We start from the raw sequence: 72089 nt of genomic DNA on the forward strand, positions 1-72089 counted from the left end.
TTAAAGGCTTGGGTGTGATTTTGGATTGGGTTGCTAACTAGCTAGGGGGGATGATTTGGATGGAATTTAGATTTGGGATTGTTCTAAAGCAAAGAACTAAGGGAGCTTGGATGATCTTTTGATGAGGTAGTGATTACACTAAGTATGCCTTGAGCTAGGAGATTTTTGCTTTTCTGGGATTTTGACCAAAGTTGGCAAACATTCATTCAAAAGCTATGAACAAACAAGAAGACAAAATTTTGGAGCAAGCACGTCAAACACACCAACATCCTAGGAAGCTTTCTACAAGGATGAAATTTTTTATAGCTAGGGAGTCCTCGATATACGCAAGGTACATGAGGCCCAAATCCATAGATGAAACCAAAAAGATGTCACACAACCGAGAGGAGCGGTAACCCACTTCTCCTCTTTCACTTCTCAAGGGTATAAAGTTCCTTGAGGCTTAGCCCAAGTGAAAAAATCTTGATTCCAAGAGAGGTGTCTTTGGATTCACCTCTCAATTTTTATACTCCGTCGGAACGCTGGAGTTGAGGTCATCCCAAGGGGTGATGAAATCCCCAAGCAGGCCTCCTAAAAAGTGTAAAACAAGACCACATACATGATCTTGAGCTTTAAAAGACACGCATTTATTTCAATTGATGATTTAGATTTTGTAAGCTATGATTGAAGACACTTGTGATTATGGCATACAATGTTCATTCCAATTTGATAGCATCGTCATCATAATGAAAATCGAGAGATCGTCAACATAAGAAATGCGAGCGTCATTTAAATTGCGTCCAAACCATGCAATGTTCATTGATTGTTAGGCATTCAAGATTGAGTGTGAGTTTTTTTTAAGCCCAAAACAAAGATGTGTGAAACTTGATTGCCAATCGCATGCCCGGAGGCCCTCCACGTCAAGATTTGTCCAATTTTTATGCCCAAATGAAGTGTGAGTGAGATTAATACGCATTCAAAAAAATTTCTAACTTAGAAAAACCACTAAAGACCCAATTGAGTGGAGTTTGATCTTTGTGGAGCACTTAACACCCTCTTAGGTAGACCCATCCCCATAGATGGTACTAAGATTGCAACCAATGGTTAAATTGATGGGTGATTAAAGAGGGTGAGTCCAACTACAAACTTACTCAAAGCATCTTTATTAGTTTTTATAACTTAGAAGATTTCAAAAATGTGGATTCTTTTTATGCCCCAAAAGATGATTATTTCATCTATGGCATTCAAGATTGGATTTGTTGTTTTAATCATGCATTCATAAAAAAAGAAAACTTGATTTTAATCCATGGCACTCAAGAGTGATTTTAGCAACATGCATTCAAAGACAAGTGATTAAACATTCAAGTTTTTTCCTTTGAGCATTCAAGATTGAGATTTTGTGTGTTGTTTTAGGAACTTTGAAGTGCTTTGTTTTAACCTTGGATCATTCAAGATTGTTTTGGACTCAAAAGTGAAAATGACTCTTTGGACTTTGGTTTTCATTCAAGATTTTGTGTTCTAGTTTGCATATTTTAAGCCCAAAAATGATATTCCTAGATTGTTTTGATGCATGAAAAATCTAAGAAACATTCAAGATTTTGCAACAAGATATTTGTTTGGAACAAATAACAAAGATTTTAGGAAAATTTTTGAAAACCATTTAGGACTCTTAGTTTTCATGATATTTTTAAAAGAACTTTAAAATATTTGCAAATGAGGTTCATTTTATCCTTGATTGAGGCTTTGAGTTTGATTTAGATTTTAGTGTGCACTTAGTGTTGATTTTGAACCTTTTGAAATGGAAACTTGAAGTTCTTTTTAAATTCCCAAAAATGAAGTGTTCCTAACTTTGCATGAATGAATCTAAAACCTTGATGTTGAAAGGATGCAAATAATTGGATTGGTTTAGTTTCACTTTTTAAAAGATTTTTTCTTTTTTGCAAATTTTTAATTTTTTAATGGATTTAAGTATGATTTGGGGGTTCATTTTAAGCACTAAAAAGAAGTGTGTATGATTTTGCTTCCTTAAAAAAAATGGCCAAGATCTCCCACAAGAAGAAGAAGAAGTAGATGGAATAAGAAGAATATAGACAAGAAGAGGAAGAAGAATTCCAAGTTCTTTGTCCACCTATAAGCTTGAAAAATCTGCAAACACTATGAGATAGATTCTGAGTTCCTTTGTCTTTTTCATGCTCATGTGGACCTACAAAACCAATTTATATAATTCTACCAATCACAAAAACAAACAAAATTAGCCAAAATTAGCAAATGACATACAAAACTTGACTAAAAAAGCTAATGAAGATGACCCATGCGGGGTCCCACCGGGCGTGCCAAAATTTATATGAGCAATATTAGTATGCTAATAGAAACCAAATTTAAATAAAGCTTCTACAAACTAAAAAAGATTCATAAACTTCAAGATAGACTAAGATGAGCTCTCAATTGAGAATATGAGCCATTAATGGGCTCTCTCAATGAGAAGCTCTCTTTTTGAGTAGCTTTGTCTAAATAGATAGGATGTATGCTTAAGCTTTATACTTCAAAAAGGGCTTCAAATGGAGTTGGAATTTGGGTGTGAGTGTATGGTTTTCATGTAAAATGGCTTCTCAAAATGGCATTATGACTTTACTTCATGGATTGCGTTAACATGGCTTGAGAGAGGATTCCTTAAATAGGCAAAGGGCTTGAGGGATCAAGGGCTAGGATGCAAGGATGGGGAAAAGCTCATGGAGGGATCAGATTGCATGAGAGAAGAGCACATGGATTGTGCTTCCATATAGCCAATCAGGGAGTGACACATGTCACAGGGTGAGAGGATGGAGGAAAGGGAAAGGATGAGTCAACAAAGGAGGCTTAAGGGATAAAATATTCATAAAGACCCTCATAATGGCTTGTAAGAGCAATAAAAGGGCTTGGAAGAGTCATTTATGGCCTAGTGGGCTTCATACAATTTTATGGTTGGGATATTTTGAGGGAGATGAGAGGAATTTCGACTTGGGCTTGATTAGGAAGGTTTTAAGCTTGATTAGGCTTGTGCAAATGATTAGAGGATGGATTAGGATGGTTTAGGATTAGCTTAGGGATAGGCAAGTGGATGGCATTTAATGAGGGTGGGTGAAGGAGGAGATATTTGTTAACTTTGGCTTGGGTTAGTAAGTCAAGCCATTTTTAGGGAATGTGACAAAGTTAGGAGGGGATTAGGATTAGGTTTAAAGACATCTTCTAGAAGAGTCTAGACTTTGGATGAGGATAAAGACTTTCTAGAACAGTCTAGAATTTCCTAGGATGAGGATGAAGACTTTCTAGAAGAGTCTAGAACTTCTTAGGATGAGGATAAATTAGATTTTTAGGAAATAAATAAAGTTTTATTTATTTCAAGGGTTTGGGTTGAGGAGATATTTATTAAAACTTTTTTAATAAACATGAGGATTAATATTTAATCTTATTTAAATATTTTGAGTTGGGATTAGGGGTAGGAAATGATGGGATTAGCCTTTAATTAAAATTAAAGAAGGATTAGAAGATTTTGGAAGAGGTTAGTGGTCTTAAGGAAATTGGCCAAGTTTTGGGCAAAAAATAATTTTTTTATTTATTTTGGGTTTTTTGGTCAATTTATTAATTAAATATTTAATAAATAAGGAAATAATGTTTAAATAAGATTTAAACATTTTTGGGAGGGATTCCTTAATTAAATATTTTTAATTAAGATAAAGGGATTTAATGGCATAAAAATAAATAAATAAATTAAATAATTAATTAATTAATAAATGATGATGTCATCAGAAATTTTTCAGAAAATAAAAATACTTAATTTTCTAAAGGTTTTTAGGTGTCTACATTAGTTACCAGTAAAATCTTTAAAATTGCATTTGGAATCACATTTGAAAACTAGTCAAACTAATTTTTCATAAGATTAAAATTGAAACATAGAAATTCTCTAACCCCAATAATGAAATGGTGAAATATTTTTTGTATTTTTTTCAACTGATTCATAGTTATGACGGGTCAAAGTAGGCTATTGGTAAGCTGCTAGAAAGTGAAACTTGGCAGTTTTAGGTTTTTTCAAATGGAATTATCTTGGAAAACTAATCAAACAAGTTCATCAAGGCTTAAAATTGAAAGCTCAAGATTTCATTTATGATTAAAATGTATTGGTATGACCATTTCTTCAAAATGTTTAATAGGTCATAAAATATTTACTATCAAATAAGGCTTCCCAAAATTTTGAACAATGTGCATCAACATGACAACAATGCACACCAAACTTTGAGGGATTCAAAACCTTTTCAAGACATATCTAAATGACTAAAAATATGAAATATAGGCTCTCTTATATTCTTAATAGATACTCCCAAAGTGGTGAGTGTTTAAACTTTATTGGGTGCAAGATATTCAATTGTAAACATAGCTTCCTAGTCTCTATTTGACACTTGAGCAAAAATACAAATTTGATAGATGTTCAAAATGGAACTTCAGGAAATAACTCAAAGTGATAAATTATCACCATGATATGCATGCATGTACTAAATGAAAGGAGTTAAATACTTGAAACACATCATAGGCCTCAAAATGACAACTAGTTACATTTGCATGAAAAGCTCTTATAAGAGGTTATTGAGACATGGTTTTCAAATAGGATACTAAAAATTAGTGCTTTAATTTTGAGTCCCAAAAATTTCTTCTCTCCTTGGTGTTTTTCTCGGTGTGTTTTCTTCCATTGTGTTTACTTGACAAGGTGATTGGATAGTTAGGTGCACCTCTCACCCTAGCTATTTCATCCCTCCTTGCATCAAACAAAGAGAAGGAAAAGAGAAGATCAAGACCTAGCTGAAAATCATGAACAAGGTGAAGAAGAAGTTCCATCCTACTAATTACCAAGTTATCTTATTGAGAAAGATGAAAAATTTGAGACAAAAGGGCATGATTGTGAAAGAGCATACTGAGGAATTCTATTCATTGGGCATCAGATCTGGACATGGAGATGATGAGGTTGAGAAAGTTCCAAGGTATCTAAAAGGATTGAGATCTAGAATTCAAGATGAGATAAGTTTTGTGAAATTGGAAATTATGGAAGAATCATATCAGTATGTCTTGAAAGATGACTATATCTTGACAAAGAAGCATGAACAAAGATAGAGAGGTAGAGGTGGTAGATTCCAAAGTGTCAGTGGTAGATCTTATCGAGAAGGTGGTGAGTCTAACAATTTAATGCAAGATAAGGGAAAATATGAGTGGAAAATGATGACAAAGGCAACACCAAATGAAAAGGTGGTAATCCTTACTAAGGAGGTAATAGTTCTTACCAAGGAAGTTGTAATTCTTATTTGAGAGGTGGTTTTCATGTCAATTGTTTTAAATATGGAAAAGAAGGGCATAGATCCTTAGAGTGTAAATATTCTAGTAGCAATGAACAAGGTAATAAAAATTTTATGATTCAATAATATCTTATGGGCTCACCAAGTGGACCTGAGGTTGGAGAAAATCTGATGGTAAGGACAACTTTGTGTAATAAGGGAATTGATGAGGAACCTATCTAAGGAAAGATAATTTCAAAACCAGATGTAAGATGACTATAAAATATTGCAAAGTGATTATGGTTAGTAGAAGTTTATAAAATTTAGCATTAAATGATCCGGTTAAAAAGTTGCAATTGCAGAGGTTGAGACATTCTAAACCCTATCATGTTTCATAGATCAAGGATGAACATAAGTTGTTGGTAAATGAACAATGTGTTGTGAACTTCAAGATTGGAAATTACTTTGATGAAGTGCTGTGTGATATTATGCCTATGCATTGTTGTCATGTTTTATTAGGTATACCTTGGCAACATGATAGATATGCTATGCATGATGGAAGAAAGCAAGTATTATTGTCTTTCATTGAAATTCTAGGTGAGCTTAATTGTACTATTGTTCGAGTTTGTATGGTCAATGGGAAATAATTTGAAAAGGAGATGAAAAGGAACCAAGTCTATTTTTCAATAGTTCCTAGAGGGTTGAGTTGTGATAGTAATGACCAAGTGACAAATAGAGGTCAAGTACTAAAACATAGTAGAGGTCAAGTGACAAAATAAAATGATAGTGTAAGCCAAGTGCTATTCAAAATTGAAAGGTTGTTGAATGAGTACAAGGAAATCATGGCTAAAGTTATACCTGATGGTTTACCTTTAGAAAGAAGTGTCATTGTATGGATTTGATTCTTGGAGCTAGTTTACCAAACAAAGAACCATTTAGATTAACACATTCATAAAATGAAGAATTTAATAGACAAGTGCAAGAATTATTGCAAAAAGGTTTCATCAAAGAAAATTTGAGTTAGAAAGTTTTGTACTTGTTATGCTAACACCTAAGAAGAATGGAGAATGAAGGATGTGTACTAATTCTAGAGCTACTAATAAGATCACTGTGTAATATAGGTTTCATATGCTTAGGATGGATGATATAATGGATTGTTTGAGTAGAGAAAAGTATTTTACCAAGATTAATTTCAAGAGTGATTATCATCATATTAGAATTAGAGAAGGTGATGAATGGAAGATTTCTTTCAAGACAAAAGATGGTCTTTATGAATGGTTGTTTATGCCTTTTAGTTTGACTAATGCATTTAGTACTTTCATGAGGTTAGTGAATAAAGTTCTCAAGAGACTTTTGGGTAAGTTTTTGATTTTTGATTTGGTTGATATTTTGATATTCAGTCAAACTAAAGAAGAACATCTTGAGTATGTTAGACAAGTATTACAAAGATTGAAAGAGGAGAAGTTTTTGATTAATTTAAAGAAGTGTTCTTTTTGCAAGAGGAGATTGTGTATTTGGGATTTTTGAGTTTAGTTGATGGTTTGAGAATGGATCCTGAGAAGGTTAAAGAAATTTTGGAATGGCCTACACCTAAGAATGTGAGTGAGATAAGAGCATTTCATGGTTTGACCTGTTTCTATAGAAAGTTTATAAAGAATTACAGTTCTATTTGTAATGCATTGAATGAGACAGTAAGAAAAGATAAAAAGGATTTTAAGTGGACACATGGGGATGATAAGAGTTTTGAATATTTGAAACAACAGGTTGTTGAGTTACCTATATTGGCTTTACCTAATTTCAATAATGTATTTCAAGTTGAATGTGATACAAGTGATAGTGCAATAGGAGCTGTGTTGAGTCAAGAGGGTAAACCTATTGCTTCCTTTAGTGAGAATTTTAATGATGCTAAAAGGAATTATTATGTGTATAATCAAGAGTTTTATGTTATTGTTCAAGCCTTGAATAAGTCAAGACATGACTTGATTCCTAAGGATTTTTTGTTTTGTATTGATCATAAAGCTTTACAATATTTGGGAAGTTAACATAAGTTGAATCAGAGACATATGAAGTGGGTTGAGTACATGCAAATTTGCACATTTTTTAATAAGCATAAAAGTGGAGTTGCTAATGTTTGTATAAATAAGTATTTACTTATTATACTTTGCTTAAGTTTAATTAGGTCAATGCATTATTTATTATTTATTATTTATTAGTTTGACACCTAGGAGTTTTCATACTCTTATAAGTTGTCTTTTTGACAACACAGGAGTAAGTAACTCTAATTCAACACATGGTGCCTATTACATCGGAGTTTGGATAATTAACTGAGTTGTCATATAGATAACACAATTATTCTCACTCTTAATTAAGTGCATGGTGTCTACAACATAATTTTACATGCTATACCTTTGTAGGCTTATCCTCTCATCATCGCACTTATTCTTGTGCTTAATGGAGGATAATCCATTCCTAGTGAACATGTGCCTTATTGTAAGACTTATCAGTGTGTTGACTCCTAGACATTTTAGAAGCATTCCAAAGGCCTTTATATTTTGGTACTCCTAGTGTGCATGTACATGACATGAAATTACATCAATTCAGTTGATATTGTTATTCTAATCATACTTTGGTCTATTACGTGCTTGTGCTTGAGTTCCTTGATCTTGGGCAATTTTTTCCTACGAAAAATTCTTATATGGTATCAAAGCTGAGAGAAATTCTCTTCACATAGCCATTTGAGATTGTTCTTGCTTCACCTCTCTGAGGACTTCAACCTAGACCTAGGGTATCATAGTTATTGGGAGCATCTAGAGCCATAGTGGACCTCACCATTGCATCCAAAATGTCAATTCAGTGAAATTTGACTATAAATTTGCCTATCCTAGGCCATAGTTGAACTTGAGGAAAAAAAAATTTACAAACTGGCACTCAAAGGCCTGATTTGCAAGTATGGTATGATTTATTAGATCTACAATTAAATTTATTTTAGATCAGTATTTTTAATTTTCTTTGTAATCAGTCAGAATTTTTCTGCAAGTTTTCAAAAAAAAAGGGCCTACTTTGCCTACAGAGAATTCTTTTTTTGCAAGAATTAGGTGGTGAAACCTCAACCCCCATAGGGAATATTCCCTATAATTATAGGAATATTCCATTAACATCAGAGTATTATTTGGTGGCAAATTAACTGGCACCAAAATACCTTATCCAACGTTGTTTTTTGATTTTTGGCTACTTTTCTGATGAAAGTGCTAGTTTTTGGCCAAGAAAACCCTTGCCACACATTAGGAGTAAACTAGCCCATGTAGGGCCCTAAAAAAAATCCAAAGTTCCAACTCAACCTCTTGTCATGTCTACAGTAGACTAACACGTAAGCGTACAGTCATTGTCACTTGGACACCCTACTAGTGCAACAGTTTGACACATGGACCATACCTTTGCCATGTCAGCACATGTCAAACATTGAATCTGTATGCTGAGTCATCTTGACCATACCTTGCCACATCATGTTCATATTGTACAACCCTACCACATCACCCCAAGTGGCCCTTTTTTGCTAATGTTAGCCAGTCATGATGCTAAATTTGATGGTTGTCTGACTATTATTTCAATGAAAATTTGAACTATTACAATGGTCATTTGACCATCAAATTTAACCTCACAATTTGTTACCTAGACCCCTCTCCTGATTCAATTTTGAATTAACAGTCCAAATTTGGGAGGCCATAACTCAATCATTTGGACTCTAAATAAGGTACAATATTTTTTTATTTTGGGTAGAATTTCTTGAAATTTTTAGTGGTGCTATTTTATACTAGTTTTGGTGCACGGATTTGTCAGAAATTACATTTTTAGGTGACTGTACCTATCTAATCCTAGATTTTGCAACTTTAAATGCCCTGTACAGGCTCATCTAGACACATTTTCAGGTTCTATTTTTTTTTAAAGTTCTTAATTTTTCGTCTACATTCCAGATCTACAATTAGATTATAGGCTTGTATGGACAAAAATATCACTTTTAGACTTAGGGTCTATTTTGCATTATATTTCTTTGATTACTTTTTAAAATTGTTGTACATCTAAGCTACAATGCTTAGTGACAAATTTGACTCTCAAAAGGCAGTTATAACCAAAAAAATTAGAATTCCACTTTGTATATTTTGACAAGTGGCCTATTGTACATGCAATCATACATTGGGGTGGGGGGGGGGGGGGGGGGGGTGATTTTTTTTTTCATTTTGGGGGGTGCATTGATTAGTAAAACATGGATGAGGAAGATTTAATTACATTGAAAACACAAAACTATAAGCAATGGAGTGAATTGGTTCTCACTTATCTTATTGAGCATAATGCATTGCCACATGTCAAAGGAATTTCATACAATGGTGACACTATTTCAATCATTTGTCATGCACTCTTTCTACATGTAGATATGGAGGTTAAAAATTCACTTGATGACATGAAGTCAACTAATTTTTATGATATTTGGATCTACCTTTGGAGATGTATGGGGATCCACACATTCCTCCATTCCCAAAAGATCTTTCACATCCAGTTTTAGCTACATCCTCTCCAAATGAGATCACACCTCCTAATGCTCCTATTTCTACTACTAATCTAGTTCCAACCATAGATGCTTCTACTTTAGTACAGTAGGAAACACTATGTCTTCCTACTCCAGCATCAGTGAATGACTTCATGATAGATATTTCAGGTCTGTTCATAGAGTCTCACATTGAAGATGTGGGAGACATCATTGATGTTATTCATCTTCTCTTTATTGAGTAAATACTTCATCCATTTTCATAATGATAGGTCCCACACAATAGGGTACACCTAGTCTTCTAGCTCCAACATTAGTGGATGACTTTTTGACAAATATTTTAGGTTTTTTCATGGAATCACACATAGAAAATTTGGGAGACATATTTGATGATCTACATCTTCTCTTTGATGAAGAAGATCCTTCTTTAATTGTTGCAATGGCCCACTCTAACCCTCTTGTCTATTCTCCATATGATCAATCTTTAAAGGTTGATATGATTGTGGATCCTTATGCATAGTAGTTGCAGGAGGTCTCTTTATCATTTGAGGAGACACGTGATTCTTTGGGATAGATTTTACATCCATCCTTGCTAGATCTGAAATTATTCTTTTTAGTAGCATTGGAAGGGGCAACCATCAACATTGACATAGGGATAGCTGAGTAGGTTTTAGAGACACCATTCATCATCAAGATTCTTTCTCCACATTGGGGAATCATCTCATATGTACCTATGATATTGTTTCTTCCAAAAGGCAGGAACATTATTCAGTAGTCATGGATCAACTTCTACAATGGAGCAGTTATCAATAATTGACACTCTACATTAGGGGGGGGGGGTGGGTCTACCTTGTCTCCTTATTCTTCTCTTTTATGGGGGGAGACATTTTCTTCTTATGGGGTTTTGTCCTTCTCATACTTCTCTATTATATATGATTACTCGATTCATCCATGCATCTTGTTTTTTCATCTCTCTTTTTGGGGGAGGGTTTTTTCCAAGAGGTTTTCTCTCTTTCTCCACATTATGAGAGATCTCATTGCATTTGTACATGGGTACCTAACATGTCCTAGTAGTTAGGACCCATCATGCATTTTCATCCTAGCTTTTGTAAGCTTAAGTGCATTCCCCTAAGTTTCACTTAAGGGAGGTGTTGGTGTAAATAAGTATTTACTTATTACGTTTTACATAAGTTTACTTAAGTCAATGAATTATTTTATTATTTATTAGTTTGACAGCTAGGAGTTTGCATACTCTTATGAGTTGTCTTATTGAAAACACAGGACTAAGCAACTCTAATTTAGCACATGGTGCCTACAACACTATAGTTTGCATAATTAACTGAGTTTTCATGTAGACAACATAGTTATTCACACTCTTAATTAATCACATGGTTTCTACAACATAATCTTACATGCTACACCTTTGTAGTCTTATCCTCTCATCATCATACTTACTCCTATTCTTAATGGAGTATAATCCACTCCTAGTGGACATGCGCCTTATTGTAAGACTTATCAGTGTGCTAACTCTTAGACATTCTAGAAGCATGTAGAGGCCTTTATATTCAAGTACTCCTAGTGTGTATGTACATGACATGACATGACATTACATCAATTCGGCTGATACTATTATTTTGAGCATACTCTAGTCTATTATGTGCTTGTGCCTAAGTTCCTTGATCTTGGGTGATTTTTCCCTAAAGAAAATTCTTACAACTAATCAAGGTGTTGATGCATTGAGCAAAAGACATTCTTTTCCAACCGAGTTGAAGGTTGAAGTTCCTCATTTTGAGGAAATGAAGGAATTATATGATACTAATCCTAATTTTTATGAGGTGTGGAGAGAGTGCAAAGCACCAAAAGTATTAGACCAAATGAGTATGTATGATTAGTATTTCATTAAAGAAGGTATAATATTTAAAGGAATTTAGTTGTGTATACTAAGAAGTTCTATGAGAGTTAATTTTATTAAGGAAAAAAAGTGTGGTGGATTGGCTGGACATTTTGGAATTGATAAGACATAGAGATTGCTAAAGGATAAGTATTATTGGCCACATATGTATAAGGATGTTCAAAAGTTTACAATGAGTTGCAAAATTTGTCAAGTTACAAAAGGAGTAAATCAAAATATTAGATTGCATACAACTATTTATATTACTAAGAAACCTTGAAGTGACATTAGCATGGATTTTGTTCTTGGATTACCTGAGACAAAAAGAGGGTATAATACCCTATTTGTTGTTTTGGATAGATTTTCTAAAATGTCACATTTCATACCATGTAAGAAGACATCAGATGATATGCATGTTGCTAATATTTTCTTCAAAGAGACTATTGGATTGCATGGATTACCAAAAAGTATTATTTTTGATAGAAATAGTAAGTTTGATGGTTACTTTTGGAGGGCTTTGTGGAAGAAGGTGGGTAATTAGTTGAAATTTAGTTCTACATTCCATCCACAAATATATGGATAGATAGAGGTTGTGAATAGAAGCTTGGGTATTTTACTGAGATGTTTATTTGGAGATAAGTTAAGTAATTGAGATATGGTACTGGCATAAGTTGAGTTTGCATATAACAATTTTTTGAATAGGAGTATAGGAAAAACACCTTTTGAGATTGTTACTAGAATGCAACCTAGAGTAGTATTAGAATTAAGGGATGTTGTTTTGGTTTTATGGAGTCTTTGCATGAGGAAGTGAAGTCAAGATTGGAGCAATGTACTATGAAGTATAAGGAGAATGTTCATAAGCCTAGGAGACATCATGTTTTTTGAAGTTGGCAAGGAGGTGATGTTTCATTTGAAGAGGCATATTTCATATTGGAACATAAAGTGAGTTGGAGATGGGGAATTTTGGACCTTGTAAGATCTTGAGGAAGTTTGATGGTGTTAATGCATATGAAGTTGAGTTTTCTAATGACATGGATATATATCCTATACTCAATATTATTGATTTCTATGAGTATCATGAGTTAGATAATGAAGCTTTTGTACTAAATGATTATCCTAAGAAGTAGATTGAAGAAGTTGAATAGATATTGGATAAGAGAGTTTGCAAGAAGGCAAGAGGTAAAGATTGATTATTTGGTGAAGTGGAAGAATAGACCTTTTGAAGATGCTACATGGATTTCTCAATTTAAGTTACTTTTATCTCAGGTTGTGACATCTCAATGATTAAGGAGAATCATTTTTTTCAACCCTGATTGTCTGATGTAGGAGCATCTTGGGTTGACATGTTATCCTACTTATATGTGTTCATTCTACCAGTTGTTGTCAAGTTGCAGTCATTGTTGAGTGCAAGTAATTAATGATAAATTTAGTATCAACTGAGTTTCATTCATTGTTGATTTTTCAATATTGGTCAAGCATTTCTTCAAATGTCAAGTGAACCTATTTGTTCTTGATCCTAGGTTTCTTCTTTGATTTTGTATGTTATTGGTTCTTTTTCTTTTCTTTTTAAATCATTAAATGGTCAAAGCCTAGATCAATTATTGTTATTTGTTGTAATTAATTATTTTTATGTGTTAAGTAAATTTGAACTCAAGACCTCCCACATGAGAGGCTCACAAGTTATCATTGTGTTGTAGGCTCTTGCCTATCTATGACTGATTCTTAGTTTAATCTAACTCATGTAATCAATTTAGATCATGAATTTAATGTGTGGATCCTATCTTGGAATGTGTAAAAACCATTTTAAGGTCAGCATTTCTTTTATGTAATGATCTAGAATCCTCTGTAAGCCATTTTGGAAAGTTTAAATAGGAGTATTTAGTTTAGGTTAGGATATAACTTTAAAAAAGGATTTAGACATTTGAGATTAGATATTCCTTGGATAGAGAATTGGAAGATGGATCATGGATTTTAAAGTTGTATTTGTATTTGGTTGTAACTCAGAAGACCTTACATCTGGGTATGTATGTTGTTAACTTGATGAATCAACAAAGTGTTGTTATTTCTTATCTCCTTGGTATTTTTCTCTATGTGTTTTCTTCTGTTGTGTTTACTCAATGAAGTGATTGAATAGTTAGGTGTGCCTTTGGCCCTAGCTATTCGATCCCTCCTTACGTAAAAGTCAAATTTATTATTGTTATATTCCTAATAGTTAACCAATAAGATTATGAAGTCCCTTAACTAGGTGGTCTCTAACTAGACTTATAATTTCTATTTAAGAACTTAATGAAAATCCTATAATAGGATGATCATTATTCAAGTGTGAAAATATATCTTAACAAAGTAGTACTTGATAGGACTTAAATAGTGATATTGCTATCAGGATTTAACTGTGTGATTTTGAGTCAAAATCATTGAACCATATTTCATGAGTAGTTATTCAACAAGAATCCATCTCCCATGAGAATAAATGAAACACTTAGCACTCATTGGATCTAGGTGATGCTCACAAGGGTGAAGCATCGAGACTTCCTAGGAGCTCACCCAGGGAAGTCTAGGTGCTTCACCCTTGTGAGCATCACCTAGATCCAATGAGTGCTAAGTTTTCCATTTATTCCCATGGGAGATGGATTCTTGTTGAATCACTACTCATGAAACATGGGTCAATGAGTTTGACTCAAAAGGACACAGTTAAATCTTGATAGCAATATCACAATTTGACTTGTTGTGGAAATTATCTCCTACTTATCAGGACTTAAATAGTCCTAACATGGTATTAAACACTCCTAATAGGTTGAGTCTCATAAAAGGTGAAACTTTGTAGCCTTAACTAGAAAAATCTTATTGTTGAAGTGATGAGTTATGGGTATCATCCCCACCATAGTTTATCCCTTTGACCAAGGGTTTATGCAAGGTCCAAATACTATGTTAAAGTATTTTAATGTTTATTTTTTGCATAGAAGTTATTTTTTAATCAGATTTTTTACAAAACTTATTGGAAAAATGAAAAAGAGATATCATTATAAGTGAATATTATAGTTTAAGTTGGAGAATGGTCAGAAAAATAGTGCATTGTCCTAGGTACTGATCCCCCTTCCCCCTCTCTCATGATCTAATCTAAATCTTTCCAAAAGGATATTCACATCACATGACAAGTGACAAGACAAGTTTTTGGGGTTGAATACCTATGATTGAGGTGTTTTTAGAAATGGTAACAATGTTCCCTACTTCATTAAGGTAAACTATTCTAAATCACTTGATAGAAATACAAAAAATGATTATGTATTATTTAATGATGGACTAAAACATAATTTTCTAAGTGTTGTCCAAATTTTAGATGATGGTTATCATTTACAATTCACTGATAAGAAATTTTAAAGTAAGGATAAGGAAGAAAATTAGATCTACATATGTATAAGGACCAAAGGTAATGTATTATAGTTGAATCCTTATAAGTTATTTTATTGTAAAAAATGATGATAGTTGGTTATGGTTGCATGTGTGAAAATTGCACATGTGGTTGTGATACAACACCTCAATAGTTCATTAGATTCATGGTTAGTAAAATTAGATAATTAGACAACATAAAATAAACCATGATAAAGTGACCTATTTCCTTCTAGTCAATAGGAGTGTGAAGCTCTTAGATTTTGAAGCTTTGTTAGTGTCTATAGATGCTATTGAGATGAAGGATTTAATATGAATGTAATATAGTATATTTTTTAGGATTTTTGTATGAAATAGTATATATGAATCTAAGTGATTGGAATACTGATGCAACTAATCTATATGAACTTAGTAAAAGCAATGATCTCAATAAAAGTGATGCACAATATCTCTAGAGAAAATTGAATATTATAACTACACTCTTCAATTACCCATAAGAAATGAAGGTTAGGAAGCCTTCTTTTATATAACCCAAGGATGAGTTTGAGTTGAGCACCTCTTGCCAATTAGATACCTTAGAAAGTGGAAGCACAACTTTCTTTCCCTAATTGGGAGTTATAGGAGAGTTGACTAGTCTATCTAAGTTAGATTGTTTGGTTAATTAAATCTCTTTTTATAGAAAAGATGAAACAATTCCCTTGACTTACATTTTTTATTAATGCATGGTCAACTCTTCTATTTACTTTTTTTATTCCATGTTATAGAATTAAACTCAACTTTTCACTTAAACTCTATTTTTGCATTGTTTTCATCAATTTTAGAACTTGGAGAAGATAATTGAAGATAATTGAAAACTTATCTCATTTGACATGATTTTCTCAAATAATGAATATTCAATTCAATAACTAATTTTAGCTGAACCCACTTTGGGATCTAACTGACTACATTAGCTCGATAAGGCATAGTTGGGAGTTGGGATGATTAAAATATATTTGAATGAATTTTTCTACTATCATCTACTTAATTTTTTACAAAATATGAAGGGTGATATGTGGGAGGTTTATGATTGAGCAGTGGTTACTATCATTAACACAAGATTGTCTCATAACTCTGATATGGATTGAAGCCTATGAAGGAAGATGTTTTCATTTGGTCAACAAATATTGCACTCCATTATTTGATATTTTCTCCAATATGTGACAATTGAGAGAAATAATAGATATTTCAACCTCTAATCAATTGGATATGTGTAGGTTTTGACTTTAGAATGGGGGAGAATGATTGTATCAATCTCTCTAATGTGGCATTATATAGATCAAGAAAATGGCAGTTGTCTCATCTTAATATCAACAAAATTCTATTTTATTTAACAATCATAAATTATATTGGCATATGTATGTGTATTGTTAGGCACATAGATGTGTACTTCATAGGTCAAATATTATTAATAGGGGGACAAAATTATGCTCACCAAGTGCATCTTAATGCCACATTAGATGTGTGAGGAACTTGGAAAGACCAGAAGTAGAAGGTTCATGCAAGAAATGCAAGGTTTTCATTCTTTATTTTATGCAAAAGATTAAGATTTCCCAAAGCAAAGGTATAGGAACCTTTTCTCTTAAACAACAAGGTGTGGCATCAAAATCTAATGGATAACTAATGCTAGGCGTCCAAAATGATGTAGGTACCTCCTATCTAGCAAATAGAATTAGAGTTTCCTTGGGTGGCTACCAACCTACAATGATTCCCCAAACTCCTGTGCTTGGTGGAGAAGAAGCAAATGAGGAATCTACCCATCAAAGTAGTAAGGGTTACCCTTCTGCTTGTGGTTTCCCCATATCTACTAGTTTTATCCTTTTGTCTTCCCATTTTTTAAAACTATCTTGGGTTCCTTTTAAGTTGCTACTTGAATCCACTTTGATGGTGGTTTGGGGACAAAGATTAAAATTATTAGGGGAAGCATGAGGATTTGAGCACATAAATGGGACAAAACATTCCTCATGGTGGATATTTAGCTCTAGAGTATGCATTGCATGGACATTTCATGGAGAAACCTAAAAAAATTCCTTGGGTCAATCAATGTCATAGCAATTTTGTAATAATGCAGATGCCCCTATATGCAATAACGACATGTATGAAGGCTCAGTTCTAAGGAAGCCCCCACCTGATTGTCCCACACATAAAAAGACATTGGAGTAGGGTTCTAGGGAGGAGACACCATGAGTTTGACCTATGAGAGCAGTCCACATTAGAAGAGTTTTCAATAGAGGAGTCATTGCTCTATTACAAACCCATGCCAAAAGTAGTTTGAAGGAGAATGCATAGATGTGAATGTCATAAGAAAGGGATTTTATCCTACATTGGTAAGCTGAGATAAATTTTACACTTTAAATACAATATTACTTAGCTCTTAAGTATCTCAAAGAAACTAGGCTTTTGAAGCCTTAACATTGTGCAAGGGGCCCACCTAGCTGACTAGATTGCACCATAACCAAATTTTGAATAGATACACAAAATGAAGTGATGACATTACATGATGATATGGACCCATGAATGAATTTGATAGTGAAACATGGCATGGCACTCTAGATGTGGCACACAAAATGAGATGATGATGTGATGAACAATGACATGTAGAGTAAGGTTTCTATGCTACTAGTTACATGGTGGTGTTGAGATGGCATAGAGACATAGCAGAAGGTCACTACTTGGAAGGACTAGTGATGTGGTAGCAGTGACATGGGATGGATGACAAGGTGATGATGTGTACAAAGGTACCATATGTTGTGATGTTACTATGTCATGATGATGTGGTGAGCATTTTGACTAGGATAGTGACATGGTAAGCCAGTCAGAGGTGGCCACATAGTAGAGTTCTTGGTCACAAGTGGTAGAATGAGGACCAATCTAATGGTGCCATGTGGTGCTCAAGTAGTGGATGATGGTTTAGAGTTGACCAATGGTGTGCTAACATGTGTCAAGTCAATCAAACCTAGTTTGACCCAGACTAAAAATGGAGGGAAAATCAAAATTCAAAAAAAAAAATATTATTCTTTGATTATGAATGTCTAGTTAGTTTTAAATCAAAATGGTATGTAAGCTATAGTCTAAACTTTAGGATAAATTTAAATATTTTTTATAAAGATGCAGACCAAAAAGCCATGTCAACAACCTATTTCTCATTTTGAGATTCTAGTCAGTTATGTTAAGTGAATATAGCACTATTATATACCATTGAAATTGGGAAAGAATAGACTTTCCATTTTTTGGAGTTTGTTTCTACACAAGAAGTCATTTGTTTAAGTTATGCAAGGTTTTATCTCAGGTATCCATTTTCAACTTTGTTTAGTTAGGGCAGTTTAGATTTGATTTTTGATGAAATGGTGAGCTGGGTGTATGCAAAAGGTAGTAAGAATGTAGTTAGGGGTAGTTTTTCTCACTTCCAAGTTTGTTTGAGGAAGGTATTATCAGCATTTTAGATGCATTTCAAATATTTTGGCAAAACAAGGGTTATTTATCATTTAGAGGAGATATTTTCAAGTTTGTTACTAATAATAATGAGAATCATATCAAATTTTAGTTATAGAAAGATGCGAGGTGCTTTGTCACCACACAAAATGAAGATTCAAGTGGACACATGTCACTTCCAAGTTAGATACAGGATATCATTCCTTTCCTATATCTTCCTATTTTTGATTCATTATAAAGGTCCTAATCTTGAGATTTTTCTCACTATTGTGAGACCAAGGTTCTATTTTTTGATATGTTTCATTATTGTGATACCATGTTGGTTACAGTTAGTCTATGATGCCACAAGTTTGGATCTAGAACTATATTTCCACATTCTTCAGTCATCTCTCTTGTATGAACATCAATTAATAAAGCTAGTATAGATAGTTTAGATCTATTTAGTGGTTTTAGGAGTTGCTTACATGCATCTTGAATGTATAGTTTCAAAGAAAAAAATAGAATGAGCAAGAATATTCTTAGTTTCATTCTAATTTTCATCTCCTCTCTTTTTAATCTACAATGTTTTATGGTTAACAGACAAAGAACTTAGACCCTTTGGCATCCCCTTAAGATTGTATGTCTGGCATGTTTTGTTGTTAGAACAAAGAGCCAAATAAATTCTTGATGTATTTGATAGGGTTATTGGTTATTTGAGAAGGATATTTCATGAGAATGATATCTCTATGAACATCGATGTCTAATTCACAAAGTGATAAGATAGATTTGATATCTTGAAATATGGAATATGTTAACGGTATCATAGATGTATGTGTGTGATTCATGGAATTGCCTAATATGTAAGGCACTAATCAACGACATGATTAACTTATTCTTACTACTAAATATTTGGGGATTTGTTGAAATAAAAATTATAATCAACCATTTCCATTTTTCGTTTAAGAGCTGAAAGGATGCCCTCAATTAGCTTATCAATTTCTTAGGTCATGTTATTAGTTATTTCATGTCTATGTCTTTGCATAAGTACAGAAGATGTAAGGGTTCTAATCTGTTTTGTTTTAGATTTAGATGTATGATTTTTGGAACACTAGTACCATATAAAGAATCTAATAGGTCCACCCACCTAGGTCTTGTAGAGCCTAAAGTAGAAGAAGGGTTTAGCTTTATAGTTGGCCCATTGTCTGAAAGAGTATAGCTTCCCCTAGGTGTATTTTGTTCTCATCGGGGTAATTTGAAACTGTGACATTTCAAAACACCAACAAGGTGATTACAATGGCATAGAATATTTTCCATATAAAATTTGATATTATAGTGGAGGTTAGTAATTTTTATGTGATGTAAGATCAACCTAATATTGTAAAACATTATAACATGATGTGTAGGGGATGTGAAATGGCAAAGAAAAAAATGAGTATATTTTAGAGAAAAATATTTACTACTTCAAAGAAGTTGGAGATTGTACACACAAATTTATGTGGACCTTTCAAAACAAGAACATTCTATGGTGAGGGATATTTTATTCTTTTCATTGATGATCTCACAAGGATGATTTGGGTTTATTTATTAAGATTAATTTGAGGCATTTGACAAGTTTAAGATCTTTAAGACAAAAGTTGAGAATGAATAAGGATTAAAGATACAATGTTTAATGTTTGGTAGAGGTAGAGAATTTACATCTAATTAGTTCAATGTATATTGAGAGGAAAATGGAATTCAATAGACAAACTTAAACACCTAAAACACCATAACAAAATAGAGTAACAAAGAGATAAAAAAAATAGTTTGTGAGGTAGCAAGAGTGATGTTACTTGAAGGTAAAGTGACATATGCACATTGGAGAGAAGTAATAAATACAAAAATATACACCATCAATTGATTTCAAACTAGACAATAAATAGCTAAAATATCTTATAGGCCTTGGTTTGGTTATACACCTATTTTTATGTATTTCAAAGTATTTGGATGAAAATGTTATATCAAAAGATGTGATTAAATAGTGAAGTTCAATCCTATAAGTGATGAAGGTATATTTCTTTTATATTATACTAAAAGTAAGGATAATAGATGTTATAACTTAAGGCTAAGAAGATTTTTGAAAGTGAAAATGTAAGAATTGATGAAATATTCAGGTATAAGAAACAAATTTTGACTATGATTCATATGAAGACATAAAGAAAGAAAGCACAAGTCAAAGATTAGTCCAAAATCAGAATGTAGAATAAGAACTATTCCTTGAGAATGATAATGAAATTCATGTTCAACTTCATGAACTAAGAGAAGAACAAATAAAATTAAGGTATGTTTCTTTAAATCACCCCGATGATCAAATTATTTGTAATACAACTAGTAGAGAAATGACAAGGCAAAGAATGAGAAATGAGATTTGTTTGATTTCACAAGTTGAACCTAACAATGCTAATGTAGTATGAAAAGAGGAATCATGAATTAATGTTATGAAATAAGAGGTTAAAAAATTTGAAAAGAATATTACATGGGATTTAGTCCCTAGGTATGAAGACAAGAATGTTATTGAAACTTATTATGTCTTCACAACACATGCCCCAATTTCAACTAAAAAATGGAGAGCCCCTCTTTTCTTAAGTCATATAGACCTAGTCTCAAGAGTAATGCATCTTTTGAGATATCTTAGGGAGCAAGACTAATATAGGTCAAACATAGAATTTTAGTGGGTACACATTGTTTGAGGTTGAACAAACTAGAATCAAGAAACATGCACTAATGTGAAGTTGTACACATGTGTGGTTCTGCAACCATAAAAAAATCACCATCCTTCGTCACACCTTGCCAAGGAGCACACTTGTGCACCTTTCCAAGAGGAACACTTGTGCACCTTGCATAGGTGCACACCATGACAAGTTATGCAAGGTGTACTAATCCATGAGGCTATGCCAATAAATTGGAGACCCCCCTTAATTGTGATCATTGTAACATTTGAGCTCTTGATTAATGTATCTTCACACCTTAATAGATGCACAAAATGAAGACCTCCTCTCTCTGCAAAAAAAATTCCAAGGTAAAAAATAATCACACATGTGAAATTTGTGCATGTATAACACATGCACATTCTAGTTCAATTTCATCCCCAAAATTTAGTGCATAATTGATGTTACATATTTGTGCACCTATTGCACTTGTACATCAATATAAGTGTGCTACATGTGCAAACTTGGACCCCATCTTTCCTTTTGATGTATTAGGCACACCTTATGCACGTACATAAGTGTGTTAGGTACACTAGTGTACATTTTGTACCTTTTTTTAGTTTGACCTAGTTTGTCAAGTTTTTGCCAGTCAAGCCTAGTCATTAAGTATTTTTTTAACCTCTTACTAGTAGTGTACTAATGTTTTTCTCCTATACATGGTAGAATGAAATCCTCAAAATCTTTAGTAGTTGATATTACCAAAAATGGGTAACCTTCAAGTTTTAAGGTTTACTAAATAAGTCCAAATTCATAGATCTATCTACATTATTGATGTAGGAGCATCCTGGGGTAGTTGGCTATCCTACATGATTAAGGGATTTTGGTGGAGTTGAGTGGACCTATTTGGCTTTTGAGTAATTAATTTTAATGTATTTAATAAGTATTATAAGCCTTTAATAGAATTTGGTAATTAATTTTTGTTGAAGGCTGACTTGTGGCTCTTCAAGTATTTAATGTAAGGAATATTTAATTTGTAGCATACTAGGTTGACTTGTGGCTTAGTTGAGTATAAATAAGGGATCTTATGGAGTATTTTTTCATTTTCATTCATCTAGAGGAAGAGTGATTTGGAGAGTAGCTAAAGAGAAAGTTTTCTAGAGTGTGTGGACAAAGTGCCAAATGTGAGGTAGTTTATACTTAGATCTTGGATAAGGCTTTAGAAGGGCTAGTAGATAAGGTTTAGAAAATGAGAAGATTGCTTAGTGAGCTTGAAAGAACAAGTTGAGATCTTACTTGGAGGTTTCTACTAGATTAGGGGTTAGGACATCTCCTTTAGAGATTCTCCTACCTTGCACTACATCAAGTGGTATTAGAGAGAAGGTTTTTCCTAAGCATGTAGACCAAGCACCAAAGTTTGGACCAGAACCTACAAAGAAATTGGAGGTTGTTGCTAAGGATATTTCTAACCTTGTTGATGTTGGTATGGAGATTTTTTTTTATGATTAGTTGGTTGAGTCTGACATGGAGATTACAGAGCAATTGGTCATAGATGATTTGGTTTATGTTGGTGGTGACTTGTATGTTATAGAGCATCTTGTTGTGAGCAATAAGACCACAAGTACTATGAGTTTGGAATGTATTCATGGAGATCTACATATTTTTTCTTGTATGGATTTTTTTGTTGCTAGTGTGGATTCACTAGTTGTTGATTTGGATGAGGGTTTGTTGATGAAGCATTATGTTCAATTTGTTCCTTAGAGTGAGCATGTTGACTGGATGGTTGAGTTTCTAGTGTTTGACAAAGTGATGCAAATGTGGATGATTTTATGATAGAGACACAACCAAAGATTAGAATGAACGCACAGGAAAAGGAAAATATTATTATCAATGAAAAATACCCTATGGGCTTACAATAGTATGATTCTAGAGAAAGAAATCCTCTGCATAGTACCTTCTCTCTAACTCCACTAAGAATTGTCTTCATAATGCCAGAAATGTTCTTAAATAAGCCCCAAATGGTTAAGGGTTAGGAATAAATTCTAGAATATGCTAGTTGGCATCCACTATCAAAATAGAAGGTTCTAGAAATCACGTCAGAAGTCGGTGTAAAATTAGAAGAATCCAGAAATGGTAGTCCAACTTTCGAGAGGCATAACTTTTGAACTGGGACTCTGATTGATGAATTTTTTACATTTTCAAAAATTTCTCGAAGCACTCTATAGCCATATGGACAAGCTTTTCTTGTCTGCCAATTTTTGGCCCTATATAAGGCCATTTAGTGTCTTAAATCTAACTTTGAAGTGCTCTTAGGAGGTCTCTAAGAAATTTAAAACTACAATAAATTTCTAACTGTAAAGCCTTTTGACTTGATTATTTTTATAGAGTGTTTTAAATTACAAGTATAGTCATCCCTCTAATTTACACCCTCTAACTCATCATAATTTTGGCTCAATTACAAAATAACTCATTTTCTACATTTCAACATTTCCCAAGGTCCTTAAAACTCTAACCCAAAAAACTAATAGTGGAACTATGAGAGTTGGAACCTTTATTTGACCCAAATGGGTATCCAAAAATGAAAACACATTAAATAGAAACTATCTCTAAGCATATTTTTGGGTGATACAGGATTGCCCTTACACCATTGGATGCTCCTACATCAGACACCTAGGGTAGATTGAAAAGTGACCCTGTCACTTTATGGCTGGTAGAGGAAAACCCAAATGCAAAACCTTGTTTGTTGATATCCAAGTTGAGTCTTCTATTGTTCATCCTTTCCACTTCACCAAGTACTCCTCATACTACCTATTTTTGGTACTCTTTCCCATGCAACTATCCAAAATCTCTTTTATCTCCTCCTTCTTAGAAGTAGGAATTGGACATGGCTCTAGCATCAACCCCCCATCTACACCATCATCGTGATATTATGTTAAGTCTACAATATTGAAGATAGGAGAAATGTGAATCCCATTTGGAAACTCCACCTCATATGCATTTCTCGAGTCATGTTTCTTCAAAATTTGCAAGGGCCAAATTTCTTCATCTCCAGCTTGTTGTAAGTACCCACTAGAAACTGTTCCTTTCATAAGTGTACCATAATTAGATACCCTACTTGGAATTTCTTATGTCTCCTCCTTTGATCTGCCCTAGCTTTTTACTCTTGATTCATCTTGGTAATGTGTGCATGGACCTCCTCATGTAGGCTCTTGACATGTTCAAAAATTTCTTCTATCTCAACACTTGCCCTCTCCACTTGCTCCATCTTCCTTAATTCTAGTGCAGTCCTTATAATTCTAGTGCAGTCCTTAGGCTACTGCCATACACAATTTGGAATGGGGATCTACCAGTACTCCTATTTATAGAATTATTGTAAGCAAATTCTTCTTGTGGTAGAATCAAATCCCATCCCTTGGGCTTATCTCACACTAAACACCTCAAATTTTTCAAACTTTTATTTACCACTTTTGTCTATCCATCAGTTTGCGAATGATGTGTAGAACTGAACTTCAATTTTGTCCTCATTTTTTTTCACAAATTCCTTTAGAAATACCCCACAAATTTAATATCTTTGTTGGAAAAAATACTCTTTGGGAGACCATATAGTCTCACCACCTCTTTGAAAAACAAATCTGATATATGTATAGCATCATAAGTCTTGTGGCATGGAATGAAATGTGCCATCTTGGAGAACCTATCAACCACCACAAATACTAAGTCATTATCCCTTTGTTTCCTTGACAATCCAAGAACAAAATCCATACTGATGTCCTCCCATGGATTTAATAGAATAGGAAATGACCAATAGAGTCCAATATTGTGACTAAATCCTTTGGCTACTTGACATACTTGACAACTCTGCACAAAATTCTTCACATCCTATGACATTTGAGGCCAAAAATAATGTTCTCTAAGAATGGTAATGGTCTTATATCAACCAAAGTGTCCTACCATCCCCCCATTGTGCTTCTCTTTGATCAAGTTTTCCCTCATGGAACTCCTTCGAATGCACAAGTGACTACTCTTGAACAATATACCATCCTAAATCAAACAATCTAGCCACTTGGTTATGTCTATAGTAATAGTTTCTTTACAAGCCTTCCATGCTTCAGCAAAATTAGGATCCTTAGGGTATAGATTTTTGAGTTCAACAAACCAAACCACTTCAACCTATATTACTATGAACAACAACTATCTCCTACTCAATACATCTACAACCCTATTAGACCTTTCACTTCTATGTTTCAACACAAATGTATAGCTTTGCATGAACTCTACCCACTTCAAATGTCTCTAGTTCAATTTACCTTGGCTATTTAGGTACTACAATGCCTAGTGATTAGTATACAAGAAAAATTATTCTGGCAATAAATAATGCCTCCATTTCTTTAAGGCCTAAATGATTGCATAGAACTCCTGATCATAATCAAAATACTTCTTCTTTGCATCATTCAATTTGTCACTGAAATATGTAATAGCCTTACCTTCTTGGCTCAATACAACCCCAATAGCACTGCCACTAGCATCAAAATCTACCTAGAACACTTTACTGAAATAAAAAAGTAACAACATAGGTTGTTTTGTCACCTTCTTCTTCAATAATTCAAAACTCCTTGTGGTTGTTGTAGTCTGACTCCACTTGAATTCTTTCCTATCCCCCCTTATTGTTTCAGTCAGGGGTGTACATATGCCATTGAAATTCTTAATGAATTTCCTTTAAAAACTAACCAAACCATGAAATGATCTCACCTCAATAGCAAACCTTGGTGTAGGCCATTTCAAGATGTATTTTACCTTCTTTGGATCCATTTTGAGACCATCAGATGATACAACAAACCCCAAGTAGACTAACTATTTTTTTTACAAAGCTACACTTCTTCAAATTAATCAACATTTTATCTTCCCTCAACCTTTCAAGCACTCTATGAATGTACAATAGATTTTCATCCAAAGTCTTGCTGAAAACTAAAATATCATCCATATAGACAATAACAAATTTTCCCAAGAATTTCTTTAGTACCTCATTCATAAGTTGCATGAAGGTGCTTGGTGTGTTGGTCAGTCCAAAGGGCATGACTAACCACTCATATAGACCCTCCTTGGTCTTGAATGTTGTTGGTCTATTTTTTCACAACATAGAAATTTTGGGAAATTTTTAGTGTAAAATTATTTGAGTCTTTGTGTCTTGCAAATTAGGGTTTTGTTCCTTGTATTTTTCAAACCCTTAGATTGCCCTAGTTCATAGCTTGGTCTTTGTATGTTTGAAATTCTATTAAATTCTAAAGGTTTTTGTTTAGAGAATTTCTCAAAAACCCTAGTGCCATGTCTTATTTTACCCTATTTTGAAAAACCCTCGAAATACATTTTAGAAAATGTTTTTAAAGATATATCATTCTACCCTAAAGTTAGGTTTACACGAGCATGGTTTTATTAAAAGCTTGTTTAAAAATCATTGACCACATTCTTTTTTACTTGATTATTTTATTGAAAAATGCCCAATGTGTTGCAAATTTTGTATGATTGTTGATCTCATTCAGATCAGTAGGTACTATGTTCCCACAATATTGAGATGCAAGGCTTTTAAATAAAGTGGGCAAGAACCTTTTCGACATGTAGCCCCTTCTGATGTTCAAACCTCAGTGGATCACAAAATTTCTTATGTTGTTAGAAGAAAACAGACCTTTTGCAAAGTTGTTAGTGTTCCCTTTGCATGTTTTGAATTTCCTGCGATGTCATTGGTTGGTATTTTAATGATATTAATACTTTGCAACTCAAATTTGATGATCATTGATTTAGCAAGCATCAAGGGCTAGTGCTTGCCCGCAATATGAAAATGCACAAGTTTTAAGAAATGTAGGCAAGCCCCTTTATGACATGTGGCATAGAGTGACATCATGGACCCACCTTTCTCATAGGGTAATAACACCTTGTCATCTATGGCAAATTGTTAGGTGAGTTGGAATACAAAGGAAGCACCTCATTGGTCTGTCCAACTAACTAAGTATATAGTCATAGAATTTTTTTGATCATCATATATTTTAAATAAGATCCAAGGTTAGCACTTAGCCACAATATGGACTTGCTTGACATTTAAATAATGCAGGCAAGTGAGCATAGTGGGACCAAGACTTAAAAGAAAACTGATTCATGCCATGTTGTATGCCACATGTGCTTAGCTAGAAGTATTTGTGTTATAGGCATGGAAAGTTTTAGAAGTTAATGCAATAGTTAGATAGATCAAAGCATGAGAGTTTAAAGCAGTCATTTCATTGGCCCATGTAGATGAAGTGATCATAAAGTGCAAAAATTTTCTTACACCATTGATCTTGTCCTGATCAACGAAGGGCACTTGCCCGTATTGAGAACTTGAATGAAGTTTAAATAAAGCGGGTATGTGCCATGAGGACACTTGTCCATGGTTACGTCATTATTCCTAGCTTGGAAGGATTAAAGGATATAAGAATTGTCACCATTGATCTTTTGAAGATCAACAACTAGCGCAATCTCGCAATATGGAGATGCTCATTCAATAAGGAAAGTGGGAATGTGCCATCTTGACACATGGATAGAATGATGTCAAGTACTCATTCACTCAGAAGGTGATATGGGACCCACTTGTGTGGAGGTTGTTAGAAGGCATAGACTCACGTGGAAACTTCCTATTGGTTAGAACAGCTAACTAGGCCTTAGTCAACTGTAAATTTGTATAGTCATTGATCTTGTCTTAATCAATGATTGACGCTTACCCACTATTTTAAGATGCAAGAAATTTAAGGAATGCAGGTAAGTGGTAATGCGACACATGGCCCCACTCCTAAGGACATAAAGCTTATTAATTTTTTGAATTAAAGCTGTCTAATCCAATAAAATTAATAGATGAGATTTGAAATTCTGATGCAACTTGAGGAAAAATGGCTACTAGAAGTTAATTTGGTTTAGAGCTCATTCATGTGATTTCAATGCTCGAATATAATTCATGATCTCACCATTTATTAAAACACTGAATTGCAAAAGGCTATTAAAATACCAAAAAAAATCAGAGCTAGGGCACAAAATTTCATAGAGAAATCTAGTGAATTGCAGCACAGAATTTCACAAAGAAAAGCAAAATTTCATGGGTTAGTACTTTCAAATCTCCTGAGTAGTAAGAATTTGGTGAGATAGATTTTTTTATTTTTTTAAATGTCAAAATGCCTCCATGTAAAGAATTTATTGGACAAACTGATTATCTAAAGCACTCTGTACATGATGACTTTCTAGAACAATTTCCTTTATTTGTACATGAAATAACAAAGGGGAGGGATTCAATTCCTAAACACCCTAGGGTAGCCATAGCAAAGGGTTTCTATGACAAGGTTAACTAGGTATGAGATGCCTAGGTATCCATAGGAGGTCTAGAGTTGTTTAGAAAATGGTTCTCAGAGTGAAAATTGGACACTCCTATGAGCAATCCCCATAGTTTTCTTTGATAGTGTTTTGTTGATGGATTTGGCCAAGAAATATGATCCAATTATGGGGTGGGTAAAGAACCATGCTGGAGTAAACATTTTTAGGGTTTTCCCTAAATTAATTAGAGAGGTTTTCAATCTTAACCCTAACCATGCTATGCATGAAACTATTGATATGGATGATTTTCAAGTTAGGTATGATGCACAAAGGATTTACCTAAGAATAGGGCCACTGCAAGAGCATGCTGCTAAAATTGGCACTTTGTCTGTGATTATAGCCAGTACCCTTGAGCCATTGCTAAGAAGGCATTTCAACCTTAGAGCTCAAGCATTATATTTTTCTCTTTGCAAGATTTTTGGGATGGATGAAGTTGATCAAATCCCAAGCTCTATTGTTCTCATAATGGCTCAAACTCTTCAATTTGGGATGAGCACTATTCTAGATTTTTCTACTTTCCTTGGAAAGGAGATTCACAATGGTTTGATGGGGATAGCATGGGGAAAAGTGGATAAACCTTTTTGTTGGTATTCCTTACTCATGTATGTATGTTTGTATAAGGGATTTATCTTTTTCTTCAAGGAAATGGAATTGGAAATGACTAGAGATGGAGAGAGGAATCCAGTATAGTTCTGGAGTGTAGATATGACCTCAAAAGCTAAAAATGCCAGTTATGTGAGGTTTGACAGATACTTTGCATCAAAGCTTAGGTCCACAAGCACTACTACAATTGGTCAGACCCAAGGACTATGCAAAAGGGCTATTGGTCAGTCATAATTGGGGGGATATAATCCCTTACAATGTTTCAACACTTGTAAGAGTATATGAATTTTCTAGAAAGCCTCGTGTTCCACCTATCCATGTGCCTTTGAAAATAGGGATAGCAGAATTGTTACGGTATATAGCAACTATAAATGAAAGAGATCTACCAAAGAAGGGTACATTCTTTCCAATTGTTATTGTAGTGCATGATTTTGTTTTTGTGAAGAAAGTATGGAAGCATCTAAACTTATTCCTAGATAGATACAACATGGCAAAATCCCATGCTAGATTTATTGATCCTGAAGGTTTCTATGATATCTTAAGAGAGAGGAAAAAGGTTGCTCGTATGGTACACCAAGTATACTATCCTAAGGATGTTATTAGGAATATTTTTTATTTACAAGAGTAAGAATTGAGAAAAGAAAAATGGATAGTATTTAGTAAGACTTTAGAATTCATTAATACTTTTGACTCTAGTTATGACCCCTTGAAAGATAAGAAATATTGGGGAGCCAAACTACAAGCATTAATGAATAATTTTGCTATAATAATACAAACCATGAATGAGAAGAAAGCCACATATGTTGAGGCATATCTAGACAAGCCTGCAGATGTACAAAGAAGGATAAGCAACAGAAATGTGGTGTCTCCTGGCTATTATACTTTGCAAAGAAGGGTAGGTTATGTGATGGTTCAAAGTGTGCAACAAGAACCCCTTCATCAAAGGCCAAGACCAGAAAATCCATCTGTAGCTAGTGCTCCAAAAAGGAAAAAATTGGAGCAAGGATCTTCTTCTTCTCAAGTAGAACAATACTCCCCAAGCTAGCCCCAATCCAGATCAATGATGAAGCATCTATAGGGGAGCAACTTAGACAAATGGGTGGAGAAGGGGATGTAATTATTACTTCTATAGACTTGGAGATTGGAGAACCACAAGAACCTCCTACACCTTCCTTGGATTTAACTATTCCTGATTACCAAGGTAAGGAAATTGATCTAATAGTTGCCCAAGCCTCTGAGAGGTTTATTAATAATGAGAATTTTGTAAAATCTAGGGCTTTTGCTCAATTTTTGTGGAGATTAAACATGGGAAATTTTGAGAAAACCTGTGAGAAGATAAAGGCAGAACAACCAAACAAACCTGATTCAGATATTAAGAGGTGAAGTCTAAATTTTTGAATTATTTCGCTCAATTTACTCCTGAAGCTGGGAGGTAGATAGTTAAATAGTCAAGAGTCCTCTTATTACCAGAATGGAATATAGTGAATGCCACAGTATTTGATTCAGTAAGAAAACAAAAGGATGTCCAATTTAAGACTAAGGAAGAGGTACTATAGGCTCATAGAGGAGTCAAGTTTAGTGGTGACCACCAAGCTCTTGTAATTTAGTCTATTGAGAAAAGGAAAAAAACTAGGATGCAAGAAATTTCTACTACAAAGCATACTAGTGCATTGCTAGTGTTCAGGGCTAGTGAGATAGGTAGTAAACAAATAATTGGGATGACATCAGAGATGCTAAAATTTGGTAGCAAGGTGTCTGGCCAAGACGAAGATAAATTTTCCCAACTCAATGCTAGGTTTGAAGAAGTTTTGAAAGCATATGAGGAGAGGGGTATGCAAATACCATCATTAGAAAATAAAGTAACTCAAATGGAGAAGATTCTTGGGAAAAGAAAATTAGGAGAGACCAATAAACCTAGGATTGCATACCCCCCATGGCCACCTGTTGAGCCTTTTAAATCAACACTAATTATTGAGATACCTGATACCCCAGAAAGGCCTCAGTTCTATACTATAGAGAATTTTGAGCAAGAAAATAATAAATTGTATGCACTGCATATGGAACTAAATAATCAATTTGAAGAGAAAATAAGGTAGGGTATAATGTATCTAGTAGATAGAATAGAATGGCCCACTTTTCTTGATCAATTAGCAAGGATTTCAGCTATCGGGGATGAATTGAAAAGAAATGAAGCTATATTCAAACCTATTGTATAGTAGTGGATAGAAAGAAATGAAGAAATCATAGCTATGTATATATTTGTCATCGAACTGCCTTGTCATCAAATAGAAAAAATCTTTGACTTGTTGAATAAATTGAAAGGATTTGATGATAAGAAAAATTCTTTTCAAAAAAGATTAATTATTTTTTTAGCCAAGTGTATTGCAAAAAAGTTTGATTTATTCCCTTGTGCATTAAAGATTGTTGATAAAGTGAAGGAAAAAGAGGAATGGAAGAGGGAGTTGGATGAGATTTTTTGTGAAAGGATAAATAAAGCTATAAATGAAACTGGACACTTGTCATGGGCTATGACAAATGAGGAGTTGGTTAAAGTAAAAATATTCTATAACTTCGTCAGAAAAGAATTGGTTGATATAGAAGCAATTGGAAATTCTCTAATAATAGTACAAAGAGATGTCCTCAATTTTGATTGGCCTGATGATAATGCCTATAATGAGTGGAAAGATAAATTTATGTTAGAAGAACAGATGCTAGAGGATGATGAAATAGAAGATGAGGAGGAGGAAGAAGGTGCCAAAGTAAAAGTTACTCTTACAATAAATGATGAAGACAAGAAAAATCCTCAGATTAAATTAAGTATGTAGGTAATCAAAGATGACTCATCACTTTCAAACTCGATGGCCACTTATTCCGAGGAATTAGAATAATCAAAGATTTAGATGGTAACACTTTTATCTATTGAGGTAAAATAACAGAAAAGGGACCTGCAAAGGAATATTTGATGTATTAGCCTTTCTGTTATTTGCATTTTGTCTTTTTGTTATAGGTGTATGTAAATATATTTTTGAGGGACACCTGTCAATCACATTTTCCCTTTTCTTGTTGCAACTCATGTCTATATAAATGAGTTTTCAAGGCAATGTGATGGTCCAAAAAACTTGTATAATTTTTGTTTTCTCTCAAGAAAAGTACATATAGTCGGTCCAATAGTATGTAGTGGTTTTGAGTTTTCTTCCAATTGTACTCTTTGATGACATATTGAAATGATAGAAATAGCAATCTGTTATGGGCTTTCAATTGATTTCTACCGGTCATTGTATTAGTCATCTGAAAGGATAATACAAAGGGGTATTTACACTATATTTGTGTCATCAATTTCTATCTCCATTTTATGGGTTTGTCTACTTTGAAGTCATTTTAAATAAGGTTTAACTTGGCTGGATGAAATCTAGATGGGTTGTATTCTAATATCATTGTTGCTTTTAATTCAAGGAATTATAGAAATGCTTCAATGAATTAGTAGGGTTTTATGAGTTCATAGAAAGGATACTTCATAAGAATGGGAATGGGTGATTACAATTGATTAATTCATTTACAAGTTATTTGAATTAGATCTCCCACCAGTAGTTTATTTTTTGCCGAATGGATATGGCACTAGTCACATAAGTCAGAAGTGAGCAAGGGTGAATTATGTTGCTGCATATCAAATCATTTAAAAAAAAAAATCAAAACCATTTCATTTCATTTTGTTTAAAGTTACAAATGCTGGTTACCACTCATTTGTCTATAGTTTTCTGAGTCTTAGATAGCCACTAATTCTAGGAATACTTGTAAACTATAGGAGATTTATAACTAGATCTTCTTATAGGGGATGCATATAGATTTGAGAAGCTTTTAGAAGAAAATTGATAAACTGCGTATGTGCCTAAGGGTAAAAGATGAGAATCAAAATGAAACTAAGATAATTTCATATCACAGTTTACATTAGAATCATCCCTAGGTATACCTGCCTTGGTTTAGTAGAGCCTAAAGAGTAGAAACCATTTTTGGTTTTGTTGAAGTTGGGTCAAATGGTTTATTCATGTAATTGCTACTAGGAATTGGCTAATCCTTAGATTGTGTGAGTATTTTCACTGTGATATTGAGCATTTTTTTGCTCAATAGTTTAAAACACCAACAAATGTAGTTTTCCACTCATCTCCCTCTCATATCCATATTTGGTGATAACCACTCTTGAGATCTATCTTTATGAAGTACTACGCTCCACTCAAGCACTCCATAAGATCATCCATTCTTGGCAAAGGGAACCAATACTTGATGGTTATTCTATTTATAGCTCGAGAGTCTATGCACATTCTCCACTCTCCATCCTTCTTTGGAGCCAGTACTATAGGCACTACACATGGAATTAGGCTCTCTCGAATCAAACCCTTCCTCAATAGCTCCTGAACTTGTTTGTTTAGCTCCTTAGTTTTAGTAGGAGTCATCTTATGAGCAGCCTTGTTAGGCAAACTAGCTCCAGGGATTAAATTTATTTGATGACTAATTTTCCTTATTGGTAGCAACCCTTCTAGAACATTCTCAAAGATGACATCTCCATACTCACTTAATAGGCTTGAAACTTCAAGTGGAATTTCACTACTACCTTCCTTATCTTTTCTAGGAATTAAAGCATAACACATACATCGATGTTTCATACCATCCAAAAAAATTCTTCCATCAACGAGACATATCCTAACACTATTGCATACCTTTTCACCTTCCTTTATCAAGGGCTTTAGTTTGTGGTGAACTCCATCCTTAGTTAGAGAGTATGTATTTGCATAACCATCATGTACATAATTCCTATCAAATTGTCATATTCTTCCCAACAATAAATGGTAGACATCCATTGGAATAATTTCACAAAGAACTTCATCATCGTAACTCCTAATCTTGAACTTCACCAAACATTTTTCACTAACTAGAACCTTATGATCATCCTTCACCCAAGAAATCCGATAGGGTTGGGGGTGTTTCTCCCTTTTGAGCTTTATCTTAGAGACCTTCTCCTTAGACACAAGTTGTTAGTGCTTCCACCATCAACAATCACATCACAACACTTATCCTTACACTTACACCTAGTATGAAACAAACTCCTCCTTAGTCCAGGTTCAGTCTCACTGCTTAATAAGACCCTTTCATTTACTAGAACCTCTCCTCTTTTTGCATCCTTTGAATGTGATGACTATGCATATTCATCCACATGGGTAACCCTTTCTTGACCATCAGCTCTCCTATCTATCCTTCCTTGTCATTGAGGGCATTCAAAGGCATGATGACCTTCTTCATTGTAAAGAAAATAGGTACCATAGAGGCCTCCTCTTCCTAAATGTTCTCTCCCTCTTCCTCTCTAATCTCATAAGTTTTGATAAGGGAGTGGTTGAAACCCTCATTTCTCTAGTTTTTGCTAGTACCCACATCTTCATTTTTCTTTTGGGTCTCATTTCAACTTCAAAATGACCTACTACCACCCCTTCCTCCTTGACCACACCCTCTTTCTCTTCTTTCAAACCTTTTATTTAGCTTCTCTTCAACTTTTAGGGCAAATTGGTATGCCTCTTCAATGATAGTCATTCTAACTAGACTTAACTCCTCCTGAATGCTAGGTCATAACCCACTGAGGTAATGGGCAACCTTATCCTTATTTTCTTCTGCATGCCCTACCCTAATAAGAAGTTGATAAAATTCCTATATATATTCCTAGATAGATTTTCTTGCTTGCTTTAATCCTTGCATTTTCTTGAACAAATCAAGCTTGTAATCAATAGAAATGAATTGCTTCTTTAGTTTGTCCACCATGCGATCCCATTTTGTGATTTTCTCCTTTCCTCTTCTATTTCTTTCTAGCTAAATCTCTTGCCAGTAGATTTTGGCATGGCCTTTCATTTTGGCCTTCACAAACTTAACCCTATCTGGGTCCCTAATATCCTTGTACTCAAAATACTCCTCTAGTTCATTGATGCAGTTGATCAATTCATCTGGTTTAGATTTCCTAAAAATATATCCACATCAATTTTAAGTATTTTTCCAAGCTTACCAATGGCCCTAAAAAGCCTCTCCTCTACCTAATTTAGGACTTCTTTATTACCTTCCCCTTCCTATCCAATATTTTCTTCTTCTTCATTTTCTTCCTCACTTTCATCACCTGTGGTAACATTCATTCCTTTCTGGATCTCCTCTTACAATGCTTGAACTTGTCTCTAGATAGCTCTAACCTTAGGAGTAACAACTCTAGCCCTTCCACCACATTCCCTTCATGGAGGCATCTTCTTGTCTTAAACCCACAACCACATAGTCCTGGTGCAAACTGCCTCATAGTTAGCACTCTATCTACACACTCAGGAAACCCTTCTCTAATACCACTTGATGGAGACACAACTAAAGACTAGAATGAACACACAGGAAAAGAAAAATATTGTTATCAATGAAAAAATCCCTATGGGCTTACAATAGTATGATTCTAGAGAAAGAAATCCTTTGAACAATACCTTCTCTCTAACTCCACTAAGAACTATCTTTACAATGCCAGAAGTGTTCTTAAATAAGCCCCAAATGGTTTAGGTTTAGGAATACATTCAAGAATATGCCAGTTGGCATCCACTGCCAAAACAAAATGTTCCAAAAGTCATATTAGAAGTCGATTTAAAATTGGAAGAATCCAAAAATGGTAGTCCAACTTCTGGGAGGCATAACTTTTGAACTGAGACTCTGATTAATGAACTATTTACATTTCCAAAAAGCACTTGAAGTGATCTATTGCCCTAAGGACAAGATTTTCTTGTCCCTTATTTATTGGCCCTGTACGAGGCCATTTAGTGCCTCAAATCTAACTTTGAATTTCTCTTAAGAGGTCTCTAGGAAATTTAAAACTGTGATAACTTTCTAATTGTAAAGCCTTTTGACCTGATTCCTTTTCTGGAGCATTTTAAATTACAAGTATAGTCATCCCTCCAACTTAAACCCTCTAACTCATCATAATTTTGGCTCAATTACAAAATAACTCATTTTCTACATTTACACATATCCCAAGGTGCTTAAAACTCTAACCCAAAAAAACTAATAGTGGAAATGTGAGAGTTAGAACCTTTATTTGACCCAAATGGGTATCTAGAAATGAAAACACATTAAACATAAACTATCTCTAAGAATATTTTTGGGTGATACAAGATTGCCCTTACACCGCTAGATGCTCCTGCATCATTTTCATGTTGGTTTTATTGTCCTCATTAGAGTGGAAACCTTTGGTGAAGATGAAGACAGTTGTGGATTTTTCTTGGGCATCAAAGTTTGGGATGCACTTTTATTTTCACATCTAAGGATTTTGATGTAGGAGCATCCTAGGGTAGTTGGCTATGTTGCATGATTAAGGGATTTTGGTGGAGTTGAGTGGACCTATTTGGGTCTTGGGTAATTTTGAAGTGTTTAATATGTATTTTCACTTTTAAAGGTATTTGGTATTTAATTTCTATTGGAGGCTAACTTGTGGCTCTCCAAGTATTTAATTTAAGTGATATTGGGCTGACTTGTGGCTTAGTTGGGTATAGATAAGGGGTCTTGTGGACTATTTAGTCATTATTCATCCATTTAAAGGAGGAGTAAGTCTAAAGAGTAGCTGAAGGGTGAATTTTTCCTAAGTTTGTGGATAGAGAGCCAAATGTAAGGTAGTATAAAGTAGCTAAATTCATCACCTAGCTTAGAGAAGAGCATGGAAGATGGAGTAGCTGAGTGAGAAAACTTTTCTAGAGTGTGTGGATAGAGTGCTAAATGTGAGGCATTTTACACTTGGATCTTGGATAAAGTTTGAGAAGAGCTAGTAATTGAGGCTTGGAAAACAAGGAGATTACTTGGTGGGGTTGTGAGCACAAGTTAAGATCTTCCTTGGAGGTTTCTACCAGAGCATAGATCTAGGCTAGATAGAGTTGGGATTGGATCTTGAGGGATCTTGTACAATTACTATTGTAACTATTTATGTATTTGGTTGTAACCCCAAAGGCCTTATAGTTAAGCATGTTAGATGTAAATCTTAAGAGAATTATGAGAATTTGCATTATTTTAGAACTAAATATCTATGTTATTATTTATCCTTCCATTTTTTGGTTATTTTTTGGGGGCTTGGACATCTCCTTTGGGGATTCTCCTAATTTGCACTGCATCAATTATAAGATCAGATACATGGGGCTTGGCCACATAGAATGAAATGAGTTCTTAGTGTTGTAAATTAAAGCTCATGAGAGATCAAAGATGATCTCATCACTTATTCTAAGAGGTATAGTAAATGAAACATCACACCCAATTTTAGTGCAACCGTCAGAGTTGGTAATGGCATTACCTAAACATTACATTCCTGAGGAGAAGGCACTAAAAAGTGTGACTAGATAAATTATCCTGGACATCCACCTATAAAATATTGAGAAGGTTTTCCACCTACCTATCACTGACTAGTATCAAAAGATCACATATGACATAGAAGACATATTCTATAGAGACCATGAATGAGGGGCTAAGGACTTGGTGCAAAACAACTACCTTCTCACTAAGACATTGTTGGTTAATAGTTTTTTCTCCTATTGTGATTTATATCTTGAATCTTTTACTACCCAATATTCTGGAGAGACAAAAGGATGTCACCAACAAATGGGTTAGTGTATATGTTTTATCACTACTCTATGAATTACAAGGTACAACTCCCTTAAGAATTTGCAATGATGTAAAATGAATATGCCTTTCTTATTTCATAAGTTTATGACAAAATAAGATCTCAACCTAAGAGTAATAAAGGGTTACCAAATTTCTTGTAGGCACAAAAATTTTAGGAAAAATGGATTTGGATAACTCACAACATCTTGTAGAACTTCTATCTAGCGTCTAACTACAATCAATTTATATTTATACAATCCTTATTGTTAAGTCTAACAAAGAAAAACAACAAGAGGAAGAGAAGAAATAGAATCATATATTGACAGTAAATTGAATTACTTATACTACTAACACCATGATGAAATGGAGTTCAAAAGGAGATAACAGAGCCACATACAATTGTCTTTCAAATCTTTATGCAAAAATTACTTTAAACTAAGTTGGAACAACAAAACCTTAACAAAAAATAGGGTAAGTGGAATTACAGAGCCAATTCACTATCAAGTTTGTCGACCTTTTTAATTATCATCATAAATTACATTTATATTTTTCTATCATTCCTCGGTTCTAGTAGTGTAACAGTCACATAATGGAAAGAAAATATGAATAAAAAATAAAAATATATAATCTATGACATGGTATAGATGCATGGCATCTTTCCCACCAATGATTCCAAACTTGTAGAACTTTTGAGGAAACCTAGTGACCATTTATCTTCATGTTGATTCTACAATGGATGTGGCTATCCTCCATTCAAACTTGTTTTGTCATTAGTGTATTTTGGATGGTGATTATCCTGTCCCTTTTGAAACCTTTTGAGAAGTTTCATTTCCTTTATATTTTGTTGTTAGCACAAAATCCATGTAATTTATATCTCAATAGTCATAGAAAGTTTGAATTCTAGCCATCAATCTTAAATCAATGATTAGATTAAAACCTAACAATCCTCTATATTTTTCCCTTGTCACTTCTTTGCAACTATCATTCATATGATACCTTTACCCAATGCAATGATGTAATGATTGTTTCTTGCTACTTTTCTATGTTAAATCAAATTTTCCTTTAACCACCTACAAAGATTTGAATACATATTTTTCTCCTTCATAACCTTAACCTCAAATTACCATTAACCACTTGCGACGATGCAACGGTTAAAAATTTGAATGTCTTGGATTACTTTTCATAGTTTTTCGACTAAAAGTCTTTTAATTGTATTATTGTATGCAACATTGTGATTACTTTACACATAACTTGTTAACCACCTTTCAAAGTTTTGCAAGTCAAATTCAAATTCAGCTTAAACATCTATGGCAGTCCAATGATTATTTTAATGTTTAAATGCTACCATTTTTTCCATCTCACCACTTAAATATCTTGAATTCCTTTTAGTTTGTAATGTTCCAAAACTTGTTTACCTTAACTGTTGTTGTTTGTTACACTTTGGGAACCTTCTTTAAGAATTAACCTTAACACCTTGGAACACCATGAATGCATGCTTTTACTCTATCATAACATTTACTTTAGATTACCCTTAACTAGTAGTGACCATTTAATCTTTATCTTTCTCTTCTTCACAACACAAATCTTAGGTCAATGTTAATTTCCCATGATGATTTGATCCTTATATTTTTCTGCTTTACTACATTAACTCTAGATTACCTTTTATTACTTGCAAACATGCAAAAACTATTAGACTTAACGGTTGCTCTCTCTCATACCTTCATAACTTAGAAGCTAGAGTTTATCTAATCACATGTGATGTTGTGACTATTAATTTAATTATGTTCTTCACACCATCATAGCTTAAGTTTCTTTAAGGTCGTGACTTTTCAATTGATGACATGGATATTTTGATACATTCTACATCATTGATTTGATTTCTATCTTCATTCTTACTACCTTTGACTAGATCATTTACCATTAAACTATAGATCAATGTGGATCTCCATATCCAACATGCTTTAGAATATAGAACAATGGATCAAGAAAAATTATGAACCTCTTCTCATTAGGGAAAGCTTGACTCCACCCAAACTCTAATCACTTAGCCAATTGAATAATTATATTCTCACATGATTTTCCACTTGGTTTTCTTGATGGGTAGATGAGAAGAAGATATTCCTAAAAGTAACCTAGACTTAGACTCAAGACATGACATTGACTTGATTGCATCTTAGAGAAAAAGGGAATGGAACTAAAAACTAGGTAACAGACACCTCCCAAAAGGAGAGTAGGAAAATTTAGCATGACCTAAGTTACATGATTAATGAAATAGGCTATTGCATTATTCTCAAGAGTAGAGTAATGGGACTTCTTTGAACAAGTAATTTGGAAACCTAGATGGCCCACATCATATATAATATTAGGAGGAAGAGGCTTAAGATTGACTTGGGCACCATAATCAATTGTTCCTTGGATGAGAAACTTACTTTAGATTAGATAGACCCCAGTTCTACATGACCTTGTATGGGGTCTAATTATTGGCCACTAGGGGAACAATTTAAATAGGTATGGAAAAGAGGGGAATTTTGCAATGACCCAATGCATGGTTTTATATTATGTACCCACAACAAGTACAAAATAAGATCTCAAAGAGGATCCCACAATACAAGATAGTGAATGATGGTTTCATCTTTTTTGTGATCTATTTCATTGAAGGAGATTACATGAAGAGGTTATTAATGAAGGATGCAACCAGGATAATATATGTGGGTGGATACTTCATCCAATTCAACACCTTTACATACATCTAGGTAGTTGGAACTCTCTTATGCCCTAGTAAGTTACCATGCTATCCATTAGATAGATTCATTCTTTTGGATATTTCCAAGCAACTGGCTTCTTGTTACAAGAGGCTTCACAAGTTTCATAGGAAGATAGGGGTGTAGCCAATCACCCTGGGACCTTATGAGCTATATAAGAAACATGACATTAGTACCCTTTGAAATAAAATGGGCCAAGTGTCCTTTGGATAATTTTTTATAACCCTGCCCTTACTTTGACAATATTGGGATGCTCCCACTTATTATAGGAAATGAGTTCATACTAGATGTTACTATTAAAGTTCATTGGTTTAAGTGTGTAGATGACTACTAAATTATCAAGTACTATTGTAGGATAAGTATAACACTTGAAAAAAGCACACTCAAATTGATTATACATCTAAACATATAGAACAAGGATAGCCCCAACATACTAGACCCTGTCTAAAATAAAGATAGGATCTTCGAGCATCCCATCATGAACGTTGAGGTGGGTGCATAAGAGATTGATGATATCTAGCATTAGGCTAGACATGTTATTGAGATGAAAAGGTAATTGGTCAAGAAGCCTTTTCACTTGGATAATATTTTCAATGTTCCAACTCTATAGGCTAGAAAAGGGTAAAGGGGCCAAAGTTACTATTGTTACCTACCATGAGAAGTCCGTAGTCAAACCTGAGATCATATACAAATATGCAAGAGATATAGCATACATTCATAAAGATGATAAGGATAAGGGGGAGAAGAAGAGGAATATTTCCAAGGTAGAAGAGGCTCAATCTTAATAACCTCCAATCCAAATGGAGGTTTTTCCATAAGTACCTAAATGTAGTAGAACAAAGTTGGTGGTAGTAGGGGTTAAAACGAGGAAATTAAAGAAGTAAAGTATTGCTTCATCTCATCTCCCTAAGACCACTCTAGAGGTTGAGGAAGGAGAACAAGAAGATGATGAGTTTGATAACCCCCCTCTTGATAAGAAAACATGCTTAGTATGGGCCGTTGAAGAAGAGAGAAGGAATACACCGCGCTAGGATCCATTGAATGATGACTAGAATATAATAACTCCTCTCACATAAGGAATGGTAAGAATACCTCCTCCACCTCCTAGAAATATAGAAACACATCATCTACCTCCACAAAAACTTATAATTATGTTAGTCCTCCCTCTCACACTAGGAGAGAAAAGTGAGAACATTGTAGAGAGAGGTACACATACAATTCATATATAGGAGGTTCTAGTAGAAGGTTAGACAAATGTAATAGAAGATAAGGCTCGTTTGGCATCGCAACCATCTTCCTATATTCATACAGTGATAGTGGTTACCTCAATCATGAAACAACCAAGGGTAGAGGAGACCCCAAAGAGAACAAATCAAGGAAGGAGCTTAAAATTATGACACTTTTTTCATCCAGTCAGTATGTTTCATTGGTCAAGACAAATCCTACATGGTTGATATGATAGTGGAGACCTAGAAAAAAAAAGATGTATACAAATAGAGAAGGAAGGGATATCATTTTTGACACAAGGAATGGGGACTATAGTGTCACCTTTAGATGAGCCACATTGAATGGCCTTTATTTTGAAGAATGTGCAAAATGATATGGTGACACATATAGCCAATCCTCCACTCCATGTTGACCCAAAGACTATAATGCCTCTAGATTATAATTTTCAATAGCTTATATTGGGGAAACCTACCAAGAAAACTACTAAGGCATTGATGACTCTAGATCTCAAGTCGGTGTTCCAATAGATGGATCAAGGAGAAGAAGAAATATAAGTTTTGAGAAGATAGAATGAGGTTTGTGAGGATTTATGAAAGAGGTGGTAGGTCCCATTAAGCTAGATCACCTTGAGATTATTTTAGTAGCTACCCTCAAAAAATGAGCTCTAGCCCTAGAATCTAGCGACTCATTTTTGGATGCGCCCTCCTTCTAGTGCCACTTGTATTGAGTAGTCATTTTACATGATGACAATGACAAAAATTCTTCTAAATTTATTTCTTAAAAATTTGATCAAATCAACCAACTCCAAGGTTCTAAGTAGTTTTTTTTCAACTCACTAGGTAGCTCAATTGAAGATAAATGTGTTTGTTAAAAAGGATACCTTTGTTGGTATCTATAAATTATGTAAAACTTGAAGAAAATGTAACCAAAAACTGATATATTTGTTTTATTTTAGATTTTATGAGGAATAACAATTTTAACAATGCAACTATTATAAAATTCTATTCTAACCAAGTGTTCAAATACAATTATTGAGATAGGGTAACATGAAATTAAAGGAAATTTTCTAAAAATGAAGGATTCTCAACTCTTGACTTATGTTCTAGGTTGATGACTCTTGACACTTCAGTCATATAAAGAAATGACTAACCAAGTTTCTTTCAACCCAAGTAAATAGTAGCTAGGAATGGTTTGAAATTTGGTTTGAGAAAAGGTTTACCCATGACTATACATAGACCACTTGTTTTCGTGTAAGTTTCCCAAAGTTTACCAAAAGAGGAACACACAAGGCATAAAATTGATAAAAGTTTGAACAGAAAAAACACTACCCCTTGATTGCATAGTCTAATCACAATCAAGGGGTAAGAAAATAAATGAATGATAGAAAGAAAGGGACCTTGTAAATAAAAGGAGAGATCAAGATAGACTAGCATAATTGTTGCCTAACAAAACAAAACAAGATTTGATGAAGAATCAAGTAGAAACATGTGAGCTCTGCAAAGTTGAAAAATAAATTGTTAAAATTAAAAATTAAAAAAATAGTGTCTCACTAAGATCCCTTTGACTGGATTCTTGAATCAGTCATAAAATGGTTGAAATTTCATTCATGGGGAGATTTAAGAACTCTTTTTGGTCAACGACACATTGTTCTAAAACTATTGGGTACTCATGGTGGATGACATTAATGGAAGTCAACATAATTAATACACTAAGAAAAATTGAGTGTAAGGGATGAAGGTCTAAATTTTGAGTTGAAGTCTTCAAATCTCCTCCTATGAAATCTAGAACCAAGACTAAGGTTTATGTACACCTGAAGATTCCTTGTTGATAAAGAAAATGCCTTTTTCATTTCTTCCTTTTTTTGGGCTTATTTTTCGTGGCTTCAAAACACTTGACATGTTTTTAACTCATAAATAGGGACCCTTTCTTTGCTTGAGCCATAGCGACCTTCTCTATAGAGAAACACATCTTCTAAGACACCTCAAGGAGTAGAAAAATTGTAGGTTAGTTCTAGGAGTCAAATGTGTCCACATCATTTAAGGTTAGGCAAATTGAAATCAAGAAATAGGAACTAAGGAAAAGTTGTGCATCTATTGCACTTATGCACATGCAAGGGTGTGCAACCATAAAAAAATCATTATCCTTCACCCCACCTTTCCAAGAGGTGCACTTATGCACCTTGTGCAGGTGCATAACTTGACAAGGTGCATAAGTTGTGTTGATCCATGAGATACTCTTATGAATAGGGGGATCCCCCTTAACTGTGCATATTAAAAACCTAAGCTCTCAATTATCACACCTTTGAACCCTTATAATTGTGCAAAAATAAGACCTCTACTCCTCTACAAAAAAGAGCTCCAAGGTAGAAACTAGGTGCAAATGTATATTCTTTCTAGCATAAGTCCTTTCCCAAACACTAAGTGCACAATTGATGTTGCATAGTTACACACCTACATGGGAGTAAGACTATGCTACATGCATAGACTTGGACCCCATTTTTTCCTTCATATGTACCTTGTGCAAGTATGCTATGTGTGATAGTGTGTACTTTGTACCTTTTTTCAATTTGACCTAGTAGTTCATTATTTTTCTAGCTAGGTCTAGTCATAGAGCATCACTTTTCCCTCCTAGTAGCAATATAATAATGTTTTTTTTTTTTTGCAAGGTAGAATGGAATCCTCGTCATCTTTAATAGTTAATATTACCATGAAGCTAGTAACCTTCAAGTTTCAAGGTGTACCAAAGAGGTCTAAACTCATTGATTTTCATTTTGAGATCAAAGACATGAAGCTTGACCACAAGGAATAGAATATGTTCCTAGTGCTTAGCAATAAAGCACATGAGAAATCATAGATGATCTCATTACTTATTTTATTGGAGTGTTAAATAGAACATCACACTTGGTGTTGATGTAGTCATTAGATCTCATAATGAAATTGGCTGAACATTATGTGCTTGAGGAGAAGGTACTCAAAAGTGTGACTATGGAAATTGTCTTGAACATCCACTTAGACAATATTAAGAAGATTTTCAAATGATGTGTTGTTGACTAGTATCAGTAGATCACATATGACACATAGAACATATGGTGTAGAAGGCATGAATGAGAGGAAAAGGACCTAATGCAAGAGAAGTTCCTTCTCATTAGGACCCCTCTAAATAAGATAGTAGGAAAAGTGGTCATGAATCTAGGGTACATGATCCATGAAATAAGATACTACATCATTCTATTGACAAGAGTAATGGAACTCCTTAGAGAAAGTCATTTGGAAATATGGATGGTCCACTTCATAGAGACAATTATGAGAAAGTCTCTTAAGGTTGATTAGGGCACAAAAATTAGTTGTTCCTTGGATAAGAAACTTACTTCAATTCAGATAGACCCTCATTTCTACATGACTTGATATGTGGTCTACTTGTTGGCCTCTAGGGAAACAAAAAATCTAGGTCTAGTAAAGAGGGGAAGTTTGGAAGGACCCAACTAATTTCCATACATTTTGTACCCATAGTTGGTACAAAAGAAGCTCCTATATAAGAGCACATAGTACAAAATAGTCAATGATGGTTTCATCTTTGTTGTGACCTATTATATTGAAGAAGATTACATAAAGAGGCTATCAGTCAAAGTTGAAGCTAGGATAACACAAGTGGGTGAATATTTCATCCAATTCAATACCTACAACATTTGGAAATTTGGAAATCTCTTATTCTCCAAGAAATTACAATGCTACCCATCAAATAGACTCATTATTTTGGAGATTGCTAGATAATTGGATTATTCTTATGAGAGGGTTTTAAAGTTTTATAGTAATACATGTGGGTGGCCAATCACCATAGGGTATTATGAGGTAAATTAGAAATAGTACATTATTATCTATGAGATGTAATGGTACAATTATCCTTTAGATGAATTTTTGAAAAATCTCCCTTACTTTAACAATATTGGGATGATCCAAAAAATTATAGGAAAGATGTTCACACCATATGTTGTTATTAAAGATCATTGGTTAGACTATGTAGATTACTATGAAGTCTAGATCAAGAACTATTGTAGGATAAGTCTACCACTTCCAAAGAGGGCACTGAACTTGAGTATACCTTTGAAGATTTTGAACAAGGATAGCCCCAATTTAATGGACCCCCTCTATAATAAAGATAGGATCTTTGAGTGTCCCATCATGAACATTAAGGTAGGTAGAGAAGAGAATGTTGATACATAGAATCAAACTAGGCATGTCACTAAGATGACAAAGAAATAGTTTAGGAAGCCTGTTAACTAGATGAGGTGCCCAATGTTCCAACTCTATAGGCACCTTCAAAGATAGAAAAGGGTAAAGGGACCAAAGTTACTATTCTTACCTACTAGGAGAAGTCCCTGATCAAAGCTAAGACAGTATATAGGTATGTGTTGGTCTAAATAAGTATTTACTATTTACACTTTACTTAAGTTTACTTAGGTTAATGCATTACCATATTAGTTGTCATGTAGACACCTTGGAGTTTTCATATTCATATGAGTTGTCATGTAGAAAACATAGTTGTTTGTACTCCAATTGAGCACATGTTGTCTACTACATCTCTTTACAAGATACACCTTTGTATTCTTATCCTCTCATTATTGCATGTACATTCATGCACAATGGAGGATAATCCACTCTTGGTGGACATGTGCTTAGTTGTGATGACTATTTCTTTGCTGACTCCTAGACATATCAGTTGCCTTTATATGAAAGGCACTTATATGATGTATTCATATAGTATCCATTATCAATTTGATCATTATTGAGATTCTCACTTGATCACTATTTGTCTCTCTTGTGCTATCGACTAAGCTTCTTGATCTTGGCATTGAATTGTTGCCTTAGGAAAATTCTTACATGGTATCAAAACCATAGGAACTTCATTGCATAGCCATTGGAGAGCTTCATTTTGCTTCATTTTAGAGGGTCATGATTCATATCCAAATATCTATAGTTATTAGGAGCATTTTGAGCAAGATCTAACCTCACCATTGCATCCAGGTGGTTGTTTTTATAAATTTTTACTATAAATTTGTCTATATTTGGCAAAAGTCAAATCTAAAGAAAAAAAATTTGCAAATCAGACTTGGAAGCTTGATTTTCCCATTTATTATTACAAATTTGAGGTTTTTATCAAAAACGCTATTTTTTATTATTTTCAAATCTAAAATTTTGTGGCCATATCATTTTTGACAAGTATTGTGATTCTCAATCTCTACATGTTTTGTTAGTTTTACACAGTTATAGATATGGCTTCTAGCAAGACTTTTGGACATGAGTGCATGGTTATTCATAGTAGTGAGAAACCTACCATGAACTCCTATTGGTACTAGATCCATACACCACCATTCTCATTAGGAAATTTGAACAATTCATTGATCTCCATCCATTTCACTTTGGAGTCATGCATGACTAGTGACATTGAAGTGTGTGACATTGAAAATCAGCCCAAATCAACTCAAAATCACTCGAAATCAGTCCTAATCAACCCAAAACATATCAAACATCCCAAATCAATCATCATTTATCCACTCTTAGGCATTGTTGTGGCTTTCAGTGCCTTGGAAACCTATCAACTTATCAATCTTATCAATCTGACCTTAATACAATCATGGCTCTCAGTGCTAGGTCAAACTATCATTCATGTCATTCAATCTTTGACATTGTTGAGGCTTTCAATGTCAGATCATGGCATCATCAACCATTTTAATAACATTGACAGTGTCTGCCAGTACCTTATCAATCAATTTCAATCCTGTAGTATTTACAATGTTAGTTAAATGTTACATATCAATTTATTCATGTCATGTGTCCTTGGAATGTTATCAATTTCGATCTATCAATTAATTTGACCATGGTTTTGATCTACCTTTTCATCATCTTATTCAATATCCATCATCGTCACATTTTCATCAAAGGATACGGTCACATTCATTTAATCAATTTAGCCAATCATCTGCTAATTTTCTCTATAGGATTAAATAACCCATAATTTAATCCTAATATTTCTAATTATTCTTCCCAATTATCATCCTCAATTAATTAATTTTATTAATTAATTGATTCATTATTTGCAAACCATGGAAATTCTTAATTTCCTAGGTTCCATTTTTCATCATTAATTCCATTTTCTACTAATTCTTATTTTGTGGAATAAGAGAATTTTTAATTCAAATATTCCATAAAATATTGCATCATCATGACACTTGGATGCGACACCTCATGGATTCTCCTTTGACACTTGGCTGAGATTTGTCATAATCAAATATTCTTATCTCTTACGCATGTCCCTATTTGGCTTATTCATCATAGATTCTTGGCTTTAAGTGGGTTGAGGAATCTTATGACACATCATAGATTCTCTTCCAAATTTGACTCTCGTGTGTCATAGAATCTTACTTTTGGCATATCCTGTCATATGCGTCATAGGAATTATTATTACCTCTTACGCATGTCCCTATTTGGCTTATTCATCGTAGATTCTTGGCTTTAAGTGGGTTGAGGAATCTTATGACGCGTCATAGATTCTCTTCCACATTTAGCCAAATTTGACTCTCATGTGTCATAGAATCTTACATTTGGCATATTCTGTCATATGCGTCATAGGAATCTCTTGCCACATTGCATTTCTGTGGGTGACAAATCCAATGCTCTCACCCTACATGAAAATTATAAAATGGACACCCTTTCGCTCATTTCAGGGGGAGAATGCTTAAGTCTTGAGTCCTTGAATCTTTGAGTTTTTGAGTCTCTACTAATTTTCATTTTGCATTCTTGCTCTCACAATAAAATCACACTTCAAGTATTCTCATGGCTTTATCCCTATCATAGGCTTTTGCTTCAATCTTGTGTGCACTATAGGCAAATTGGAGCTACAATCATTTGGAGAAGAAAGAAGGACATGGGAGCTACAAATGAAAAAGGGAGTTTTTGATTATGTTTGCTTTCTTTTTGATTAGTTTGGCTTTCATGGTAGACTAGTGGGTGCTAATATATGTTGATTGAGTTTGTGATTTGCTCATAGTGTGTTATGCTTTTAATCCATTTTTCTAGTCCTACATTTGGTGAACCCGACTTGAACATGCATATCTAACTTGGAAGGGTATAATGACTATCTGCTCTTCCTTTTCACACCTAGATTAATTAGGGGTCCAGCAAAATGCTTATATGCTGCTATTTCATGCATTCTATTAGCTTGCTGTCCTAGAGTGCACTCTGCTCTGTCAGGGCACACTTGGGACCCCTAGGAGTAGTTTTAGGAGCCCAGAAGACACCAAAGCCTCTTTCTACTATTTCCAAATTACCAACTATGCCCATCTAGGCCCCAATTGCATCATTGATGTAGTCTACATTGTTTGGGCACACTTGGGAGTGTAGCTCTAAAAATTTTAGTTTTTGGGTCTTGACTAGGCACCCATTTCCCCACACCCTGCACCTGACTTCCCAATTGCATCCTAAAACTACCAATTGTGCCCAACTGGGCACCAACTACATCATTGACATAGTCTACACTATATGGGCACACTTGGGGATGTTCAAATCCATTTTGGCCTTCTCAGGAGCAATTTGCACTGTCAGAGCACACCTAGGTTCACAGTAAGCACATGCACCAATCAAAATCTGCATTTCAAGTTCCTATCACTCTCTAGGACATAGATTAGGTGATTTTTTTGTTACTGATGGTCTATTTTCAGCATGTGGCAATCATGGGATGAAGACATGATCATAAACTACTAATGCTTTGTTTGCAGGATGTTGTCAAAGACTTTGTGTGTCTTTCAAAACTATGTGTGTGGATTTCCTAGATTAGATAACATTTCGTTTGGTTTCTAAAAAGAACCTTTTTCTTTTTTGCCTAGCGTGTCTATGGTATTAGATCCCTAGGAGTTGCATTGGACGTATCCTCTCCCCTCGCCATTCGTGGATCTTGGGTGTAAGATAAATTCATGTAACTTCTATAGGAGGCCTGCCTTGGACCAAGATACTCGATATTGGGTATGCCAGGGGATGACCTCAGAGCGGTAATGGGCCAAAGCCAGGTCAACATTCTAGCCACTATATAAAACTCAATTTTAGTGAAAGATGTGTCAGCGGTATTGCTACGTGATAGCTCTCCTCTAGTACCCTTGTGGTGCATCAAACCCCAGTTCTTGAGGCTGGGAGACCTTCTGCGGAAGTTTATCATTAACTTGCCGAATGGAATGCCCTTACTAAAAACCACATTTTAGTGGCCAAAATCCTTTCTATCCATTGGCTCAAGGGGTCACCCATGCCCGTGAATACATCCTACATTCTCATGGTCCTTAGTAGAGGCAACAGTCCCTTGGGAAGTCATGCCCCTTGGGAAGCGGATCTTGGCAGCCCCGAGAAGTCAGTGCACTGTAAGGGGGAGCCTATGGTAACAAGATCCTAGGTTGTCCACTTTGGATAAGTGCAGCTAAACTTTGGTTCAAGTAGGAATTCAATGGATATAGTCCTAAAAGCCTAGGTTGTGGTGTGTTTGTTAACTTTTTACAACAGCTATTCTTGTCTTAATGTGTCTTGTGTGTGTGTAAAACATAATCAAGATAAAAGCCAAACTTTTAAATTTACACCTTGGATATCATTTGAACATGTTGAAACCTCACACATTTCCAAAACATTTCAACCTTTATCAAACTTTGCAAACATTGATTCAACACACTCGAACCTTGGAAAACATGGCGACTTGTGCTCTTAAATGTTCTTGGCAAAACGTCGATCTCACACTTGCATAGATTTCACTTGCATTCACCCTATCTAGGATTCATTCTTACATCATATAGACTTCATATTGCACCTTTTAGTCCTCATTTAGTATCTATTACTTCTCATATTGCATCCATTTAGGTTCAATTTTACTTTCCTTAGTTTTTGCATTCCCATCTCAGAATCAACACTTTGCATTCACTGCATTGCATCTTTGCATACCTATTCATCATCTTGACCACTTTATCCATAATTTTGGGTGTCCTAATCATCATTTTGAGCATCCAAACTAGCCCTAACACTATCCTCTACTATTTACCTCTCTGTGACATCAATCCTGAAACCATAGCTTCCAAAATTGCCTCAGTTTCAGCCCAGCTTACCAACTACACCCAACTGGGCCCCGACTACATCATTGACATATTTTTCACTATTTGGGTGCACTTGGTGGTCCTGAGATCTAGTTTTGGGTTCCAGATAACATTTTGGGGCTTCAACAGTGTCCTTAGGTACCTAGTTAGCTCCCCTTGCACTAGCTTGCCCGGATCTGCATTCTACAGCACCTAATCGTCATCACCTTCACTTAAGACATCATTATATAGATCATAACCTTCATTTTTCATCTCCCAACCCATCCTAACATCAGTCACAACATTTTGGCTTCCTGGCATGTCAGTTTGGTAACCATACCCCTCAGAATTAGCAAACATTCTTCCTAGCTTACCAACTGCGCCCAAAAACTACCAACTGTGCCCAAACTGGCTCCAAATGTGTCAATGATGTAGTTGGTACTATTAGGGTGCACTTGGCACTGTTAGGGTGCACTTGGGTACCTGCATGACCATTTTGGGCCTCCGAATTGCACTTTAGTACCCCAAAACTGCATCTAGGAGCCTCTAGACCTCCATGTTCTGCACTTGACCCAAAACCGCATCTTGCACCCAAAATCCCATTTTGCATCATAGGCATTGTTTGTATCACATATCCGCTCAGCATCACCATCATTTTGAGTCCTCAAAATGTCATTTTGAACCCCCAAAACCTTTGAATTTAGTCAAAAATCTAGAAAAAGTATAAGTCTTAGAGTGGCAGGTTATGACACATTTCTGGGTGTGAGATATTCAATGGCAAACACAACCTTTTGTCATTGTTTGACAATAAGGGGAAAATATAGATTTAGCAATTGCTCAAAATGGGATCTTACAAAACAGCTTGGAATGGCAATTCATCACTATAAAACACTTAGATAGGCTGAATCAAAGGTGCTAGAAGCATTGAACACCTCTTAGGCCTCAACTTGATAGTTGGGTATATGTGTATCAAAAAAGCATTTATAGGGCTCAATTTCTCAAAATTGCTCAAAATTTGGGCTACAATTTTGAGCACCAACAGTGGCTCTGTCTAGGGATGCATGCCCCTTGTGGGCATAGCAATATTTTAGACCTCTAGGAGAAGCAAAGCACACATCTAAACTTCAAAAAACTCTCTCAAATAGCTCTATTGAAAGCAGAGAAACAACTAAAACTACTATTTACACATGATGACTTTGGGTCACCAGACTTTAGCAAAATTGTTTACCTCTATCATATACCTAATTTTCATTCCTTTCCTCATGAGTTAAACTAAAATTACTTCTCATATCAGTTTCGCCCATTAGATTAATATCTCAAAAATCAACTCTTAGCAAAACTGAATATACAACTTCACTTCCATAATGCTCACAAAAAATAACTTCATTTTTAAACATTTTTTCATTATGAAAGTTATGATCAGAATGCTTATACATATCAAATTGAAATAAAAATGCTCTTCATAGAATGAATCGTGCATGCTATCAGCTTCAAATATGAATGCATCACATTCAACATGGGGAAAGGACCACTCATACCTTCAAATTGTGTATTCTTTTGCATAATCGGATAGAAATCAAATCAACAATTTGATTGGTACTCACATGTTTCATCCATATCAAAATCTAAAGCTCATCCATAATCTTCATATGGTTCTTCACAATCAACAAATAGATTAGTCTTCACATTAGAGAGTTCATTATAAAAATCATTGCAAGGTGTGTAGTGATTTTCAAAAACAACTTCATCAAACACCTTGTCATCTATCTCATCAGATGCAACATAATCATCAGTTTCACTGTCATACTCAGAAGAAGAACATTCTAATCTCTTACAGCAGTAAGACAAAGTATCATCATCATACTCATTCTCAACTAAATCTGAATTTTCCATGTTCTCTTCAAACAAAGGATTGATAACTCCATGCAATGACCTCTTTGAATGTTTTGACCAAAAATGGGCTGATCATCATTAGGATTCTCATCATATAAAGTGTTAGTATATACTTTAAAACCATTGCCCATCTCATCTTCATGGAGACTTTCGACATGTGAAGAAAAATTAGAACTACATGTGGACTTACTTTTTACTCCATCAACGAAGCATGTAGAATATAAATCAAGGTTACTTTCATTATCTTCATGTAGGTGATTAAAATGTCTTGCAAACCTATCATTATTTATCTTACCAATAGGCACTTATGCATTAACCTTATGATCATTCATATACTAATCATCATTGCATTCATTCTCAAGACATTCATCTGCAAATTTAGGTAATCTATTCCTATAAATAACCTCTTTATCCTCATATTGTGTAGACAAATCTTCACAGCTTTCAACATCTAGCTAACTTATATAACTCTAAATTTGAAATTCACTTTCAGATTTAGAAATAGAACTCATACATATACTGATAAAAGAGTACTCACTTCTGTCATTGCTTTCTTCTTCCAAACTTGCATCTGATTCACATGAAGACGAAAACATACTAGCACTTTCCTCTTCTTGACTTGAGTAACCTCTCTCATCATTGTCATCACATGATGCCTCTTCACAATGCATTGGATCAACAACTTTATTATCATCAGTTGAAACATGACTTTTAGCCTCATCATACTAAAATTGATATGACTATCTTTCAAATTAAGATTTAATAACATTCTCAACATGATGCAATCTATGAAGAAGATAAATCATTTCTTGACTACCTGACTGATCAAGTGAATCTATATTACCTTTTATTGCTGAAACATTAAAAACATGTGAACATTGTTCTTTTGACTATGACTGAGATACATGTGATTTACATTCTTCATCTTGTGTCATCTCTCCATGGCATGTCAGATCAGCCACATCACATTCATGATTAGAGAGATAACTTTCAGTCTTCTCACTTACATAAGACTCAGATTTAGGTGTAGCATCCTAAAAATTTGTAGCATTAGTTACATCATCATACATATAGTCATCTTGAGAAGAACTTACTGTTGTAATTAAACCTTGATTCATAAAATCATCATAATTTTGAACCCTATAAAAGTCTGAAAAAATTCTTATTATTGTAACATCATGAACATTTGTGTCATCATTTGTAACCAAACTAACCTTACTTATACACATATTCTGATCTAAATTCTCAATCTGATTAGAACCTATAGTAGGAGTTTTGACATTCTAATTTGAGACTAAAACATCAACAACATGTTCAAATTTTCTTTCATGACCATTATACTGGCAATCATTCATAGCAAAATGACATCTAATCAATCCATACTTCATATTCTTCTCGATATCCCTAGCGGTCATAAAAGCCTGATATAATGTCTATGGTTTTTTATCCCTTAATAGATAATTCATTTTCTCGTCAAATGCATCAAAATAAACTGCTAAACACATTTGATCATCGGATCTATAACTCTTAGGGATTTCATTTAGAACTCTTGTAAATCTAATGTTAAATTGAGGGACTAGTTCAACAGTCTGAATATGAATCTTCAAGAACTTATCATAAGAATTAGATATGCTTACCCTTTCTCCAAATTGCTCCATGAAGCTAGACTATAACTCACCCCAAGATGAGATGGAATATGTTGGTAGAAAAGAAAACTAATCTCTAGCATCATCTTCTTAGGTTTGAATGAATAACTTCATGTGAAAATCTTCATGAGAAATCTCATAGTCACCCATTAAATCAGTGAACAACTCAACATGATGACTAGCTAAAACAATATGGTTCTCATTAAACATAGGCAAACTTTTTCTAACATCACTAGGAATGACATTTAGGAAACCATGAATACCATTAAAACATAATGGCATATACTGCTTGGTAGAAATCAATTTAGGAACTTCACTAATAGGCTACATCTTAGGTGAAATAAAAATCGACATTCTTTCCAAAATATGAAACTCATTCACCCATAATAAATTTTGATTTATAACTTGATGGAGATCTTCACAACTCTCTACCAAACGAACACTTCAAATACACTTCATAACTTTAAAACAACAAGCTGAAACTTAATCAATGAAGTGTATGAAACTTTTCAACTATTCTCCTCTTCTTAGTGTTGAAACTTCACTTGATGGAGAATACACTTTTCACAATCAATCTTCATGAAACGAAAATACATGAAAATAAAAATACCTCAAGATCCAGATAGCTGAAGGTTCTCTATCCACCTTTTACAATAGTAGACCCAAATTTATATCAAATCCTTATTGAACCTTTTGAATCGACACACCACAAATCTTGCAACTGTTATATATGTTACAACCTCTTCGAATTTTATCTTCTTTTGTAGCAACTAACCACAATTCATGCATAGGACGTCACTGGTCCATAGATTAATTTTGAGTTGCCACTCACATCAACTGAGACATGAATTGCATTAGATTTGAACACAACTCCAAACTAATTTGAAACAATAGCAAGTAGAAGAAACCTCTTTAGATTTATCTCAAATTTGAAATCTCTAAACAAAGCTGAAACATAACTCTTCCACACTATCAAATTCAAACTATACTTCTCTTATCAAACCAAAAATTAACAACAAATCCAAATCTACCCAACAATGTGCTAAAAGCCCTCACCAAAATACACAAAGAATTAAAAGCCACTAGTTGCAGAGATAGAGTCACCACTCACAATTGTGAGAAAAGATTTTGAAACATAGATTATTATTGATCTAATTCTGAACTAGACTTTCAGCATGAAATAAACTTGCAGATCCTCAAACACTTTGATAAGAGAACAAGATAGTGATCAATCCTTTGACTCTAAAACTTTATAACAGCAATTTTAGAGATCAAGCTGATTGAATACAAACAAATGGCATTCATAAAACATAATTTAAATCCAAGTCTCACAACATACTATGATAAAGGGATAAAACTTACTGGGTTGCATGAAACCTTGCATACAAGACTGAATATGTACAATGTATCAGAGTTTTCTAGTTCCTTATCATTGAATTCCTTCATAGACTCCACAGCAGAGTCACCATTTTTTTGGTGTTTGAAAATGTTGGAGGGTTTTCAATTATCCCACTGAGAAATTGACATATCTAGGGGCAGCTAACTCCTATTTTCATAATGCCATTTTTGACAATAGGCCAACTATAAGGCATGACCCTTCTTCTACTTCAGGCTCTACCAAACCTACGTGGGTAGACCTCAGATTCAAGTGATACCGTACAAGTGCAAAAACATATCCTTGAATCTATTAAGCATATTTTACCCTTATTTATCCTAATAACTCATGAAATGACACAGATCTATAGTAGCTAAATGAAAAGCTATGAATCTCATAAGCTAAGTGAGGGTTAAACATTTAGGTCCTTCAACATGAAAGGGAAAGAACATTTGATTATTGATGTTGATTTTCAACAAATCCTCAAATATGTAGCAGGAAGACGTAGTGATCTTGTAACTGACCAATAACTTATCTATTGGGAAAATCCATGAATCAAATGCATACATATGAATATCTGAGACATATGTGTATCTTTAGATATCTAATCTATCTATTCAACTTGTAAATAGACATTTATGTTTAGTTTAAATCTCATTCTTACCTGATATCCTCCTCATTAAATCTACAACCTTGTTGATTTCTATGAAGCATTTACACAATTTCTTGAACTATCAGCAACAATGAAACAATATACAACCTTAAGGGACTGTAACTATGACCTAGGCTCTTTGTTCAAAGGTCATAAAACATTACAACTCACTAAGAATGGAGACAAGATTCAACTAAAGCTCAATCTTCTGCTACTCTTTGTATTAATTTCCTGGAAACTTATATAGTCATATGCATGAAATGAAAAACATCAAACAACCTAACATATTTGAACTATCTGTATACACCTTCCTACTGCTATTCATACAAGAGAGAATATGATGAAGAATGAAGGTGGAATCATAGTTCTGGATCCTAAGAAGTGGTCTCACAGAATGACTAAAATTTTCCTACCAACAATGGTCTCACAGTGAAAAATTGGAACCCTTACAATGGATGAAAGATAGAAAGATATAGGAAGAAGATGAATTCTCAGATTAAATCTGCAATCAACATGTGTCCACTTGGAATTTCATCTTGTTTAGTTGCAAAACCTCTTTCCTCTCTCTACCCATCTGATCTAATTTTGTTTCATGATTACTTGTAACTGATTTGCAAAAATCTTTAATGAAATGATGAAAACTCTTCATGTATCCAAAATATTTGATAAACTAAATGCGTTAGCAAATTAGGCATCTAGGAAAAAAACCTCCTATAGCATCAACTAGTGGCATTTTGTGCAAAAAATGATCTAAGAATCAAAAATTTTGTCTTCTCACAATTTCGGCAATATATAATAAGCCTATATTTACCTCTCAAAAACTCTAAAAATGTCAATTTGAAAAATAGTCCCTCTGGTATAAGTGTTCAGGTCTACCCTTTAAATTTAAAATATCTAAATTTTAAACTTTATAATAAATGCCCTATTTTGCATTTTAAAAATTTGAACATGCATACCCACTTTTGAAAAGTAATTACAATATTTTTTCTACTCCTCAATTTTTCTCTATCTTTCAGATCTGGGGTTAACCCAAGTTTGACTAGTGCCATGTGTCAATCTCCAATTGGTTTGTTCCTTTGCATAAATTTTGTGTCATCATAGGTTGGGTCCAATGCCACATGCCAACATTCTGCAAGCCCGCATTTTTTTTAACTTTCTTGTAACTTTGTATTGAGGGCTTGTGCAAACCGTCAAATTGTCACACGTGTCATAATCCTGTGCCTCACCTCTAATCTCATTTTGAAGTGCCACATCATCACACTCAGGACCCGTGCTACCACTTGTTGCATGCCCACGTTGCCACAATATTTAACCATTGGGCAACTCTATAATGCAAACTTGCGCCAGTCGCATGATCTGGCCATGTGGCGAAATCCTAGTGCATCTACATCTTTGACACCACATCATCTCACATGGGTCTTCACGTAAGATTTTGTTCAAGAAACCTCTAGTTATCTTCCACCTCATCAAGGTCAAGTCCACTATGCAAGTGTTGCCTTTTCAAAATGGTTTGAATTTAACACACAAGGTAATGTGTAAGGTATAGTATTTAAATAGTTCAAAAGCTCATCACATAGACAATGAAGGATATTAATTTTACACTGTTTCCTCTTGTTCTGTACCATGACCCATTATAATTCCTTTATCTATTGCATTGTACTTAACCTTATGAAGGTCATCATCTTTCCTGCCCAATGATGTGCTATTTGTATGTGACTTTTGTACTATGATTACTATTGTTAGAGACATTATCGTCCTGCAATCATCAATTTTATTTTGTAGTGTTGCATTTGCATTTGTATTTGACAAAACTGTGACCCAATTCACCACGTCCACCATGCCTACTTCTGCTACTTCTTCCTTCTACATGAGTATGGATTTTTCATTTCCAATGCTATAGCTTTCAAATTTTTTATAAAAAAAAATTCCTACTTGCGTGGATTTCCATTGACCTGGCGGTTTCCCTCTCATCATGGTTCGTGTTCAAAATCTGCCATATTCTAATTCTTCCCTCTTTAGAACTAGAGGCATATGATTCACCTCTAGGAGAGAAATGCACACAATGAATAGGACCATGGTATCCTTTGCTACCCACAATTTCCTTTCCAATGTGAAAATTGAAGAGGTGAACCCACATACCTTCTGCACCATCCAGAAACTTGTTGCCTATCATTGGTTCTAATGAGGCAGACTCCACCATAGATGGCGTCAAGTGGCTTATTACCAACCCAAAATGGTTGGCATGAATATTGTGTCTGAAATGCTCTGATGCCTTTTACCTCAAGCCACTGCATCTTTGTTGCCATGGGCTCTCCCTTGTCTAATGATGAGCCTCTGTTTTCTTGTAAATCCTTGACCCCCTGTCTACTCTATTTCTTTGCAAGGAGCATGTGTTCTCTTGCACCTGGTTTTTATGGTGCCTCTTCCTTGTTTGCGTGGACTTTTTCTTGGTCTACATGATTTTAGTAAAACACCTTCATTGCCTATGGATTTATGCTAATGCTTATGGATTGCACTCAAATGGTGTATTGTGGGCAAATATAAGCCTATTGAGGCACCTACCAAAGCCTCCTTTAATCAAAAATTTCTACTCTTCATTTAGTGGCTACCCTAGGCTCCCCTACTTCTGCATGGATGTCTTTTTTCTTTGCATGGGTTCCCTTCACCTTTTTGTTGACTACCTTTTGTGTTCCTAGCCATGTGTGGGCTTCTTTTTCTTCTTATTGATGTCCTTCTTGGTGTGCTGTAACAAACAATTCAAACTCAAAACTTTTTTCTTGCACTACAATGACGATTGTACAATTTTGAACCTCAAGACAAAAGAAAATGGACTGGATTGTGCCAAGGGCATATATGCATTTATTATCCAAAAATTCCACTAAGACTGATTGTGAGATCTATTCATTTTGTTTATGTGTAGGCTTTTCTCAATATTTCAAATCCAGCTTTCTGACCCACACCCTAAAAAGCTACATCCACATCTCTCATAGACACAAGACATATTAGATCTTGACTTTAGTGTGTCAGTCCTTGGTTTCTAGACAGAATCCCTACCAAACTATTGTTTGGAGGATATTGATGAGATCACCAGTTTTTATATAAGTGGATTCATTTCTCATTAAAATGGTAGAATTTCTTCCAGATCCAGTACATGGATATGATTGAATTTTTTTCTCTTGAAGATGTAAATATTAGAATCCTCTTTCATGGCATCTCCAAGTTTCACATCATGCACTCTCTCTGGCACATGAACATGAATTGGCTCTTCTCCATATACCACATGTTGTTCATCTCCATCATAAAAAATGTCATCATCTTCTATCACTAATGCCTCATCTGTATCAGTAGGCATCTACCATTTCACTTTACATTTTTCAAATAAGAATTTGCAAGTGTTGTTAAAAATCCTCGCCTTTCAAAACTTTTGCTCACTCATGCCAGTAAAAGGTTATAGTTTCAAATTTATATGCACTTCATAATAGCTATATGATTATAACTAATTATAATACTTCGAAAACCTATAAAGCTTGCTATTATCATTATTCTAACAAAGATTAGTTAGGCCTAGAGGTAGGTCCGTCTAAAAAAAAAAATTGAAACCAAATGACTGAAATGCCAAACTAATTTGAAGAACATCTGACATTTATTTGAATCAAAATCCATCACTTGAAGCATCATTAAAACTCATTATATCATTTTCTGCAAACTATCACTTTTGTGCTAGGAGGTCTATTAACTGGCTTTAAAAACTAATTCAAACACCTGATTGGGCTCAAAAAATTTGCACATTGAATCTCTGCTCCACATATTTCCACCCTTTCAAATCTCCTCTCATGAAGAATTCCTAGTCAAAAGATATCGATCGTCAAAGTTGGCCTCTTAAAATTGCCTACAAATAAACATGTCAGAAAGCAATAAATTGGGTTCAGATTTGGCTTTGAAAACTGGGCAAATGGACACTTGGGAAAATGAAAACTGGGGCATTGGTTCTCTTTCATGATGACATTATAAATCTACGATTTGGGCTCATGACAAATAACTAGGCACAAATAGAAATTAGTCAAAGTGAGCTACTCAGATTTTGCAAATTGGAAACACTGATACAAAACATTTTTTGTGAATGGAATTGACCTAGGAAAGTGTGCAATTGGATTCATCAAAACTTGCAAACTGGCACACTTGGAGTATTTTCAGAGTACAACATAATGGTGCAATCCATTTGATCTTACCAATCACGAATGTCATGTTATGACATCCCAAATAGGCCTACTGATCAATCTACAAGTGTTGACACCAATAAAAACATAGAAATTGAATTTGGAATCATGTATGAAAACTAATCAAATGAATTCATCATGAGCTAAAATTCAAACATGACAATTCTTTGACCTCTAAAATACAACACAAAATGAATTTTAGCATTTTGATCAATTGGTCAAAAGTTATAGCTCATCAAATAGGGCTTCCCAGGATTATGTGCAATGTGCATCAACATGACAAATTTAAATGACCAACTTTGAGGGATTCAAAACCTAGTCAAATAGACTCAAAATGTCTCAAAATTTGAAACATAAGCTTTCAGGTATGGAAACTAGATACTCCCAAAGTGGCAGGTTATGACACATTTCTTGGTGCAAGATATCCAATGGCAAACACAGCCTCTTGTCGTTGTTTGACACAAATGGGGAAAATGCAGATTTAACAATTGCTAAAAATAAGATCTTACAAAATAGCTCGGAATGGAAATTCATCACTATGGAACACTTAGATAGGTTGAATGAAAGGTTTTGGAAGCATTGAACACCTCTTAGGCCTCAACTTGACAGTCGGGTACATGCGCATCAAAAAAGCATTTATAAGGCTCAATTTCTCAAAATTGCTCAAAATTTGGGCTGCAATTTTGAGCACCAACAGTGGCTCTATCTAGGGATGCATGCCTCTTGTGGGTATGGAAATATTTTAAATCTTTGGGAAAAGCAGACCACACATCTAAACTTCAAAAAACTATCTCGAACAACTTTATTGAAAGCAGAGAAACAACTAAAACTACTATATACACATGATGACTCTGGGCCACCAAACTTCAACAAAATTGTTTAGCTCTATTATATACCTAATTTTCATTCCTTTCCTCATGAGGTAAACTAAAATTACTTCTCATATCATTTTCACCCATTAGATTAATATCTCAAAAATCAACTCTTAGCAAAACTAAATATATGACTTCACTTCCATAATGCTCACAAAAACTAACTTCATTTTTAAACATTTGTTCATTATGAAAGTTATGATCATCATGCTTATACATATCAAATTGAAACTAAAAATGCTTTTCATAGAATGACATGTGCATGCTATCAACTTTGAATATGAATGCATCATATTCAACATGGGGAAAAGGACCACTCATACCTTCAAATTGTGTATCCTTTTACATAACGGGATAGAAATAAAATGAACAATCTAATTGGTACTCACATATGTCATCCGTATTAGAATCTGAAACTCATTCATAATCTTCAGATGGTTCTTCACAATAAAAAAATAGATTAGTCTTCACATCAAAGAGACCATTATAAAACTCATTACAAGGTGCGTACTGATTTTCAAAAATAACTTTGTCAAGAACCTTGTCATCTATCTCATCAGATGCAACATAGTCATCAATTTCACTATCATACTTGGAAGAAGAACATTCTAATCTCTTACAACAGTAAGACAAAGTATCATCATCATACTCATTCTCAACTAAATCTAAATTTTCCATGTGCTTTTCAAACAAAAGGATAGATAACTCCATGCAATGACCCTCTTTGAAAATTTTGACAAAAAATGGGCTAATCATCATCAAGATTCTCATCATATAAAGTGTTAGTATATACTTTAAAACCATTACCCATCTTGTCTTCATGGAGACTTTCAGCATGTGAAGAAAAATTAGAACTACATGTGGACTCACTTTCTGCTCCATCAACGAAGCATGTAGAATATAATCAAGGTTACTTTTGTTGTCTTCATGTAGGTGATTCAAATGTCTTGCAAACCTGTCATTAATTATCTTACCAATAGGTGTTGATGCATTAACCTTAGTATCATTCATATATTGATCATCACTGCATTCATTCTCAGGACATTCATCTACACAATTAGGTAATATATTCCTATAAATAACCTCTTTATCCTTGTATTGTGTAGACAAATCTTCACAACTTTCAACATCTAGCTGACTTGTATAACTCTAAACTATAAATTCACTTTCAAATTTAGAAATAGAACTCATACATTTATTGATAAAAGAGTACTCACTTCCATCATTGTTTTCTTCTTCCCAACTTGCATCTAATTCACATGAAGACAAAAAAAAACTAGCACTTTCCTTTTCTTGACTTGAGTAACCTCTCTCATCATTGTCTTATATGATACCTCTTCATAATACACTGGATTAGCAACTTTACTATCATCAGTTGAAACATGACTTTCACCTTCATCATACTCATATTGATATGACTCTCTTATAAATTCAGATTTAATAACGTTCTCAACATGATGCAATCTATGAAGAAGATAAATCATTTCATGCCTATCTGACTGATCAAGTGAATCTATATTACCTTTTATTGCTGAAATATAAAAAACATGTGAACCTTGTTCTTCTGACTATGACTCAGATACATGTGATTTACATTCTTCATCTTGTGTCATCTCTCCATGGCATGTCAGATCACCCACATCAAGTTCATGATCAGAGAGATAACTTCTAGCCTTCTCACTTACATAAAACTTAGATTTAGGTGTAAAATCCTCAAAATTTGGAGCATTAGTTACATCATCATACATATAATCATCTTGAGAAGAACTTACTATTGTAATTAAACCTTGATTCATAAAATCATTATAATGATGAACCCTATCAAAGTCTGAACATTTTCTTATTGTTGTAACATCATGAACATGTGTGTCATCATTTGTAACCAGACTAACCTTACTTAAACACATATTCTGATCTAAATTCTCAATCTAATTAGAACCTACAGCAAGAATGTTGGCATTCTAATTTGAGACTGAAACATCAACACCATGTTCAAATTTTCTTTCATGACCATTATACAGGCAATCATTCATAGCAAAATGACCTCTAATCAATCCATACTTCATATTATTCTCAATATCCCTAGTGGTCATAAAAGCCTAATATAATGTATGTGGTTCTTTATCCCTTGATTGATAATTTATTTTCTTGTCAAATGCATCAAAATACACTGCTAAACACATTTGATCATCAAGTCTATAACTTTTAAGGATTTCATTCAGAACTCTTTCAAATTTGATGTTAAATTGAAGGACAAGTTCATCAGTCTAAATATGAATCTTCAAGAACTTATCATAAGAATCAGATATGCTTACCATTTCTCCAAATTGCTCCATGAAGGTGCAATTCAACTCACCCCAAGATGAAATGGAATACGCTAATAAAAAAGTAAACCAATCTCTAGCATCATTTTCTAAGGTTTGAATGAGTAACTTCATGTGAACATCTTCATGAGCAATCTCATCATCACCCATCAAATCACTGAACAACTCAACATGATGACCATCTGAAACAATATGGTTCCCATCAAACTTAGGCAAACCTTTTCTAACATCACTAGGAATGACATTCGAGAAGCCATGAATACCATTAAAACATAATGGCATATACTACTTCATAGAAATGGATCTAGGAACTTCAATAATAGGCTGCATCTTAGGTGAAATGAAACTCGACATTCTTTCCAAAATATGAAACTCATTCACCCATAATAAATTCTGATTTATAACTTGCAGGAGATCTTCACAACCCTCTACCAAATGAACACTTCAAATACACTTCATGAATTTAAAACAACAAGCTGAAACTTAATCAATGAAGTGTATGAAAATTTTAAACTATTCTCCTCTTCTTAGTGCTGAAAATTCACTTGATGGAGAATACACTTTTCACAATCAATCTTCATAAAATGAAAATACATGAAAATAAGAATACCTCAAGATCTAGATGGCTGAAAGTTCTCTATCCACCTTTTACAATAGCAGACCCAAAGTTTTATCAAATCCTTATTGAACCTTTTGAATCGACACACCACAAATCTTGTAACCATTAAAGATGTTTCAACCTCTTCAAATTTTCTCTTCTCCTATAGCAACTAACCACAATTCATGCATAGAATTGCATTGGTATAGAGATTAATTTTGAGTCGCTACTCACATCAATTGAGACATGAATTGCATTAGATTTGAATAGAACTCCAAACTAATTTGAAACAATAGCAGGTAGAAGAAACCTCTTTAGATTTATCTCAAATTTGAAATCTCTAAACAAAGCTGAAACATAACTCTTCCACACTATCAAATCCAAACTACACTTCTCTTCTCAAACCAAAAATTATCAACAAATCTAGATCTACCCAAAAATGTGCTTAAAGCCCTCACCAAAAAACACAAACAATTAAAAGCCACTCATTGCAGATATAAAGTTTCTAGTGAGAAAAGATTTTGAAACATAGATTATTATTGATCTAATTCTGAACCAGATTTTTAGCATGAAATAAACTTGTAGATCCTCAAACACTTTCAAAAGAGAACAAGATAGTGATCAATCCTTTGACTCTAAAACTTTATAACAGCACTTGTAGAGATTGAGCTAATTGAATACAAACTTATGGCATTCATAAAACACAATTTAAATCCAAGTCTCACAACATACTACCTTAAAGGGATAAAACTTACTAGGGTGCATGAAACCTTGCATACAAGACTGAATATGCACAATGTATCAGAGATTTCTAGTTCCTTATCATTGAATTACTTCATGGTGTTTCAAAATGTTGGAGGGTTTTCAATTATCCCACTAAGAAATTGACATATCTAGGGGTAGCTTACTCCCATTTTCAACATGCCATATCTTACAATGTGCCAACTATAAGGCATAACCCCTCTTCTACTTTAGGCACTACTAAACCTAGGCGGGTAGACCTCAGATTCAAATGATACCATACTAGTGCAAAAACATATCCCTGAATCTATCAAGCAAATTTCACCCTTATTTCCCCTAATGACTCATGAAATGACACAAATCTATAGTAGCTAAATGAAAAGCTATGAATCTCATAAGCTAAGTGAGGATTAAACATTTAGGTCCTTCAACATGAAAGGGAAAGAACATTTGATTATTGATGTTGATTTTCAACAAATCCTCAAATATGCAACAGTAAGACCTAGTGATCCTGTAATCGACCAGTGCCTTATCTATTGGGAAAATCCATGAATCAAATGAATACATATGAATATCTGAGACATATGTGTATCTTCAGATATCTAATCTATCTATTCAACTTGTAAATAGACATCTATGTTCAGTTTAGATCTTATTCTTACCTAATATCCTCCTCAATAAATCTACAACCCTATTGATTTCTATGAAGCATTTACACAATTCCTTGAACTATCAGCAAAAATGAAACAATATACAACCTTAAGGGACTACAACTATGACATAGGCTCTTTGTTCAAAGGTCATAAAACATTACAACTCACTAAGAATGGAGACAAGGTTCAACTGAAACTCATTCATCTGCTGCTCTTTGTATTAATTTCCTTGAAACTTATATAGTCATATGCATGAAATGAAAAACATCAAACAACCTAATAGATTTGAACTATCTCTATATTCCTTCCTATTTTTGTTCATACAAGAGAGAATATGATAAAGAATGAAGGTGGAATCATAGTTCTGGATCCAAAGAAGTGGTCTCATAGAATGACTAATAATTTCCTACCAACAATGGTCTCAAAGTGAAAAGTGGAACCCTTACAATGGATGAAAGATAGAAAGATATAGGAATAAGATGAATTCTCAAATTGAGTCTGCAATTGACATGTGTCCACTTGGAATTTCATCTTGTTTAGTTGCAAAACCTCTTTCCTCTCTCTATCCATTTGATATGATTTTGTTTCATCATTACTTGTAACTGATTTGCAAAAATCTTTAATGAAATGATGAAAACTCTTCATGCATCCAAAATATTTGATAAATTGAATGCGGTTGCAGATTAGGCATCTAGGAAAAAACCTCATATAGCATCAACCAATGGCATTCTATGCAAAATGTGACCTCAAAACCGAAAAGTTTGTCTTCTTATGATTCTGACAATATATAATAAGCCTATATTTGCCTCTCAGAAACATCAAGAACGTCACTTTGAAAAATAGTCCCTCTACTATAAGTGATCAGGTTTGCACTTAAAATTTTAAAATTTTCAAAAAAAATTTAAATATCTAAAGTTTAAACTTTATAATAAATGTGTTGTTTTTCATTTTAAAAATTGTAACTTGCATACCCACTTTTGAAAAATAATTAAAGTATTTTTTTTTTTTACTCCTTAATTTTTTCTCTATCTTTCAGATTCGGTGTTGACCCAAATTTGATCGGTGCCACATGTCAATCTCCAATTGGTCCATCCTTTTGAATAGATGCCACATCATCATAGGCCTTGGTCTAATGCCACGTGGCAACATTTGGCAAGCCTGCATTTTTTTAACTTTCTTGCAACTTTGTATTGCAGGCTTGCAAAGACTGTCGGATCGTGACACGTGTCCCGATCCTATGCCTCACTTTTAATCTCACTCTGGAGTGCCACATCATCACACCCAAGACCTACACTACCACTTGTGACATGCTCGCTTTCCCACAATATTTAACCATTGGGAAACTCTATAATGTGGGCTTGCACCAGCATCATGATCTAGCCACGTGGCAAAATCCTAGCGCATCTACATCTTTGTCGCCAAATCATCTAACATGGGTCTTCGCATAAAAAAAATTTTGGGCAACCTCTAGCTATCTTCCACCTCATCGAGGTCGGGTCCACTATGCAAGTGTTGCCTTTTCAAAAGGCTCTAACTTTAAGACACAAGGTAATGTGTAAGGAATAGTATTGAAATAGTTGAAAGGCTCACCACATAGACAATGTGGGATAGTAATTTTACACTATTTCCTCTCATTCTGTATCATGACCTGTTATAATTCCTTTATCTATTGCATTGTATTTAACCTTATGAAGGTCATCATCTTTCCTTCCCAATGATGTGCTATTTGTATGTGACTTCTATACTATGATTACTGCTATTAGAGATGTTATGATCCTACAATCTTCAATTTCATTTTGTAGTGTTGCATTCGCATTTGTATTTCACAGAATCGTGACCCAATTCACCATGTCCACCATGCCTATTCCTACTACTTCTTCCTTCTACATGAGTATGGAGTTTTCATTTCCAATGCTACAACTTTTAAATTATTATTTTTTTAAAAATTCCTACTTGTGTGGATTTCCATTGACCTAACAATTTCTCTCTCATCATGGTTCATGTTCTAATTCTTCCATCTTCAGAACTAGAGGCATATGATTCAGCTCTAGGAGAGAAACACACACAATGTACAGGACCATGGTATCCTTTGCCATCCACAATTTCCTTTCCAATGTGAAAATCAAAGAGGCAAACCCACATATCGTTTGCACCATCTAGAAACTTGTTGCCCATCATAGGTTCTAATGAGGTAGACTCCACCATAGATGGCATTGAGTAGTTTATTACCAGCCCAAAATGGTTGGCGTTAATATTCTATCTGAAATGCTTTGATGCCTTTTACCTCAAGCCACTGCCTCTTCATTGCCATGGGCTCTCCCTCGTCTAATGTTGAGCATCTGCTTTTGCCTACTCTGTTTCTTTGCAAGCAACTTGTATTCTCCTGCATCTAGCTTTTATGATGCCTCTTCCTTATTTGTGTGGACTTTGTCTTGGTCTACATGATTTTAGTAAAACACCTTCATTGTGTATGGCTTTATGCTAATGCTGATGGCTTGCATTCAAATGGTGTGTTGTGGAAAAATATAAGCCTATTGAGGCACCTACCAAAGCCTCCTTTAATCCAAACCTTCTACTCTTCATTCGGTGGCCACCCTAGGCTCTCCTACTTCTACGTGGATGTTATTTTGCTTTGCATGAGTTCCCTTCACCTTGTCACTGACTACCCTTTGTGTTCCTAGCTGTGCATGGGCTTCTTGTTCTTCTTGCTTATGTCCTTCTTGGTGTGCTATAACAAACAGCTAAAACTCAAAAACTTTTTTCTTGCACTGCAACGACGACTATACAATTTTGAACCTCAAGACAAAAGAAAATGGACTAGATTGTGCCAAGGGCATATATGCATTTATTATCGAAAATGTCTATATTTCAAATTTGGCTTTCAAACCCACACCCTGAAAAGCTACATCCACATATCTCATAGACACGAGACATTAGATCTTGACTTTAGTGTGTCAGTCCTTGGTTTCTAGACAAAATTCCTATTGAACGATTGTTTGGAGGATATTGATGAGATCACCAGTTTTCATATAAGTGGATTCATTCTCATTAAAATGGTACATTTGCTTCCAGATCTAGTACACAGATATGATTTAATTTTTCCTCTTGAAGATGTATGAGAATCCGCTTTCATGGCATCTCCAAGTTTCACATCATGCACTCTCTCTGGCACACGAACATGAACTAGCTCTTCTCCATATACTGCATGTTGTTCATCTCCATCATCAGAAATGTCATCATCTTCTATCACTAATGCCTCATCCATATCAATAGGGTAGACATGACATCTACCATTTCACTTTACTCTCTTCAAATAAGAATTTGCAAGGGTTGTTAAAAAATCCTCGCCTTTCAAAACTTTTTCTCACTCGTGCCAGTAAAAGGTTTTAGTTTCAAATTGATATGCACTTCATAATAACTATATGATTATAAATAATTATAATACTTCGAAAACCTTTAAAGCTTGTTATTCTCATTATTCTGACATAGATTAGTCAGGCCTCAAGGTAGGTCCAGCTAAATTTTTTTTTGAAACCGAATGACTAAAATGCCAAACTGATTCATAGAACATCTAACATTGATTTAAATCATAATCCATCACTTGAAACATCATTAAAACTCATTATATCATTTTCTACAAACTATCACTTTTGTGCCAGGAGGTCTGTTAATTGGCTTTAAAAATTGATCCAAACACCTAACTGCGCTCTGAAAATTTGCACATTGAATCTCTACTCCGTATATTTCCACCTTATCAAATCTCATGATGAATTCTCAGTTAAAATATATTGACTGTCAAAGTTGGCCTCTTAAAATCACCTTCAAATAAACATGTCAGAAAGCAATAAACTGGGTTCAAATTTGGCTTTGAAAACTAGGCAAATGGACACTTGGGAAAATGAAAACTAGGGCATTGGTTCTCTATCATGAAGAAATTATAAATATATGATTTGGGCTCATGATGAATAATTGGGCACAAATGGAAATCAGTCAAAGTGAGCTACTCAGATTTTGCAAATTGGAAATACTGATACAAAACATTTTTTGTGAATGGAATTAACCTAGGAAAGTGTGCAAATGGATTCATCAAAACTTGCAAACTGGCACACTTGGAGTATTTTTAGAGTACAACACAATGGAACAATCCATTTGATCTTACCAATCATAAATCTCAAGTTATGATGTCCCGAATAGGGGTACTGATCAATTTGCAAATGCTAACACCAGTAAAAAGATAGAAATTGTGTTTAGAATCACATTTGAAAACTGATCAAATAGATTCTTCATGAGCTTAAACTTGAAACATGACAGGTCTCTAAACTCTACAATGTAACACAAAAAGAATTTTAGCATTTCGATCAACTGGTCAAAAGTTATTCCTCATCAAATAGGGCTTCCCAGAATCATGTGCAATGTGCATCAACATGACAAATTTAAATGACCAACTTTAACGGATTCAAAACCTAGTCAAACAGACTTGAAATGGCTCAAAATCTGAAATATAGGCTCTCGGGTATGGATTCTAGATACTCCCAAAGTGGTGGGTTATGACACATTTCTGGGTGCGAGATATTCAATGGAAAACACAGCCTCTTGTCACTGTTTGACACTAAGGTGAAAATGCAAATTTAACAATTGCTCAAAACAAGATCTTACAAAATAGCTCAGAATGGCAATTCATCACTATGGAACACTTAGACAGGCTGAATGAAAGGTGCTAGATGCATTGAACATCTCTTAGGCCTCAACTTGACAGCCTTCTACTTATACTTCAAGTTCACTTCCTCTTCTTATCTCTTCCATCTCATTCAAATTGCATCTCACACACTTTGAAATCACAACCTGACGTTTTACTTATACCTTTTAGATTGTTAATTTTACATAAATACAACTTAGAATAACCAATATTCATCACCTCAGTTAGCTAGAATCAATAGGTAAAATAATTGAGCTTTATATGCCAAAAATAAGAAAATCCTTTCATAGCAGACCCAACTCAGTAGAAACTAATTCTAAAGTGATTTTCTGTGTTAACCAATAGAAGCTTGATTAACATTGTAAACTTACAAAATATCTTTGGTAACCGAGTGAGCTCAGTTAGCACTGACTCTACTCAACTTTCTCTTTGTTAACTGAGTGAGCTCAGTTAACACTCTTTTCTACTTGACTTCCTTTGATGCCTAAGTAAGCTCGGTAGAAACTGCCTTCTACACAGTGTAAACTTAGGAATGCTTGGTAAACTAGGAAAATTGTCTTCATTTACCAAGTGAGTTTGGCATGCATTGACTATCAACTGATATGACATTTTTGTAACATCAAGTACAACACAAAATTAATCAATTGTATCCAACACTATCAATGGAAGCATACTTGTAATGGTCACATCTAATCATATCTCTCTATAGAGATATATAACTATTATCCTCTTTATGTGTATACTAATTCATTCTAGAGGATTGCTAATACTAATTATTAATTGTGGCATGAATATATCTATTTTTTTCATTGTTTTTAATTACTTTTAGTAGTCCTCCAAAATTACTTAGATGACTTTTATTGGTAGTACCTCTAACAATAACTATAAAAATTAATGTAAGGTTTATTTTTTCATAGTTATTCATTGCACTTTTATTTCACATAGTTGTGTCTTGTTCTTGTCATCAATTCCATAGGGAAAATTTGATTATGAAAACTACATCAAAGTATCTAGGAGCAAAGCAAATAAATTTCAATATTTAGGTAAGGAATATACCTTCAAATGATGCAATTTAATGGGTTACTATAGTTCCTTGTAATAGTAAAATATATTTTATTATTTATTTTCCTTATGATTACTATATTTTAATATCAATCATCAATTATATAATATATATTACCACTAATAGAAACATGTTTATAATAGTATTGTCCAATGTTGGGTTTCAAATCACAATGAAATTCATCCACAAAATCTTCCAAAAGGAAATATAGTTACTTTTATATTCTCATAGTTTACTCTTGTTTGTATATGCTTGAGTATTCAAAAGCATACAATTATCTTACTTTATTTCCTTCTATTGTTACTATTTCATGCTATATCCATTGTGTGCTCCTCATTTTTCCTAATTAGTCTAACTAACTATCATTTCAATGCCTATCTTCCCAATGGGTAAAAACTAATTCCATAATATATATATATATA

The sequence above is a fragment of the Cupressus sempervirens genome, chromosome 2 (genome assembly GCF_028749045.1).
Source record: "Cupressus sempervirens isolate cs-2001-9-10 chromosome 2, ASM2874904v1, whole genome shotgun sequence".
NCBI classification, from domain to species: Eukaryota; Viridiplantae; Streptophyta; class Pinopsida; order Cupressales; family Cupressaceae; genus Cupressus; species Cupressus sempervirens.